General features: G+C 36.4%; 3 protein-coding genes across 3 annotated transcripts; 1 reads left to right on the top strand and 2 right to left on the bottom strand.

Moving 5' to 3' along the window:
* The first annotated feature begins 22,592 nt into the window (after nucleotides 1-22,592).
* Nucleotides 22,593-23,595, top strand: LOC128565448 (olfactory receptor 2AG2-like). The gene has a single exon (XM_053561905.1). The coding sequence runs from the start codon at nucleotides 22,635-22,637 to the stop codon at nucleotides 23,583-23,585; it is 951 nt and encodes a 316-aa protein (XP_053417880.1). The 5' UTR covers nucleotides 22,593-22,634; the 3' UTR covers nucleotides 23,586-23,595.
* Nucleotides 23,596-34,270: 10,675 nt separating this feature from the next.
* LOC128565690 (olfactory receptor 2D3-like) lies at nucleotides 34,271-35,194 on the bottom strand. The gene has a single exon (XM_053562330.1). The coding sequence runs from the start codon at nucleotides 35,192-35,194 to the stop codon at nucleotides 34,271-34,273; it is 924 nt and encodes a 307-aa protein (XP_053418305.1).
* A 28,484-nt stretch (nucleotides 35,195-63,678) lies between these two features.
* On the bottom strand, nucleotides 63,679-64,602 carry LOC128565689 (olfactory receptor 2D3-like). Its single transcript, XM_053562329.1, has one exon. The coding sequence runs from the start codon at nucleotides 64,600-64,602 to the stop codon at nucleotides 63,679-63,681; it is 924 nt and encodes a 307-aa protein (XP_053418304.1).
* Nucleotides 64,603-72,089: the final 7,487 nt, after the last annotated feature.

The following is a 72,089-nucleotide window of genomic DNA, read 5'->3' as shown; positions in this document are numbered from 1 at the left end:
ACAAATGGAAGAACATCCCATGCTCATGGATGGGAAGAATCAACATTGTTAAAATGTCTATACTTCCCAAAGCAATCTACGTATTCAATGCCATTCCTATCAAAGTACCTACATCGTACTTTCAAGATTTGGAAAAAATGATTCTGCGTTTTGTATGGAACCGGAAAAAACCCCATATAGCTAAGGCAGTTCTTAGTAACAAAAATAAAGCTGGGGGCATCAGCATACCAGATTTTAGTCTGTACTACAAAGCCATAGTGCTCAAGACAGCATGGTACTGGCACAAAAACAGAGACATAGACACTTGGAATCGAATTGAACACCAAGAAATGAAACTAACATCTTACAACCACCTAATCTTCGATAAACCAAACAAGAACTTACCTTGGGGGAAAGACTCCCTATTCAATAAATGGTGTTGGGAGAACTGGATGTCTACATGTAAAAGACTGAAACTGGACCCACTCCTTTCCCCACTCACAAAAATTGACTCAAGATGGATGAAGGACTTAAATTTAAGGCATGAAACAATAAAAATCCTCCAAGAAAGCATAGGAAAAACACTGGAAGATATTGGCCTGGGGGAAGACTTCATGAAGAAGACTGCCATGGCAATTGCAACAACAACAAAAGTAAACAAATGGGACTTCATTAAACTGAAAAGCTTCTGTATAGCTAAGGAGACAATAACCAAAGCAAAGAGACAACCTACACAATGGGAAAGGATATTTGCATATTTTCAATCAGACAAAAGCTTGATAACCTGGATCTATAGAGAACTGAAATTAATCCACATGAAAAAAGCCAACAATTCCATATATCAATGGGCAAGAGACATGAATAGAACTTTCTCTAAAGATGACAGACGAATGGCTAACAAACACATGAAAAAATGTTCATCATCTCTATATATTAGAGAAATGCAAATCAAAACATCCCTGAGATATCATCTAACCCCAGTGAGAATGGCCCACATCACAAAATCTCAAAACTGCAGATGCTGGCGTGGATGTGGAGAGAAGGGAACACTTTTACCCTGCTGGTGGGACTGCAAACTAGTACAACCTTTCTCGAAGGAAGTATGGAGAAACCTCAAAGCACTCAACCTAGACCTTCCATTCGATATTGCAATCCCATTACTGGGCATCCACCCAGAAGGAAAAAAATCCTTTTATCATAAGGACACTTGTACTAGACTGTTCATTGCAGCTCAATTTACAATCGCCAAAATGTGGAAACTGCCTAAATGCCCACCAACCCAGGAATGGATTAACAAGCTATGGTAAATGTATACCATGGAATACTATTCAGCCATTAAAGAAAATGGAGACTTTACATCCTTCGTATTAACCTGGATGGACGTGGAAGACATTATTCTTAGTAAAGCATCACAAGAATGGAGAAGCATGAATCCTATGTACTCAATCTTGATATGAGGACAATTAATGACAATTAAGGTTATGGGGGGGGAAGCAGAAAGAGGGATGGATGGAGGGGGGTGGGGCCTTAGTGTGTGTCACACTTTATCGGGGCAAGACATGATTGCAAGAGGGACTTTACCTAACAATTGCAATCAGTGTAACTGGCTTATTGTACCCTCAATGAATCCCCAACAATAAAAAAAAAAAAAAAGGAAAAAAGAAAACAAAACAAAACAAAAATAATAATTTGTCTGATGTGTTGCTGGGTTCTGTTTGTTAGGATGTTGTTGAATATTTTTGCATCAACATTCATTAATGATATTGACCTATAATTTTCTCTTCTTGTTGGGTCTTTTCCTGGTTTGCGGATCAGGGTGATGTTTGCTTCATAGAACGTGTTTGGTAGTTTTCCTTCTTTTTCTACCTTTTGGAACAGGTTGAGTAATATAGGTACTAGTTCCTCTTTAAAGGTTTGGTAGAATTCTGATGTGTAACTATCTGGTCCCATGCTTTTCCTTTTAGGGAGGTTTTGTATGGTTGATGCTATTTCAGAAATTGATATAGGCCTGTTCAACATTTCCACTTGATTCTGGCTAAGTCTTGGAAGGTGACGTGCTTCCAAATATTGGTCAGTTTCCTTCAGGTTTTCATATTTCTGAGAATAAAGTTTCTTGTAATATTCATTAAGTATTTTTTGGATTTGTGAGGAGTCTGTTGTTATTTCATCTTTGTCATTTCCGATTAATGAGATTAGAGTTTTTACTTTTTTTTCCTGATTACGTTGGTCAAATGTTTATCTATTTTATTGACCTTTTCAAGAAATCAGCTTTTTGATTTATTGATCTGCTGTATTATTCTTTTGTTTTCAATTTCATACAATTCTGCTCTAATTTTGGTTATTTCTTTTCTTCTACTGGGTTTGGGGTTGGAGTGTTCTTCCTTTTCTATTTGCTTGAGGTGTCCCATTAAGTTGTTCACTTCTATTCTTTCCGTTCTCTTAAGGAAGGCTTGCAGTGCTATAAATTTCCCTCTTAGAACTGCCTTTGTGGTATCCCAGAGGTTCTGATAATTTGTGTCTTCATGGTTGTTTTGTTCCAAAAATTTGGTAATTTCCTCCTTAATCTCATCTCTGACCCAGCTATCATTCAGCATAAGGTTATTTAACTTCCATGTTTTTGTATGAGTATGCAGATTCCTGTTGTTACTGAGCTCAACTTTTATTGCATGGTGGTATGAGAAGATGCAAGGAATAATTTATATTCCTTTAAATTTACTGAGGTTAGACTTGTGACCTAAGATGTGATCGATTTTGGAGTATGTTCCTTGGGCTGATGAGAATTATGTGTATTCAGTTTTCTTGGGATGAAATGTTCTATAGATGTCTGCTAAATCCAAATGTTGGATGGTTAGGTTTAAATCTAAAATTTCTTTGCTCAGCTTCTTATTGGAGAATCTATCCAACACTGCCAAAGGAGTGTTGAAATCTCCGATGATTATGGAGCTGGAGGAAATCAATTTGCTCATGTCTGTTAGAGTTTCTCTTATAAATTGAGGTGCATTCTGGGTGGGTGCATAGATATTAATAATGAAATCTCATCATATTTAGTATTACCCTTAACAAATATGAAGTGACCATTCTTATTCTTCCTTACTTTTGTTGGTTTAAAGCCTAGTGTATCTGCAAATAAAATTGCAACACCTGCTTTTTTCTGATTACCATTTGCCTGAAATATGGATGACCATCCTTCACCCTGAGTCTATATTTGTCTTTTAGCCTAAGATGTGACTCTTGTATACAACAAATATCTGGCCTGAGTTTTTGTATCCAGTCAGCTAACCTATTCCTTTAGAGGACAGTTTAAGCCTTTCACATTAATGGAGAATATTGATAAGTCTGGTAAAATTTTGGGTATCGAGTTTTTCAAAAGTCCAGTGGACATTTTTAATCCTTTTGCCAGTGTGGAAGTTGGAGTTTGATCAAAAGATTCTGAGTGAGTTTACTTTTGTAGTAGAGGATTGGATTGGTTGTTATGGAAGATAGGTCTGAGAATATCCTGGAGAGCTGATTTTGTTATGGCAAATTTCTTCAACATATGAATGTCATGAAAGTATTTAATTTCTCCATCATAAAAAACTCAGTTTAGCTGGATACAGGATCTAGGGTTGAAAGTTATTTTGCTTTAGGAGTTTAAAAGTCGATGACCATCCTCTTCTGGCTTGAAAAGTTTCAGCAGAGAGATCTGCAGTCATTCTAATATTCTTCCCTTTGTATGTAATGGCTTTCTTACATCTGGCTGCTTTCAGAATTTTCTCCTTTATATTAACTTTAGTGAAGTTAATTATGATATGCCTGGGGGATGTCTTATTGGGGTTAAGTCATGCTGGGGTTATGAAACTGTCTGCTATCTGAATTTCAGAATCTCTAGGCATGTCTGGAAAATCCTCTTTCGTAATTTCATGGAGAAGGGCCTCTGTGCCTAACGAGGCCACTTCATCGGATTCAGGGATTCCAATGAGGCAGATATTAGCCTTCTTTGAATTATCCTGGAGTTCTCTGAGAGAATGATCTGTTTTTGCTCTCCATTTCTCTTCCTCATTGAGAGTTTTGGAGCATTCAAAGGCTTTGTCTTCAATGTCAGAAATCCTTTCTTCTTCCTTCACTCTGTTACTGAGGGATTCTACTGTATTTCTCAGATCTTTGAGGGCTGCAAATTCTTGCTTCAGTGTGTCTAAATCTATGGTGGTTTTGTCTTTAAATTCGTTAAATTTTTGAGACATCTTTTGAATTTCTCCTCGAATTCCTAATTCCAACTTTTGAATTTCTGCTCGAAGTTCTAATTCCAAATTTTCCTCCACTTTGTTAATCTTGTTTACAATCTGAATTCTGAATTTGATTTCTGACATCTCAGCCAGTTGTTTATGAATGGGATCTTCAGTTAGATCTGCCATATGTTTCCTTGGGTGGTGGTGGTGGGGTGTTGCTCTATTCTCTTTATTCATGTTATCAGAGTTTTTACGCTGATTCTGCCCCATGATTGTTTTATATCCTTTGATTTTTCCCCTGGAGCTTTGTCGAGGACCTGTACAGTGCTATGGCCTGAGAAAGTGGGGCCCTGTTTGGTGTGGTGGGGCTAAGTTGTTCTGTCTTGGTTTCAGCTGGTTTCTGTTTGACCCTAGTGAAACAGTTACTCTGGGTTGAAGTCTCAGCTGTGGAGAAATACCAGCAATTAAGTCACCATGCCCACCACTGGCAACATTTGGAAAAGGAAAATCAAACCTTCCCACAACCACACACCCAGGGCACCACCTGAATAGTCCTCAGGCGATTGGCTCAGTTCAATAGATCCAAATCAATTGTTTCAGTCAGCACCTGTCTCGGGGGGGAGAGTTTAAGAGGTCTCTGGGAACTGGATCACAGGGTTCTGGTGACTACTCTGATATGGCTTGCTCCAGTGCTGCGTGGAGTCAGGAGGAGCCACCCAGCAAATAGATCAGTCTGGGAAGGTTGATGCCTCCTTCCCCACCTTGCACCTCTGTCACACCCAGTCACTGATAGCCCTGCAGTTGGCTGACCCAGTTGCCTGTAGGAACAGACAGTGCAGGGGTTTGCACCTGGCTGAATCAGAAGGAAATCTGTTTTTGTTCAGCCAAGCTGCTATGTTCTGCCTCTACCTAGCAGGAGGAGGTGAGGTCTGACAACCTCGGGCACTTGATGAAGGCTGGGGGGTGTTCACTCAGTTCCAGCCCCGCCCCTGATTGATGTCACTGACAGAACAGAACAGAAAAACTTTGTGGGATTTTGTTTCTGTTCCTGCTAAATTCTCCTGTTGAAGAGAAGTTGTTTTGAGTTTCCAGAGCCTGTGCCTCAGGCCCTGTCTTTGCTCCTGCATGTTTGTATTTGGTTACCTTTCAGTTCTATCCTGTTGCCTTCCTTTGTCTATAGGCTGACGATCCCCTGAGGGCCAGGTGCTTCTTAGGCTCAGTAAAGTGGTCCTCTGGGTCAGCCCCACCCTGGGAACCACTAGGGTCTCCAAGTGCATTTCTAGTCCCTGTGCTCCACACAGGTCGGTACCACATCAGGCAAATCCTTTACTCACGGGGCCTGTGTTTCCATCCCAGATCTTTTCGTGGTGGTTGCCGGCCTCCTCTGGTTGCCCAGGGAGATGGGCGGTGTGGCTTCAGAATATCCGGGACTGAGCTGTATTGTTGCTAAAATATGGCTGCTGCTCTGTGCCTCAGGAACCGCTGCTCTGGTGTGGTTCCCTCTCAGCCAACCATCCTCTCCTCACTCCCATGCCCCAGAGTCAGCATTGTCCAGCTGCAGTTTAGGCGCTGTCCACAACCCTTGAGAAATCACCAAAGAATCTGGACTCCTGGGGTACAGGCCTCCAAACCTCAGAGTGAGAGTGGAGGGGAGTACTGGGAGCTCAGAATTGCAGGTAGAGAATACATACAGTTTTATACAGTTTTATGCCTGCCAGGAGAAGGCCATGGCACCTTAGTAGGGGAGGTTGGTCCTGTTTTTAGAAGGTCTCTCCTGTGGAGGGTAGTGGGAGGACCTTTGAACTCTGCCCGTTTGTTTGTGGGACACTCAGAGCCATTCTCATGGGGGAGGGGACTCACGTCCACTTGGTGATGGATTTTGTACCTTTTGTTTTTATCCCTGGGGTCACAGCTCGCCTCAGGGGGGTTGATGTGCATTCTTCAACCTTCTCTCTTGGTGCAGCTCAAATCCACCAGGTTACTTCCTAAATTTCTGTCCTTTAACTCTCCTTCTGGATGGGAGCCTCTGTGGAAAGCTGGCTTCAGCCAGCCATCTTGTCTCTGCCCCCCACTTTTTTATTTCTGATTGAGATTATTTGAATCCTCTCCCTTCTTTTCTTGCTTACACTAGCAAGTGGTCTGTGAACTTTGTTTTTTCAAAGAACGAAGCCTAAGTTTGTGGATTCTTTCTATTATTTTCTTTTATTTCTGTTCTGATTTTTGTTCTTTCTTGTCTCTTGCTAGCTTTACATTTGCTTTGTTCTATTTATTCTAGTTTCCTGAAAAAATTAGATTGGTAATTTGTGATCTTTCTGTCTTTTTGAGGTAGGCATTTATTACTACCCTCCCTCTTAGCACTGCTTTTTCTGTATTCCAAAGATTTTGATAGCTTTTCTTACAATTGTTATTCAACTCAAATAATTTTTTTATTTCCCTCTTGATTTTACTGTTGATCTGAGGATCATTCAATAGCAGGTTATGTAATTTTCATAAAGTTTTGTAGTTTTGAGAGTTCCTCTTGGAATTGATTTCTATTTATGTTCCACGAGTTTGAGAAAATATATGGTATCATTTTAACGTTTTAAAATTTGCTGACACTTGTGTGGCCTAACATAAGGTTATATTGGAAAATTTCCAGGTGCTGATGAGAAAAATATATGTTTTGTATTTTTTAGGTAAATGTTCTGTAAATTTCTGTCACATGCATTTGCACTGGAGTCCCATTTAAGTCCAGTGTCTCTTTGTTAATTTTCTGCCTTGATGATCTGTTTCATGCTGTGAGTGGGGTGTTGAAGTCCCCTGATTTTATCATATTGCTATTTATTTTATTTCTTAGGTCTAGTAATTTTCATTTTTATAAATTTGGGCACTCTGATGTCAAGGTGCATATATATTATAATTGTTATATCTTCTTGTTGGATTGATGTTTTTATCATAATATAAAAATCATCTGTCTTTTTTATTGCTGTTGATTTAAAAGTCTGTATTATCAGATATGAAAATTGCTATTTTTGTTCACTCAGGTTTGCATGGAATAGCTTTCCCCATCCCTTTACCTTGAGTCTATGTGACTCTTTATGAGTTAAATGAGTTTCGTGAAGAAAAGAGATATTTGGTTTTTTTTTAATCCATTCCATAATTCTATAGCTTTTAAGTGGGACATTTAGACCATTCATATTCAACGTTAATAAAGATAAGTGAGATAATGCTGTAGACATTATGTTAATTGTTATGTAGCTGCTCTGTATTCTCCCTTGTTTCTTTTTTTTTTTTTAGAATTTCCTTTTTTGTTTTTTGGGTTTTTATTTTTTTTATTGTTGGGGATTCATTGAGGGTACAATAAGCCAGGTTACACTGATTGCAATTGTTAGGTAAAGTCCCTCTTGAATTTTTCTCTTCAAGAGTTTATACACTGGTGAGTATTGCATGTTCTTTTCAGTGGTTAGAGCACTTTTGAGTATATCTTATAGGGCTAGTCTAGTGGTGACAAATATTTTTAGTGTTTTCTTTTTTTATTTTTTTCTCTATAAATATAAGTGTATTTATTTGGTTTAAACTTTTTGCCTTCACAAAATTAAAAAAGCTTAAAATTTAATAACAATAACAATGTTTAAGGTAAGGACTAGAAACAAAAACCTCGTAAAGAATGAACGAATATAAATACATTCAGAAAAGAAATCAGACAATTCCTGCAATGAAATATTGAGCAATAATAATAATAATGCAAAAAGTTTATTTTTATTTTATTTCATTAATTAATTCATTTTTGTAACATTCCCATTGTCAGATAAGAGTATGTCTATCATAGAATGCTTTGACTCTGAGGTTCAGTATGGAGTCATCAGTTAACTTATTCTTTTTTTTCCCCCCAAAGTCTGAAAAAATAGACAACTAATATTTATAAATAAAAATAGAAGTTAATTTCAAAAAAACAAAGATCATGCCAAAACTTATAGACAATAGAAAAAAGAAGAAATACTTCAAAATCATTCTACTTCATCTGGATACACCAGATATTAAAATTGGAAAAAATATATTATTATAAAGGGAAATTACAAACATATTTCATATATAAATGAGGATGCAATATCCTAAACAACATATTAACAAGTTGAATTAAAAATTAATGTTCAAGTAATGTACTTTGGTCAAATTTAAATCCAATTAATGTGAGAATTAGTCACTATTATTTTTTCCTTTCCCTCACCCCCTCCCTCCTTCTCTCTCTGTCTTCTTTCCCTTTCCCCCATGCCCCACTGTCCATTAATTGTCCTCATATCAAAGTTGAATACAAAGGATTCATGCTTCTCCATTCCTGTGATGCTTCACTAAGAATAATGTGTTCCACCTCCATTGAGGTTAATACAAATGATGCAAAATCGCTATTTTTAAAAATGGCTGAATAGTATTCCATGGTATACATATACCACAGGTTGCCAATCCATTCTTGGGTTGAGGGGCATTTAGGCTGTTTCCCATTTTAGGAATTGTAAATTGAGCTGTGATAAACAGTCTAGTACTAGTGTTTGTATAATAAAAGTTTTTTTTTTTTCCTTCTGGATAGATGCCTAGTAATGAGATTGCAGGATCAAATGAGAGGTCTAGGTTGAGTTCTTTGAGGTTTCTCCATACTTCCTTTCAAAAAGGTTGTATTAGTTTGCAGTCCCACCAGCAGTGTAAAAGTGTTCCTTTCTCTCCACATCTGCACCAGCATCTGCAGTTTTGAGATTTTGTGATATGGGCCATTCTCGCTGGGGTTGTATGATATCTCAGGGTGGTTTTAATTTGCATTTCTCTAATAATTAGGGATGATGAGCATTTTTATTTATAAATAAAAATAGAAGATAATGTCAAAAAAAAAATCATGCCAAATCTTATAGATAATAGAAAAAGAGGAAATACTTCAAAATGTGTTTGCTAGCCATTCATCTGTCTTCTTTACAGAAGGTTCTGTTCATCTCTCTTCCCCATTAATGTATGGGATTGTTGTTTTTTTCTTCTTGTAGATTAATTTAAGTTCTGTATAGATTCTAGTTATTAAACTTTTGTTTGATTTAAAATACGCAAATATCCTTTCCCATTGGGTAGGTTGTCTATATTCTTTGGTTGTTGTCTCCTTAGCTATAAAGAAGCTTTTCAGTTTAATTAAATCCCATTTGCTTATTATTGCTGTTGTTACTATTGCCATGGTAGTCTTCTTCATAAAGTCCTACCCCAGGCTGTTATCTTCCAGTGTTTTTCCTATTCTTTCTTTGAGGATTTTTATCATTTCATGCCTTAAATTTAAGTCCTTTATCCATCTTGAATCAATTTTTGTAAGTGGAGAAAGGTGTGAGTCCAGTTTCAGTCTTTTACATGTGGATATCTAGTTCTCCCAACACCATTTATTGAATAGGGAGTCTTTCCCCCAGTGGACATTCTTGTTTTGTTTATCAAAGATTAGGTGGTTGTAAGTTGTTGGTTTCATTTCCTGGTTTTTTATTCGATTCAAAATGTCTATACCTCTATTATTATGCCAGTACCATGCTGTCTTGACCACTATGGCCTTATAGTATAGCCTAATATCTGGTATGGTGATACCCCCAGCTTGTTTTTGTTACTAAGAGCTGCCTTAGCTATACGGGTTTTTTTCTGGTTCCATACAAAACGCAGAATCATTTTTTCCAAGTCCTGAAAATAGAATGTTGGTATTTTAATAGAGATGGCGTTAAATCAGTAGATTGCTCTGGGAAGTATAGACATTTTAACAATGTTGATTCTTCCTATCCATGGGCATGGTATGTTCTTCCATTTGTTAAAATTCTCTGCTATTTCCTTTCTTAGGGTTTCATAATTTTCTTTATAGAGTTCCTTCACCTCTTTTGTTAGGTATATTCCTAAGCATTTCATTTTCTCTGGGGCTATGGTGAAGGGAGTTGGGTCCTTAATTAACCTCTCATCTTGGCTATTGTTGGCTTATACAACTGACTTGTGGATATTTATTTTATATCCTGAGACATTACTGTATTTTTTGATGACTTCCAAGAGTCTTGTGGTTGAGTCTTTGGGGTTCTCTAAGTATAAGATCATATCGTCAGCAAAGAGGGAGCGTTTGACCTCCTCTGCGCCCATTTGGATGCCCTTTATTTTCTTGTCTTGCCTAATTGTATTGGCTAGAACTTCCAGCACTATGTTGAATAGTCTTGGTGACAGAGGACAACCTTGTCTGGTTTCAATTCTAAGTAGAAAAGCTTTCAGTTTAACTCCATTCAGTAAAATATTAGCTGTGAGTTTGTCATAGATAAGTTCAATCAGTTTAAGAAATGTGCCACGTATGCCTAAACTTTTCAGTGTTCTAATTACAAAAGGATGCTGGATATTATCTAATACTTTTTCTGCATCTATTGACAGGATCATATAGACTTTGTTTTTGCTTCTGATGATATGGTGAATAACGTTTATGGATTTATGTATATTAAACCAGACTTACATCCCTGGGATGAAACCTACGTGATCATGATGTATGACTTTTTTGATGATAAGCTGTAATCTATTGGCTAGAATTTTGTTGAGAATTTTTGCATCTATATTCATTAGTGAAATTGGTCTAAAGTTCTCCTTTTTTAGTTGGGTCTTTTCCTGGTTTTGGTATCAGGGTGATGTTTGCTTCATAAAATGTGTTGGGGAAGATTTCTTCCTCCTCAATTTTTTGGAATGATTTCTGAAATACAAGAATAAGCTTTTCTTTGAAGATTTGATAGAATTCTGGTGCGAAGCCATCTGGACCACGGCATTTTTTGGTTGGAAGATTTTTTTTATTGTTTCTTTGATCTCAGTGCTTGAAATTGGTCTGTTCAGGAGATCTATTTCATCTGGGCTAAGTCTAGAGATAGGGTGTGATTTCAAATATTGATCCATTTCCTTCACTTGCCAAATTTCTGGGCATAAAATTTCTGGTAGTATTCAGAGATAATCCCTTGTATCTCTGTGGCATTAGTTGTTATTTCCCCCTTATCATTTCTGATTGAGGTTACTAGAGATTTTACTTTTATATTTGTAGTTAAAGATTTATCTATTTTATTTATTTTTTTTTCAAAAACCCAACTTCTTCTTTCATTAATTTTCTGAATGATTCTATTGTTTTCAATTTCATTAATCTCTGACTTAATTTTGGATATTTCTTTTCTTCTGATAGATTTATGCTTAGATCGTTCTTCTTTTTCCAATTCCATAAGATGGCTTGTGAGTTTGTTGATGAGCTGTATTTCTGTTTTTTGAATGTAGGCTTCTAAAGTGATAAATTTTCCTCTCAGGACTGCTTTTGCTGTATTCCACAGGTTTTGGTAGCTTGTGTCTTCATTGTTGTTATACTCAAGGAAGTTAATGATTTCCTGTTTTTTTATTTCATCCTGCACCCAACTGTCATTCAGCATAAGGTTGTTTAACTTCCATGCCTTTGTGTTAGATTGAATGTTTTTGTTGGAGTTCAGTTCCACTTTAAGTGCCCTGTGGTCTAAGAAGATGCAAGGTAAATTTCAATTATTTTGATTCTGTTGAGGTTGGTTTTGTGTCCTAGGATATGATCAATTTTGGAGAATGTGCCATTGGCTGATGAGAAGAATGTATATTCTTTATCTTTGGGATGGAGTGTTCTATATATGTCTATCAAGCACAGTTCTAGGGTCTCATTTAAATTTCATTTTTTTTAATCCTGTGATAAATGACAGTTTATTTTATCTTTGGTTTACAACAACCCTTCATCTAGAGAACTCAAATAATTTGATATATTTTCTAGAGTTAGAGTGAAAAAGTTTGACAGAATTTGAGTTGACAAAATGGCAGCTCAGATAGATTGAGTAGAATATATAGAGTCACACAACACATTAGTATCAGAAATTTATTTTATTTTTTTATTATTAAATCATAGTTGTGTACATTTATGTGATCATGGGGCACCATACACTGGTTTTATAGACTGTTTGACACATTTTCATCACACTGGTTAACATAGACTTCCAGGCATTTTCTTAGATATCGTGTTGAGACATTTATATTCTACATTTACTAAGTTTCACATGTACCCTTGTAAGATGCACCTCAGGTTGTAATCCCACCAATCATCCTCTCTCGACCCATCCTCCCCCCTCCCTACCTTCCCTATCTCCCTTCCTTCTATTCTTGCTTATAACTGGGGTATACCGTTCATGTGATAGCCATAAATTAATTTCATAGTAGGGCTACTACATTGGATACTTTTTCTTCCATTCTTGAGATACTTTACTAAGAAGAATATGTTTCAGCTCCATCCATGTAAACATGAAAGAGGTAAAGTCTCCATCTTTCTTTAAGGCTACATAATATTTCATGGTGTACATATACCACAATTTATTAATCCATTCATGGATCTATGGGAACTTGGGCTTTTTCCATGACTTAGCAATTATGAATTGGGTTGCAATAAACATTATGGTACAAATATCTTTGTTATAATGTGATTTTTGGTCTTCCGGGTATAATATCTAGTAGAGGAATTATAGAATTGAATGGCAGATCTATTTTTAGATCTCTAAGTGTTCTCCAAACATCTTTCCAAAAGGAATTTATTAATTTGCATTCCTACCAGCAGTGGGAAGTGTTTCCTTTTCTCCACATCCATGCCAACATCTCTGGTCATGGGATTTTGTCATATGGGCCAATCTTACTGGAGTTAGATGATATCTCAAAGTAGTTTTGATTTGCATTTCTCTGATGATTAAAGATGATGAGCATTTTTTCATGTCTGTAGGCCATGCACCTGTCTTCTAAAGAGAAGTTTATCTTCAAGTCCCTTGCCCAGCCTGCAATGGGATGACTAGTTCTTTTCTTGCTTATATGTTTGAGTTCTCTGTGGATTCTGGTTATTAAACCTTTGTTGGAGACATAACCTGAAAATATATTCTCCCATCCTGAGGGCTGTTTGCTTGCTTTACTTACTGTGTTCTTGGCTGTGCAGAAGCTTTTTAGTTTGATCAGGTCTCAGTAGTGTATTTTTTGAAGCTGCTTCAATTGCCTAGGGAGTCCTCCTCATAAAATACTTGCCGAAACCGATTTCTTCAAGGGTTTTTCTTGCACTCTCTTCTAGTATTTTTATAGTTTCATGTCTTAAGTTTAAATCTTTAATCCAGTGAGAGTCTATCTTAGTTAATGGTGAAAGTTTCGGGTCCAGTTTCAGTCTTTTACAGATCACCAGCCAGTTCGAGGCTGTTCAATGTTTTTTCTCATTCCATATAAGGCGAAGTATTATTTTTTTCAACATGTTTAAAGTATGACCATGGAGCTTTAATAGGGATTGCATTAAAATTGTATATTGCTTTGGGTAGTGAGGACATTTTAACAATGTTGATTCTTCCCAGCCATGAGCATGGTATGTTTTTCCATTTGTTAACATTTGTAGCTATTTTTTTCTTAGAGTTTCATAGTTCTCTTTATAGAAATCTTTCATGTCCTATGTTAGATAAATTCCCAAATATTTCATCTTCTTTGGCACTACTGTGAATGGAATAGAGTCCTTAACTGTTTTTTCAGCTTGACTATTGTTGGTATATATAAAGGCTACCGATTTATGAATGTTGATTTTGTAACCAGAGATGCTTCTGTATTCCTTGATCACTTCTAAGAGTTTTGTAGTAGAATCCCTGGTGTTTTCCAGATATACAATCATATCATCTGCGAAGAGTGAAAGTTTGATCTCTTCTGACCCTGTATGGATACCCTTGATTGCCTTTTCTTCCCTAATTATGGTGGCCAAAACTTCCATTACAATGTTAAAGAGCAGTGGAGACAATGGGCAGCCTTGTCTGGTTCCTGATCTGAGTGGAAATAATTTCAATTTAACTACATTCAATACGATATTGGCTGTGGGTTTGCTGTAGATGGCCTCTATCAGTTTAAGAAATGTCCCTTCTATACCAATTTTCTTAAGTGTTCTGATCATGAAGGGATGCTAGATATTATCAAAAGCTTTTTCTGCATCAATTGAGAGAATCATATGGTATTTGTTGTTTAATTTGTTTATGTGCTCAATTATACTTATAGATTTACGGATATTGAACCAGACCTGAGACCAACTTGGGATAAAACCAACTTGGTCATGATGTATAATTTGTTTGATGTGTTGCTGGATTCTGTTTGTTATGATTGTGTTGAATATTTTTGCATCTATATTCATGAATGATATTGGTCTATAATTTTCTTTTCTTTTTGGGTCTTTTCCTGGTTTGGAGATCAGGGTGATGTTTGCTTCATAGAACGTGTTTGGTCGTTTTCCTTCTTTTTCTACCTTTTGGAACAGGTTGAGTAATATGGGTGCTAGTTCCTCTTTAAAGGTTTGGTAGAATTCTGACGTGAAGCCATCTGGTCCCGGGCTTTTCCTTTTAGGGAGATTTTGTATGGTTGATTCTATTTCAGAACTTGATATTGGCCTGTTCAACATTTTCACTTGATTCTGGCTAAGTCTTGAAAGGTGATGTGCTTCCAAGTATTGGTCAATTTCCTTCAGATTTTCATATGTCTGAGAATAAAGTTTTGTGTAATATTCATTAAGGGTTTTTTGAATTTCTGAGAAGGCTGTTGTTATTTCATCTTTGTTGTTTCTGATTGATGAGATTGGAGATTTTACTCTTTTTTTTCTGGTTAGGTTAGCAAAAGGTTTATCTATTTTATTGATCTTTTCAGAAAACCAACTTTTGGATTTATTGAGCTGTTGTATAATTTTTTTTGTTTTCAATTTCATTTAGTTCTGCTCTGATTTTGGTTATTTCTTTTCTTCTGCTGGGTTTGGGGTTGGAGTGTTCTTCCTTCTCCAGTTGCTTGAGATGTCCCATTAAGTTATTAACTTTCTATGTTTATCTTTTCTTGAGGAAGGCTTGCAGTGCTATAAATTTCCCTCTTAGAACTGCCTTTGCGGTATCCCAGAGGTTCTGATAATTCATGTCTTCATTGTTGTTTTGTTCCAAGAATTTGCCAATTTCCTTCTTAATCTCATCTATGACCCAGCTATCATTCAGCATAAGTTTATTAACTTCCATGTTTTTGTATGAGTATGCAGATTCTTGTTGTTACTGAGTTCAACCTTTATTTCGTGGTGGTCCGAGAAAATGCCAGGAGTACTATCTATTCCTTTAAATTTACTGAGGTTAGACTTGTGACCTAAGATGTGATCAATTTCAGAATATGTTCTGTGGGCTGATGAGAAGTATGTGTATTCAGTTTTGTTGGGATGAAATGTTCTATAGAAGTCTGCTAAATCCAAATGTTGGGTGGTTAGGTTTAAATCTAAAATTTCTTTGCTTAGCTTCTTATTGGAGGATCTATCCAACACTGCCAAAGGAGAGTTGAAATCTCCTACTATTATGGAGCTGGAGGAAATCAAGTTGCTCATGTCTGTTAGAGTTTCTCTTATAAATTGAGGTGCATTCTGAGTGAGTGCATAGATATTAATAATTGAAATCTCATCATATTTAGTATTACCCTTAATAAATGTGAAGTGAACATTCTTATTCTTCCTTACTTTTGTTGGTTTAAAGCCTATTGTATCTGTAAATAAATCAGAAAAAAGCAGGTGTTGTGAGAAGATTGACGAGCAAGAAGGGAAAAAAGATTTTAAACAGGAAGATAAAAGAGAAAGGAGAGGGGGTGAACAGAAGGAAATATTGATAAAAAAGAAGAAAGGCACTGAAAGAAGGAGACAGGAGTAATATGGGTGTATAGTAGGGTTCTTTGACTCAACCTTAAAAACCCCCAACCTTTGGGAGTCCTGGGTTGGGTGGTTCCTTTGAGGTCAACAGCTCTTTCCCAGACTCATCAGACACAATACCCCACCTCCACCAAGTAGAGAGGAAAGACAAAAATACTATAAATCAAACCAAAACAAATAAACAAAAACCCTTATGGGATAAAATTGGAGGAAAAAAAAATAATAGGGGCAGAGACACTGGTGAAAATGAAATTCTAATTGTTAAGGAAAGCAAAAATTGAAGATTGTATTTAAACTAGAATAGTGGGAGGAAAAGAGAGAAAAAAGAGCAAAAAGGAAATAAAAAGAAAAATGTCAAGGAAAAATGTTGAAGTTAAGAAAAAAGAACAAAAACAAACAGCATATATATCTTGGTGAGTATTGTTTGGGCAATAGGTGATCTTCTGAGTTATGTGATGTTAATCACAATGCTGATACAGCTGTGCAAGATGAAGACTGGAGGCCTCTGCTGAATTCTCAGACCCCACAGGCTTGGGAGCCCAAATGTCTCCTCAGCCTGCTTAAAAGACACTCCAAACTGTGAACCTTGGCTAAGCAGAAGCTTTCCAAGGAAAGCATTTATCACTGGGATCTCTTCTGGAATGGCTGCCCGTTTATCCAGTGCACCAAAACCAGTCTCACTTGATGCCCCTGAGGGCCAAGGCTGTTAATCTGCCAAACACTTTGATCTCCACTCTTCCTCAGCGTCTCAGTCCCTGCCTTTGGGCAGCTCAGTCACTAGATTACTCACCCAAGGTCTCCTTGCCAATCCCCATGCTGCAACCTACAGGGGCAGCTCTCCCACAGTTGCTGTGTGGGCAGCCCACAGCTGAACAATATTAGCTCCTTTCTGGCTCAGTGGCTCAGTCCAGGGCCACAGACTATGCCCAAAGTCATCTGCACACCCACCCAAGATCTCCCAAGACAGTTCAATCAAGTGCCCAAGTCCAAAATAAACCAAAAAAGCCCCCAGGTAAGGCTTTCCTGCTGGCAGTCTCACTGTTACTATGGTTACAGCTGCACGCAGCCTCTAACTGAACAAAAGCACTTACCACTTGCCAGTTTTCCACCACTTTTGTCTTCCTTGTGGAGTCCAGAAGTCTCTCCCTGACTCCCTGTGTCACCAAAGGGAAGTTTCTGGGCAGAAACCACCAGCCAGAGATACCTGGAGTCTTCTCTCCCTAATCTCACTGCGCCCGGTTGCACAGAAGCTGTTACTCGACCACCATCTTCGTGTTTTGTTGTGTGAGAAAGTTTTATTTCTCCTCATTTCCCCTGAAACTTAGTTTTTCAGGATACAGAATTCTTGGCTAGCAGTTATTCTGATTAAGTAGACTGAAGATCAGATCCCAATCCCTTACTGCTTTTTGGGAAGTCTGCTGTTAGTCTGATGGGTTTTTATTTGTAAGGTATATGATACTTTTATCTCACAGCTTGTAGAATTATTTCCTTCACTTTGATTTGACAGAACTGGTGAGTATGTCCTATTTACATGAATTTTCCAGGAGTTTATTTACTTTATTTTATCCTAAATTTCTAGCAATACCAGGGAATTTTTTAGTATCATTTCTTCAACCAGGTTTTCCATGCTTTTTGCTTTTTCTTCTTTCTCATAGATACCTATAATTGTTATATTTAGGTATTTTGCATAATCCCATTTTTTTTCATAGACTTTGTTCATTTCTCTGGAATCTTTTTTAAAATTTTTGATTGCTTATGTTAAAGTCTTTCTTCAAACATTACTAACTAGACAGGATTTAATTGTTTTTAATATTTTTGTCTCCAACTCTAAACATGCATGTGTGTGCTTCCTGTTTTGAATTTTGCCTCCTTTTTTACTTGCATAAATTATCCTGTTCTCTTTTCAAAACGCTTCTTTTTTCTTTGAATGCTATTTAGGAAGACTTGGAATTTAAGGATCCAGGCAATATTTCATTTATTTCTAGTTAGAGTTTAAAGAGATTGCACTTTACAACTTAATAGAATGAAAAATGGAAACAAAATTGGGAATGAAATATGGTTTAGTCAGTATGGAATTCTTTTAAACCTAAACACACACTTACTATATCATTGAAAAATTTCACTTTGAAATCTTTGTCTAATGAATAGGCGATCTTTGTCCATGCAAAAACCTGTATGTATATGTTTATATTAGTTTTTAAAATAGTCAATAAAATTGAAAGCAACACCAACATCCTCAACTGCTGGATGGATAAACTATGATGTATCCATACAGCCAGGTATTACACAGCAATAAATGAGAAAGAACTGAAAATAGACACAAGAAAATGGACAAATCTCAACTGTACTAGGCTAAGTGAAAGAAGTTGGACTCAAAATGTATGATGTCATTTGTGTGACATACTGGAAAAGGCAAAAATATAATATAGTAAATATATCAGATGGTTGGCAGGAGTTTGGGTGAGGGGAGGGGATGATTGCAAAAGGCACCAGATAATTGTGAATGTTACTGAAACTTCCACATCTTGATTTTGGTGGTGGTGACATGACATTTGCCAAAATGTGTGAACTATATGCTAAAACGGTGTTTTTTATGTAGGTAAACTGTACCTTAATAAAAAATGAAAAAAAGGAAATGATCATTTTAAATAGATCAGCATGAGGCTTTTTATAACCTATTTCTACATCCTTCTTTAAGTAACCTACAGGAAAATTTCATTCTAGGGTTGCAATTTTTGTGAAGAATTTTTAGTTTGACTCTTTCAAAAATACAAATGTATTCATTATTTTCAAGAATTAAACTTGACAATATTCACTTATTAAAACAATTCAGAGCTCACTCCTGCATTGTATAAATTTCCTTCCTGCTACACTTTCCTTAGGCATCACATTCCTTCCTGCAACAATTATTTCATTGGGAGTCTTTGGGGTTAAATTCTTTTTGTTTTTGTTTTCATTTGTCTTCATTTGTTAATGACAGGTCAATAGTGCATAGACTTCCAGGAGGGCAGTTATAAGCCTTCAGCACTTCTGATGCTGTTTCTCCCTTGCCCTATTTCTGTCACTGTCAGTCTACTGTCATCTAACTGTCTTTACATAGTGGGTAACCTATCTTTTATCTCTGGGAGCATTAATATTTACATTCTACGATGTCAGTACTTTCTCGTGGTACTTCATTACTGTGTTGTGTGTGGATTTCTTTTTATTTTCCTGTCCAATACTTCGAAAATTGTCTACTCTCTCTTCAAACAGGACTGGTGTCAGAAAACATACTGGCTTGCCAAAGGTCAGTAAAGGGAAAAACTCCTTTTACAGACTCCAAAGGGAGCATTCAGATTGAATAGGAAGCAATCCAGGCTAAAAGCATCATAAAGAAGGAAGCAGCATCCCACAGAATCCGGGAAACCCACCTTATGCTATAGGGTAGAGGACTGTCACTAAAGGAGCCTTTGCTTCCTGGTCTATTCAGTTAATAATTTAGAAATGAGCATCAGTGTTTCTCTTGCTGCAAATTTAAACATTAAAGCCTAAGAGGTCATTTAATGAGAGACAAGTACGGGGATAGCAGGCCAGAAAACACACCTATGAGGATTCATTATCATCCTGATCTTGGCTCAGCATTTCAATGGCCATTTCAGCTAAAGGATAAGTCCCTGGGAAGACTAGAATAGGGGAAAGAGATCATTGGATGAGAAAACAGGAAAGCTTCCCCCAGGACAAAGCTCAGTCTCAGCCCCAGGGACAATGAGGTAGCTGTTATGATGGTCTCTGATGGGCAGCTCTTTCAATATCTACTTCTTTCAGAATTCTGAGGCTTTCATCTTTGCTCTCAGACTCCAGCAGGAACAAAGAAGAGTCTGAATATCTGGAACCAAGAACTCAGTCTGACAGTTGCTCTGGGGCTAGAGGAGCTCCCTCCTCAGGAGTCTTGGGATAAGTCACTTTCTTGCTCTATAGGAAGGTACTCAAACATGTTCTACAAATTAGCTATCTATCAGTATCCACTGCCATCTCCAGAGAAGACTAGCAGATAAGTGGAAAGAACAGAAGGGCCCTGTCACCTGGTCTTGATTGGACTCCTTAGACATTTAACTCATCTTAGCAAAAATTAACCAACTGAATACTGCTGAACAAAACCACATCATCCCTTCTCCATTTCTACTGGAAAACTCTCAACCCCGAAACAATCACCAGGGAAGTCTGGGTGCTGGGCAGCTAGGCTTCTCAACACCTGAGGTAAGAACTTTGTCTTTCTTTCAGGAAAATGTGTAGCTCTAGGCATGCTGAGTAGTAAAAATAGAGTCCACAGAAGATCCTAAGAATTTAAACTATGTTCTCTGATAGACTGCTGAGTGCTTTGGACTTCATGGCACATCTCAATCCCTTTATTCTTGAATTTATGAACATTAAGAGAGAACAAATTGGTAAAGACTGATAAATACACTATGCTAAAGCCCAGATCTGGGTATCTGCTTCTTGGTAAAAATCTCAGTACCTGTCTTAAGACCCTATGGGCTATGCTGGCCTCTGGTAAGGTGCTATTTCACCTACAGGATGATGAACATCCTCAAAGGGCCATCTAAAAACTTATGATATGCCTGTTGCATGCTCTCAGACCTTTAACCATTCTGGTACTAATGGACTCATGAGGAGGCAATACAATGTTAAAATATATATTAACTGTGCATTCAGAGTTGGCTTTATCTGTCCCATTTCATGATGCACACACTGACTCTGTCAATCTTGGGCCCCTTTCTCTGTTGGCTTCTCTGTGGGTTTGGGTACCATAGGCTAACATCAGCTTTTCAGAAAGAGAATTCATTCTGAATTCTTTCTTTATCTCTGTGCCCCTTCCATCCAATGTAGATGCTTTGACCCTACAAAAGAGAGACTGGACCCCTGGTCAAAGGCAGAAGAGGGGATAGTGTTATTGAGTCTGATTACAACATATTACACAATAGATGCTCTTTTATTGTCTTTCTTTCTCCCAAACACAATACACGAACCTCATGTATTATCATATTTCTGAGTCCTCGTAGGTTCACATAATTTGTATTTTTAAAAACATACATATCATATTTGCAATGATCCTAAATATTTGGTTCTAAGTGCAACACCTCAAATACATCTTCCCCTAGTCTCTGACAGTACAGAGTAACTTCTCTCTCAACCTCCTGGAAAATATGGGACTGGCCAAGAGTGGTAATAAAGGTACAAAAACTTTAGCCTTTTATTGATGGTTGTGTCTACAGCCATGAATGCTGACAACAATGTGGATGTAAGTTCTATGGAAGAAGCAGAAATGATTTGTTGAAATCCAATCTCTGTACCTGTATGTACCTGTTTATGTAGAAAACTCTGGATATTGGAGTCATCACTCAAACATTATACTAATTCATAGATAGAAGGTTAATCAAGAGTGTGTTGGTAGAATGTTTCTTTAATCTTAAGAGAGAAATGATTTAATCTTTCTGGAAAGACACCTGTTCAGTTTTAATGTCTTTTTTTTTTTCTTTTTTGAGACAAAGAGTCTCACTCCGGTACCTTGAGTAGAGTGCCACGGCATCATAGCTCACTCAACCTCAAGCTCTTGGGCTCAAGTGATAGTCTTGCTCAGTTTTTCTGTTTTTAGTAGAAACAAGATCTCGTTTTTGCTCAGGCTGGTTTTGAACTCCTAAGCTCAAGCAATCCACCTGCCTGGCCTCTCAGAGTGCTAGGATTATGGGCATGAGCCACTGTGCTTGGGCCCCTAATGTCTTAAATAATAGTTTTATGTTGTGATTTCTTAATGTATAGCTATTACTGTCATGTCTGTTCTCTATGTAGATACTTCTTTAAGATAATTAAGAGAGAGAGAGTCAGAAATTGCAAATTAATACATTCCTTTTGGAAAGATATATGGAGAACACTTAGAGATCTAAAAATAGACCTGCCATTGAATCCCGTAATTCCTCTACTGGGCATATACCCAGAAGACCAAAAATCAAATCATAATAAAGATATTTGTACCAGAATGTTTATTGCGGCCCTATTCATAATTGCTAAGTCATGGAATAAGCCCAAATGCCCATCGATCCATGAATGGATTAATAAATTGTGGTATATGTACACCATGGCATACTATGCAGCCTTAAAGAAAGATGGAGACCTTACCTCTTTCATGTTTACATGGATGAAGCTGGAACATATTCTTCTTAAGAAAGTGTCTCAAGAATGGAAGAAAAAGTACCCAATGTACTCACCCTTACTATGAAACTAATTTAGGACCTTCACATGAAAGCTATAACCCAGTTACAACCTAAGAATAGGGAGAAGGGGGAAAGGGAGGGGAGGGAGGGGGGAGGTGTGTGAAGGGAGGGGGATTGATGGGATTACACCTGCGGTGCATCTTACAAGGGTATATGTGAATCTTAGTAAATATGGAATGTAAAGGTCTTAGCAAAATAACTAAGAAAATGCCAGGAAGGCTATGTTAACTGGTGTGATGAAAATGTGTCAAACGGTCTATGAACCAAGTGTATGGTGCCCCATGATCATACTAATGTACACAGCTATGATTTAATAAACAAATAAATTAAAAAAAAGAGGCAAAGTCTGTTACTAGTGGAAAAGGTGTCACCACATTGGATTCATTTTGGGTATTCTAAGGGGTTCTGATGTTACAAAACTAGGGTTTATCTTAGCACAAATTCACTGAAAATCCATTTGGTTATAGGCAACTAAGGAAACCACACAGAATGAAGCTCTGGAACTCCACATTGGGAAGTGGCTTCATCTTGGTGGGGATTCTGAATGAAAGTGGGTCTCCTGAACTGCTCTGTGCTACAATGGCAGCCCTGTACATGTTAGCCCTGATCAGCAATGGCCTGTTGCTTCTGGTCATCATAACAGATGCCCGGCTCCACGTGCCCATGTACCTCCTGCTTGGTCAGCTCTCTCTTATGGACCTCTTGTTCACATCTGTTGTTACTCCCAAAGCCATCATCGATTTTCTGTGCAGAGAAAACATCATCACCTTTGAAGGCTGTGCCCTTCAGATGTTCCTGGCACTGACACTGGGTGGTGCAGAGGACCTCCTATTGGCCTTCATGGCCTATGACAGGTATGTGGCCATTTGTCATCCTCTGAACTACATGGTCCTCATGAGACCTAAGGTCTGCTGGCTTCTGGTGGCCATGTCCTGGATCCTGGCATCCCTAAATGCTCTGGGACATACCATGTATACCATGCATTATCCCTTCTGCAAAGCCCAGACAATCAGGCACCTGCTGTGTGAGATCCCACCTTTGCTGAAGTTGGTCTGTGCTGATACCTCTAGATACGAGCTCATGGTATATGTGACAGGTGTGACTTTCCTCTTGCTTCCCTTTTCCGTCATTGTTGCCTCCTACATACTAATCCTCTTTACTGTGCTCCACATGGCATCAAATGAAGGGAGGAAGAAAACCCTTATCACCTGCTCTTCCCACCTAACTGTGGTGGGGATGTTCTATGTAACTGCCACATTCATGTATGTGCTGCCCAGTTCCTTCCACAGCCCCAAACAAGACAACATCATCTCTGTTTTCTACACAATTGTCACTCCAGCCTTGAACCCCCTCGTCTATAGCCTGAGGAATAAGGATGTCATGGGAGCCTTGAGAAGGGTCCTAAGAAAGCACATATTTCCAACACAATCCACCCTCTAGAAAGGGTCCATGGCTTCTAAAATGTATTCTCCTCAAAATGAAAAGATTTCTGCTAGGAATCAAATATACACAGTAAAACCAGCATAATGAAGCACATATCTTTTAATAGAAAAGTGAAGGACTATAACTGGCCTTGCCACATGCTAGTTAAATCTCTCCAGGAAGTAGTTTATAGGGTATTTTTTACACTGTTTAAAATTACTCTTCACTTTACTCTCTAATTTCCCAAGTAGCTACTTAGTTAAATGGGTCTAGGTGTTATCACTAGTTTGAGATATGACATCAACCTTGGGAGTTTATATTAGATCAACATAAGAGCCAGAGAAATGAAAGTTTCAAGTGGGTGGCCTAGGCAAGATCCAAACATCAAAGAGGGAGATGTGTTGAAATACACAAATTTTAGACCAACTGGCCTTCTCAAAAGATCATATAAATTCTTGTCTAATGCCCTAACTAGGAGTAATTTGCATGTATCTGTATTATACTCTTTCTTTTTCCTCTTTTGGAGCATCAGCAATAGGGACACTCCTACAGATGTTTTTGCTTGCTTGTTTTTATTTTTGTTTATTGGTTTTTAACATAGAAATATTTTATAGTGCCTATAATTCAATTATTAATGAAATGAATAGAACCGAAGGTGAATGCATTCAATAAACAGGGTTCATGATAAATAGATATGCTTTTTTCTTGCTACTAAGAAAATAATCAAGCATCCCAATGGTTTTCCATTATTCAAGGCTGTCTTGAAACATCCCAACAATTGCAAAGGGTTCACATGCTTCACTATTGTGTACAGGTGGGTCAATGTGTCTATGTTTGCACTGGACAAGGAGAAAATAACATAATGCATTTTCCTACTGGTTTAATTACATTGTACTATTCGTTTAGGTCTTTGAACATTTACAATAAAAGATGTGAACAAATGTTCGAGTTGCATTTTAAAACTTAAAAATAATATTAGATAATATATTTGATTGATATTATTTTGGGGCTATTGCCATTTGAGGAAATTGGCTAACATTTTTTCCTTTTAAAAAAACTAATATAGCAATAAGTTTTTAAGGTTTCATCTATAACCCCAAAGAAGTTCTTTTTAAAAATTAATAAAATTTAGAATAGTAGCAATAGGCTAAACCTACCAAACATCTCCTTACCCAGAAATTATTTCTACACGTATTTATATAAATTTCCTTTCATTTGAACATAGGCATACATTTTACTGAGTTGATATGTGCATGTAAAACAGAGTTTGTTTGTGATTTTTTTCCTTCTATATTATAGAAGAAGTGGGCATAAAGTTTGGGCCTCCCTGGGTAGTAGCAGCATAGAGTACTGGAAATACTATGGGGTCAGTTATCAGAGTACAGAGCTTAGAATTCAATACAACCCACTTATTTTATAACTTTGAGCATATTACTAAACCTGTGTGTACCCGTGTCTCCATGTCTGCTCAGTGTAAATTGACATTAAAAATAAGACCTACTTTATAATACTGTGAACATTAAATAAATTAGCGAATACATATATAAGACATGTAGAACAGCATCTGGTCTAAAAAGAGTATTTAATAAATTTTAACTCTTACAGAATTAATGGGCTAAAAATGCTAAGTGGTGGTTTATCTATTTTATTTATTTTTTCAAAAAACCAACTCCTTGTTTCATTAATTTTCTGAATGATTCTTTTGTTTTCAATTTCATTGATCTCTGATTTCATTTTGGATATTTCTTTTCTTCTACTGAGCTTAGGCTTAGATTGCTCTTCTTTTTCCAATTCCATAAGATCTCTTGTGAGATTGTTGATGTGCTCTCTTCCTGTTTTTCGAATGTAGGCATCTAAAGCGATGAATTTTCCTCTCAAAACTGCTTTTGCAGTATCCCACAGGTTTTGGTAGCTTGTGTCTTCATTGTTGTTATGCTCAAGGAAGTTAATGATTTCCTGTTTTATTTCTTCCTGCACCCATCTGTTATTCAACAGAAGATTGTTTAATTTCCATGCCTTTGGGTGGGGTTGAGCATTTTTGTTAGAGTTGAGTTCCACCTTTAGTGCCTTGTGGTCTGAGAAGATACAAGGTAAAATTTCACTTCTTTTGATTTGTTGATATTTGTTTTGTGTCCCAGGATATGATCAATTTTGGAGAATGTTCCATGGGGTGATGAGAAGAATGTATATTCTTTATCTTTGGGGTGGAGTGTTCTATATGCGTCTATCAAGCACAGTTGTTCTAGGGTCTCATTTAAATCTCTTATATCTTTGTTTAATTTCTGTTTTGAGGATCTGTCCAGCTCTGTAAGAGGAGTGTTAAATTCCCCTGTTGTTGTGGTATTTTCAGATATCATATTGCTCAGACTGAGTAAGGTCTGTTTCAAGAATCTGGGAGCATTTAAATTGGGTGCATAAATATTTAGAATTGAAACATCTTCTTGTTGTATTTTTCTCTTGACCAATATAAAGTGACCATCTTTGTCTTTTTTGACTTTAGTTGCTTTAAATCCACATGTATCTGAAAATAAGATTGCAACTCCTCTTTTCTTCTGAATTCCATTTGCCTGAAAAATTGTCTTCCAACCCTGACTCGGAGCTTTAATTTGTCTTTTGAAGCCAGGTGTGTTTCTTGCAGACAGCAAATGGATGGCTTGTGTTTTTTAATCCAGTCAGCCAATCTATGTCTCTTCAGTGGGGAATTCAAGCCATTAACATTTATTGAGATAATTGATAAGTGTGGTCGTATTCTATTCGTCTTATTTTGTGAGAGTCCATTGCTTAGTTTTATTTTTGCATCAGTGTGGAGGTTAGGTTCCGTCCTTTAATTTCTGAGTTCTTACTTTGCTGCTGATCCATTGTGGTGGTCAGTGTGCAGAACAGGTTGAAGTATTTCCTGTGGAGCTGGTCTTGTTGTGGCGAATTTCCTCAATGTTTGTATATCTGTAAATCATTTGATTTTTCCGTCAATTTTGAAGCTTAGCTTAGCAGGGTACAGAATTCTGGGCTGGAAATTGTTCTGTTTAAGTAGATTAAAGGTAGATGACCATTGTCTTCTTGCTTGGAAATTTTCATTAGAGAAGTCTGCAGTCACTCTGATGGATTTGCCCCTGTAAGTCAACTGGCGCTTACTCCTGGCAGCTTGCAGAATCTTTTCTTTTGTCTTGACTTTGGACAGGTTCATCACAATGTGTTTTGGAGAAGCTCGGTTAGAGTTGAGGTGACCTGGCATCCGATATCCCTCTGAAAGCAGTGTGTCAGAATCTTTGGTGATATTTGGGAAATTTTCTTTTATAATATTCTCTAGTATGGCTTCCATTCCTCTGGGGCATTCTTCTTCCCCTTCTGGGATTCCTATAACTCGTATGTTGGAACGCTTCATAAAGTCCCATAATTCTGACAGTGAACGTTCTGCTTTCTCTCTCTTCTTTTCTGCCTCTTACTATCTGAGTTATCTCAAGAACTTTGTCTTCTACCTCTGAAATTCTTTCTTCTGCATGGTCTAACCTGTTGCTGATACTTTCCATTGCATCTTTAAGTTCCCTAATTGACTGTTTCAGTTCCTTCAGCTCTGCTATATCCTTTTTATATTCTTCATATCATTCATCTCTTATTTGATTCTGTTTTTGGATTTCCTTTTGGTTATTTTCCACTTTATTAGCATTTTCCTTCATTGTTTCCATCATTTCTTTCATTGTTTTCATCATGTATATTCTAAATTCCCTTTCTGTCATTCCTAACATTTCTTTATAGGTGGAATCCTCTGCAGTAGCTACCTCATGGTCCCATGGCGGTGTTGTTCTGGACTGGTTCTTCATGTTGCCTGGAGTTTTCTGCTGATTCTTCCTCATGAGTGATTTCTTTTATCTGTTTCCTTGCCCTAATTTTCCTTTCACTTCCTCTTGCTCTTTAAGTTCTCGTGCTGTTTTTCCACTGTTTTAGTCCTCCTCTTTTCCAGAAGTCTCTCGCTGACTCCCTGTATCCTCACATGGGTGATGATAGGCAGATCCCACCAGCCAGAGATGCCTGGAGTCCTATCTCCCCAGACTCATGGTGGCCAGATGCAGGGAAGCTGTTACTTGGCTGCCATCTTGCTCTCTCCTCATATCATTCACATCTTAAGAACTCACAGTGAACTGAGTGACAATATACTCAACTTGTATATTAATTTGCAACTTGGGTATTTTTCCAATAATAGCCTTTCATAACATAGTATATTGCTACACTTCCCAAGCCTAGTCTCAGTCCCTGGTTTGAAATGTTTATTTCACACCTTTTCATAGGAAAGGCTTAGGTAAAGCCTTTCCCCACACTTTTGAGCAGAAGCAGTCAGCCGCAAACCTTTATCTTTTCCTACTTAAATCTCTATAGCACCTGCATCTGCACACATACTTCTGGTTATCCCTCATTACAACTGCATATCAAAAGTTGACCTCCACTATCCGTCTATGTCCCAATCTCACTGACATCCCCAAATTTTGCTCCTGTAGAATCTCTTTCATCTGAAATCATTTTCTCCCATCTTTATGGATCACAACTATAAGAATACACATACATTTTTGTGATTCCCTATTATAAACAACCTTTTCTGTAATTCCAATCCCCTTTAGTTATTGTCACATTTTTCAGCTTCTTTTCATAGAAAAATAATTACAAATGAGTGCCTATGTTGACTTTCTCTTCTACTGATTTTCTATTCACATCTTATCTAAATTTCAATCAAACTCCAGGCTCTTTCTATGAACTTCTTTTTTCTTAAAGTCATCACTGATGTACTAAACAAAACGGCATTTCTGAATCTTTCTTCTTCAACCTTTTAGCAGGGTGGATACAGTTGATGTATCCATAACATGATGTCAAAATTGGTTACAGCCATTCTGGATGGACTTATGTTACACATTGCATTGAATAAACATCTACAACACTTCAACACTGTAGCTCTCCTTACAGTCACTGACTGACGTGGAAAATCCTGAACACTAGCTCAGCAACCTCACAATTATGAGGGTGCCTACTCATTTTTTCTTAAGACTTTGTTTTGGCACAATAACGGTGTTACTGAAAGGATATTCTTTTTAAATAAAGTTCTAAATTAGAAACAATGGCAATTTTATATGAACAGTCCTTTGTAAGGGCATTTTGTATAAAGCAAAAATACAAACTTAGTAAATTTGGCATATATATTAAATTATCTTTAACATTTTTTCTATAAAACAAGTAATGTTTGTATCCATCATAGCTGCATAGCTTTAAATACAATCTAACAAGAATGGAGAAGCATGAACCCTATGTACTCAATTTTGATATGAGGACAGTTAATGACTATTAAGGTCATGGTGGGGGTGAGGGGAAGGGCAGAGCAGAGAGAGAAAGAAGGAGGAAGGGATGGAGAAAGGAAGAGCAGAGAGAAGGAAGGAGGGAGGCGGGGTGGGGCCTTGTTGTGTGCTACACCTTTTGGGGGCAAGACACAATTGCAAGAGGGACTTTGCCTAACAAATGCAATCAGTGTAATCTGGTTTATTGTACCCTCAATGAATCCCCAACACTAAAAAAAAAAAAAAAAAAGAAAGAAAAAAGAAATAGCACATGTTCTATTTAGGAATAGAACTCAAGCTTAGTTGTTGATATAGGGAAAAAAATTCAGATCACTGAGAGAGGGCTAAAGTACCCTGAGAGAACACTTGATCTTAATCAAAATTTCAATATTTATCAAATCACTTTCCCCAGCACCTTGGCAGACCCTGTAAAGCAGTCAGTTACATTGAGAAGCCATAGAGATAGATCCAGGGTTGGAGAGCAGCTTGGAAGTCATGATTGAAATCATCACTTGGTGGCCCTGAAGAATGAAAGCTCCTACTAATTTTCTCCCAGAAACTCCGACTCTGGAGAATTAAATGATTTCGAGTATAGAAACAAACAAACAAACAAATAAATAAATACAATCTATATACTTTTGAGTCCAAAAGATCTGAATACTTGCATAATTCACAATTATATGTCTAACTGACTACTTCCCATGTTGAACAGGAATTTGAAACTTAATCCAAGACATAATTTTTATTCATCTCTCTGATAATCTGTTCTTCCCTCATTTTGTTTCATCTAAATCAATCACATCAGCACCCACACAACAGATCAAACTAAAAACTTAAATACAAACTTTGTTTTCTCTGCCTTACTACCTCCACAAGTAAATCTCACTGGCTTCATATAGACAATAGGTTTCACGTATGTGAAATCTTGGTGTCCCCTACAAAATATCTCAATCCAAATCACTGTAACCTGCTTCCTGCTGCCCCACAATACCTTCCTAAAAGGGTTTTCTCTTCTCACTCTTGCCCTGCTGTAAGATGTTTTCTCCATACTAGACAAACTGACATTCAGAAATATAAGTCAGATCTTGTTACTTTTCCACACAGATGTGCATAATCTTGCTTCTGCCTGCCTTTCAGGAAGCTCCCACCTGAAAATATGCTCTCTTATACTCTCTCTGATCTTACCCATTGCACTGGGTAAGATGACCTCTCTGCTGTCCTTGCTTTATGGCCTATTAGCTGTTTTCCTAGCCTGTGATCTCTGTCAGAGCTTGGTTTACTACTTCTCATCAGTTAGTTTTCACCCTAAATTTTACCTTCTCAAAGAACTTACCAATCTAAGTAACATGCACTTGAACCAAAAGCCTTGAACACATGCTTTGTTTTACTGTCTTTGTTGCACTTACTATTATATGAAATATTTTTTAAACCTAAGTTTACTAGATCACTCTCTGACTCCACTCTCTAAAATGATGCTTTTTGAGAGCATGGATTATGCTATGTGTGTGCCATCATTTCTTCTTTATGAAATCTAGGAATACCTATAACATAATCTCTACAATAACAATCTGAAAATTATGTGAGTGTGTGTGTCTATATCTTCATTAAAGAAATAGAGGAAGATGCCATGTTCATAGATAAAAAGATTTATTACTTTTGTTTAAAGATATTAATATTTTTTTTTTTTTTTTTTGTAGAGACAGAGTCTCACTTTATGGCCCTCGGTAGAGTGCCGTGGCCTCACACAGCTCACAGCAACCTCCAACTCCTGGGCTTAAGCGATTCTCTTGCCTCAGCCTCCCGAGTAGCTGGGACTACAGGCGCCCGCCACAACGCCCGGCTATTTTTATTTTTTTGTTGCAGTTTGGCCGGGGCTGGGTTTGAACCCGCCACCCTCGGCATATGGGGCCGGCGCCCTACCGACTGAGCCACAGGCGCCGCCCAAGATATTAATATTTTTGATTAATAACCTTTTGTGTTTCCATTATTCTATTGCAATTGCTTTTGCCAACATGGAAAATGACATAATTAACAAATTCGGTAGGCTTTTACCAATACATAAATCTCTGAAATATTTAGATCTCTCCCTCTTTTTTTTAAAGACCTCTTCTCTTGTTCCTTTTGGCATACTCATTTTCCTTCTGTGTCTGACTCTTGCTGCTCCAGTCTTGATCAACTTTTTGTCATCTACAAGGAAATGTTGGCAACTACAGGGGTTGGTCTTGGATTATTTTTTACTATTCTTTATGTAACATCCAGGATTTCATTATAGAATTATACTAAGAGCTGTGTGTGTGTGTGTATACACAGAGGGTGTCAAAAATGTATGCATATTTTAAGAAAGGAAAAAATTATTGAAATTACAATATTCAAAATATACCAATAATGTTTGTTACCTTGTATATTGTATCTTGTATCTCTTGTAATTGCGAAAGTCAAATGTTACTTCAGTATTTCAATTTTAATAGTTTCTTTTTTCTTTTTTAAAATGTGTATACATTTTTTTGTACAATCTGTATATGTAGTGAGATAAAAAGAGAGAGCATTTTTACCACTCTGCTATAGGGCCAGGCACCTGAATTTTAATGACAGCACTCATACATTTGGTTTTCTTATTAAAATTTATAATATATCCTTAGGTCTGTCAAATTACACTTGTATTTATTTGTGTTAATGTGTACGTTTATTTATCTAGTCCATATTTCTTTTTTAAACTATATCTTTATTCATTACTTCAAAAGTTTGGTTTTTGAGCAACAGCAATGGCTGGGCACTTTATAGCAGTGATATTATAGAGATGAACAAAAGAGTCACATTCTTTACTGCCATGAAGTATACAATCTAATGAAGAATTAAATGTAAGTAAATAATTGCACACTTCATTTATGTCAAAATTGTGTGAAGAATCACCTAGGGTTTGTTATAAATGGAAATTCCTGAGGTCAGGAATCACCTAGGGTTTGTTATAAATGGAAATTCCTGAGGTCAACTGCCAAACCCAAACCCCAAATGTTTCCATTTATAACAAACCCTATTTGTGATTGTTTTTCAATTCTTGTGATACTTCACTTAGAAGAATGGTCTCCAGTTCTATCCAGGTTGTTACAAAAGCTATTAGTTCACCATTTTTCATTGCTGAGTAGTACTTAATGGTATACATATACATTTTATTAATCCACTCATGAATTGATGTGTACTTGAGTTGATTTCACATCTTCATGACTGTGAATTGTGCTGTAATAAGAGTGCATGTGTCTTTTTGGTAAAATGACTTTTTTTCCTTTGGGTAAATGCCCAAAAGCAGGATTTATGGATCAAATGGTAGGTCTACTTTTAGTTCTTTGAGGAATCTTCATACTACTTTCCACCGAGGTTGTACTAGTTTTCAGTCCTTAGCTCTATCAAATTACACTTGTATTTATTTGTATTAATGTGTACATTTATTTGTCTAGTCCATGTTTCTTTTTTAAACTATATCTTTATTCATTACTTCAAAAGCTTGATTTTTGAGCAACAGCAATGGCTGGGCACTTCATAGCAGTGGTACTTTCTGTATCCAACACCAGCACCTGTTCTTTCAAAACTTTAAAAAAATGTCAGAATATTAGGAGGTATACATGTTTTGATAAGAGCCATTCTTAGTAGTATTAGGTGAGAATCTCATTGTGGTTAGATTTACATTTCCCTCATGGTTATAGACATTGACCATTTTTTTATATGTTTATTGGCCCTTAGTCTATATCCTCATTTGAAAATCCTCTGTTCATGTCTTCTGCCCACCTTTTAATGGGGTTGTTTGACATTTTTCTTCCTGATTTGCCTGAGTTCTTTATAGATTATTATTATCAGCCCTTTATCAGATGTGTAGCAAGCAAATATTCTCTCCCACTCTGTAAGTTGTCTATTTGCTCTATTGATTATTTCCTTGGCTGTGCAAGAGCTTTTCAAATTAATCAAGTTTCCACCCATTAATTTTTGTTGTTGTGATTTCCTTTGGGGTCTTCTTCATAAATTTTTGGCCTAGACTGATGTCTGTAAGAATTTTCCCAACGTTTTATTCTAGAATTCTTACTAAGATTCATATTTAGGTTTAAGTATGTTATCCAATGTGAATTAATTTTGTGAATATGGACCCTGTTTTAATCTTCTCCATGTGGCTAATTTTCCTGGTACCATTTATGAAATAGGGGTTATTTTTCTCACTGTATGTTGTTGTCCACTTTTTCAAAGGTCAGATGGAAATATGAGAATGATTTTATGCCTGGATTTTGTATTCTGGTCTATTGGTCTGTGTCTCTGATCTTGTGCCAATATCAGGCTTTTTTGTTTACTTTAGCCTTCGTAGTATAACTTGAAGTCTGGTAAAGTAATGTCTCCTGATTTTTTTCTTTTTGCATAGGTTGTTTTGACTATTTGGGTTCTTTTCTGGGTCCATATGAAACATAGAATTATTTGTTCTAGATCTGTGAAAAATGATGTTGGTATTTAAATGGTAATTGCATTGAGTCTATAGATCACTTTGGTAGTATAGATATTTTAACAATGTTGATTCTGCTGATCCATGAGAAAACCATCTGGTCATATTATGTAAAACTATGGCCTATGTGATGAAGTTCAAATGCCTTACTGTGGCATATAACAGTGTCTCAGACCTCCTTTTTTTCCTTTTATCATCATTTCCCATCATTGTCTGATAAATACCTCAATTTTCATCTTTTTCAGAATTATATGCTAGGAAAATTCTTTAGTTTTGAAGTCAAGATACTCCTTAATCTGGGACCTTTGTCTTACTTTTCACTATTTTCCTAAATTTATACCAATCTTTAGAAAAATTCTACTGTTTTGTTATTCTTTTAATGTGCTACCTTTTTGACTTCAGGAATTGTTAAATTTAGAATTGAAGGCCATGTTAGAAATATATCTTGAAGACTTTATTTTTTTTATGTATATCCCCAGCTCCAAAAATGTGCCTAGGATATGTAATGTGGAGTTCAAGAGATATCTGGTAAATTCATGAAAGAATTAAGAAAAATTTGTTGTAGTTACTTTCGTTATTTATTAGCTCTTTGTTTTTTGGCATATATGTATATGCTTACTTGTTTTAATTTCCTTATTAGCTTGCATGTCCTATAAGAGGAGTGACTGTTCCCATATCTTCTTTCTTTCCTTCCTCCCTCCCTTCCTTCCCTTTTCTCTTTTTATTCCTTCCTTTACATTTTCTTTTCTTTAATCTCTTTCTTGTGTTTACCAGGGCACCTTGCTTTGAACAGGAAATTTATTGAACTGATCTGAGAAGAGATACAGGAAAAGAGGAAAAAAGGTAAGAGATGGGATAAAAAAAAAAAAATCACTGGTCATGATGATCACAGAGTACCACCTCCAAAAATACTATTTTTCAGTTAGTCTCCTGAGAGCCCCTTTGACATCCTTGTTTCTCAGACTATAAATGATGGGGTTTAGCATGGGTGTCACTGCTGAGTAGAACACAGAGATTATTTTATCCCTTTCATTCATTATCTTGGAGTTTGGCCTCATGTATGCAAATATGGCTGAGCCATAGAATAGAACAACGACGATGAGGTGGGAACCACAGGTGGAGAAGATCTTGAGCCTACCCTCTCCAGATTGCATCCTGATCACAGTGGAGATGATATTCCAGTAGGATACAAGGATGAGGGAGACAGGAGCCAGAAGGATGACCACACCCATCACGAAAATGGCCATTTCTGTGCTGTATGTGTCTGCTGAAGCCAGCTTCAGGAGGGCAGGAGGTTCACAAAAAAAATGGTTAATGATATTGTTTCCTCGATAGGGCAGACGCAATGTGAATGTGGTGTCCACCAGAGACACAAATGCTCCACTGGCCCAGGACCCTACAGTCAGCTGGACACATACCCAGTGTGTCATGATGGTAGAGTAGTGCAGAGGCCTGCAGACAGCCACATACCTATCATAGGACATCACTGCCAGAATTGCACATTCTGTACACCCAACCAGAAGTAAAACAACTATCTGTGTTGAGCATCCAACAAAAGAAATGATTTTCTTCTTCACCAGAAAGTGGACTAGCACCTGGGGGACTGTTGTAGTAGAAAAACAGAGATCAGCAAAGGACAAGTTGCTAAGGAAAAAGTACATGGGTGTGTGGAGTCTGGAGTCAATGTGAATAAGTAAAATGATCAGCAGATTTCCCAGCAAAGTCAGCAGGTAGATGATTAGGAAAAGGAAGAAGAGCAGGACTTGTGTTTGTGGATCTTGTGACAGGCCCAGCAAGACAAATTCATTTACATGGGTTTGGTTCTCTTCTCCCATGAATGCTTACTCCTGTTTGTAGGTTAGTAACAAGAAAACAAACACATGTTGGTCACCTGTAAACATTCTGATAAGATAGAAGATGTCTGATGAGAGACATCACTTAGTAGACTGTTGCACTGTTTCAGAGGGAAGGTGGGTTTCAGATAAAGAAAAGGGGAGGAAGGACATAGCTCAAGTCTAGGTCAGAGAAAGAAGTACTGGAACCTTCCAGCGAGCTCTTTGAGAAAAACTGTGAAGCAAAGAAGTAAGAGGAAAATGAAAAACAAAAAAAGATACAGATGAGTATCAAACCTAGAAAGGCTTGGAGCCCAGTGAAAATGTATGGGAGGGATTCCTTTCTCTTCCAAACACTCCTTTGGTGAACTGTGGACTACCAAGTTTCTTGGAAACTTTTCTATTCCCGTGAGCCAAAGCACTGAAGCAACCAGAGGTTTGTGGGGGAGAACTTAAGTGATACCAGAGCTTGGATAATCCAGTCAGTGTCTGCCTCCAGGGAGAGTGACCCAAGAGACCAGAAAACCAGGTTTCTTCCATTCAGACTCTTAGCCTCTCCCTCCCCTCCCCTTCCCACTACAACTAGAAGAGCAGTTTGAGCCAAGAACATGGAGAGCACCCACCTCTTCTCAGCTGGAATCTCCTCCAGTCTGAGATTCCCACCGAGAGTGGGACCCATGTCTTTCCCCTTGAGGAGGTCTGTGGTAGACCTAGGGTGCCCAATATGGGAGCTTCCTGCCTATCCTGGACACCCACACTCACAGGGCATATATGAAGGCAGGACTTGATTGGGTTGCTAGGGGACACAGAGATGAGATTTTGGAGCTTGACCAAAGATGCAAGGGAGCCGATGTGGATTGAACTGATGGGAGACTACAGTACAGTCCAAAATGTGGCAACCTGGGAGTGTACCCATCCCTCCCCAATAGGAAAGCCATGCTGTTGGACAAGTTTGAGTCCTCTGGAGATAAAGATCCTAGCTTAGAGTACCATAGCAACTGAAAGTGTGCATTCAGGCACCCATTTGCAACTGGGCAATGGAGGGCAGGGATGACACAAAAGGGGAAAAGCACACTTCTAATAGCTAGTTGAGGAATTACAATCCCTTTCTTATGACCAGTCATTCCAGTTTGGAAAGCTAGCCTATACCCTCTTCCCAGAAACTTGCCCTAGTGGCCAGGAAAATGACCATTGGCACCATGAGCCTTCTACTCATCCCCCACCCCCAACCTAACCTCTCCCAGCCTCATTCCTCCACCCACCTTGGCTGTGGTGGAGAACAAGCAACCCCCAAGAGCTATAGGGATACTCCCAAAGCCTGGGGCATTCAGTGCTTTTCCTGCAGGACTAGAGCTTATTACAGGCATAAAAGAACATCTCTACAGCTGGCTTTTTTTACATGCATCTACCACTAACAGGAAGAAAAATTCTTTAATTCATTACAGCATCTACTGACTCAATCAAACAGAATATGGCTGATTTTTATCCACAAGTATCACTCACCATCTTGGAGATTAAGCTGGGGGACCCAATACAATTCACACTGCTGGGAAGAGGTGAAGATAGCAGAATAGAAGCAACCTGGGGGGATACTGCTTTCTAGAATGAAATGAAAGTTACAGGCAGCTCATTCTGTGGAGGTGCTTCCTCTTCTGCAGACTCTGGACTGATCAGGGAGCTGCTAATAATCTGTACAGAGACTTTCCTCCAGAGACAGGGTACAGCAGAGATCTGGTGCCTGCAAACCCAGAATTCTGCAACTGTATCCACGTGGATCACTCTGGCTCATGAAGCCAGGTCTGCTTGTCACCTAGCCTTTCAGCAGTAGCTTTTGCATCACTCCTGCTGGACTGAGAAGGAAATAAGTGCTCAATCCTGTGTGTCATACCCTGTAACTTGGGGCTAAACATGCCTAGTTCTAACATGTGAGCCAAACAGAGGAGCCTCAGATATCACAGGCACCACTTGGGAGCCTGGGGTGGCTACCTTAGTGAGCTCTAGGTGTGGAGGGAAAACTTTGGCCTATCAGCAGCTCCAGCTCACCTATGCGAACCTCGGGCTGCTGAGACAAACCTCTGCCCTTTGATTGGGCATCAGCTAAATCCAAATTGATGGAACAGCACCTCCCATAAGTGTGGGTCTATTCCCCAAATCTCTAGAGTCAGTTCTGATACTCTTGCTCTACCTGAGTCTAATGCTCTTCTGCTGTAGCTTCAGAGCAACCACTGGGCCTGCAATTCCACTTCCGAGACTCCAGAGATATGCCTGGGCCCCAAGACCCTAACATGAGTCCTCACCATTACTGATGGGCCAGAAAAGCCTCGCCAAGATCCAACATATCACTCAGGACTCCCAAGCTCTGAGCAGCTATCAGTTCTAGATTTGGTTTGAGAGTCCCCAGCAAAGGAAAACAGATCCCCTGCAATCTTATTAATCCTGCTTAGAGAAGAGAATCCAGATGAAAAGAAACTAACAAAAGAACCCTAGAACAAGGAAAAAAATAGTTCGACACACCCAAGGGGACATAATAGCACTGCAATAGTGGACTCTATCCACAAGAAAATTGCTAAAGTGACAGAAATGTAATTTAGGATATAGATGTAAAATAAGATGAATGGAACTGAAGAAAAAGTTGAAAACCAACCAAAAGAGGCCAAAAATTTATTTTAGAAAATTGATGGAAAAAATGACTCTCTAGTTATCTTCATGACTAGAGAGCTAGACAACATACAAAAGGATATTGTACAACATAAAGAAATACAAGAACCATTTAAAAATTTCAAAACACATCAGAACTTTAACAGCAAGCTAAACTAAGGAGCAGAAAAAATGTTAGCAATTGAGGTCAAGGCCAGTGAGACAAGTCAGTTATTCCAAGAGGCAGAGAAGAGTATTAAAAACTCTGAGAAACCAGAAAGAGAGATAAGACTTTGTGAAGTGAACTAACATTCAAATTATTGAAATTACTGAGGAAGAAAGAGCTAAAAGCCTGGAAAACCTCTTTGAGGAAATTATCAAAGAAAACTTTCCTGGTATTATCAGAAATTCAGACATACAGATACAAGATGAACATCAAACATTCATGGCTAGGAGATTCATGGCTAGGAGATTATCTCTAAGTCACATAGTAATTACCCTGGCCAAAGTCAAAATAAAGGAGAAAATTCTGCAACCAGCAAAGTTGAAACATCAAATAAGTTACAAAGGAATATCCATTAGACTAACAACAGACTTTTCAGCGAAAACCTTACAAGCCAGAATTGGGAGTCTCATCTTCAATCTACTTAAACAGAACAATTACCAGCACAGAATTTTGTATTCTGCTAAACTATGTTTCACAATCATTGGAGAAATAGTGTTTCCACACAAGCAAACACTGAGGGAATTTGTAATGACCAGACCTGCCCTTCACAAAATGCTCAGAACAGCGTTATACACAAATGAGCACAAGAAATCAACTGAGAAAACCACAAAACTCACAATTCATTGCAGCTCAATTCATAATAGCCAAGTCATGGAAGAAGCCCAAGTGCCCATCAACCCATGAATGGATTTATAAATTATGGTATATGTATACCATGGAATACTATGCAGCCTTAAAAAAGATGAAGACTTTACCTTTTTTATGTTTACATGGAATGACCTAGAACATATTCTCCTGAGTAAAGTATCTTAAGAATGGAGGAAAAAGTATCCAATGTACTCAGTACTTCTATGAAACCAACTTATATTTACTCACACTTTTATATGAAAGATAGAACACAACTATAGCCCAGGATGAAGGAGAGAAATGGAATGGAAAGGGAGGGGAGGGGGGAAGTTTAATAGAGGGAGGGTAAACGACGGGACCACACCTACGGAGCATATTGCAAGGGTACAAGTCAAATCTGTCAAGTGAAGAACATAAATGTCTTAACACAATAATCAAGTAAATGAGGCAAAAGCTATGTTGATTGGTTTGATGTAAGCATGTCAGATTGTATAAAAAAATCAACACATTGTACCCCACATATGCATAAATGTATTCATGATCTATGTGTGTATGACTTAATAAAAAAATTAAAAAATAAAACACAAAGAACCAAAAAAATCCAACTCACTTTTATGAAAAAATAGAACAAGAGGTAAAACAAGGAACAAAGGACTACCAAAACAGAATGAACAAACCAACATCCCACATATCAGTGCTATCAATTAATGTTAATGAACTGAATGCTCCTCTCCAAGATATAAGTGGTTAGATAAATGAAAAGAAACACAACCCAAGTATCTGTTGACTCCAGAAAACAAACCTAAACCACAAGAATGTACACAGATCAAATGTAAAAGAATTGAAAAGAATATTCCACACAAATGAAAATCAAAAGAGAGTAGGCGTAGCTATTTTCATATAAGATAAAATGGCCTTTAAGTCAACAAAGGTAAAGAAAGGCAAAGAGGGTCATTATATAATGGTAGAGGGAACAATTCAACAAAAAGACATAACAATCCTAAATATATATGAGCCCATTACTGGAATTCCCAGACATATAAAGCAAATTTTGCTAGAGCTAAGCAAAGAAATAGATAGTACTATCATAATTTCTGTGAACCTCAACACCCCATGGTTGGAGCCTGACAAATCATTGCAGCAAACTCTAAATCAAATGGCACATTGGGTCAAAAATAAAATTTTGGTGGAAATCAAAAAAAAATTTTTGAACTGAACAACAAAGAGGACTGGCTATCAAAATCTATGGTACACAGCAAAAGCTTTCCCCAGGAAAAATTAATAGTCTTTTGTCAAAAAGACAGAAAGATCACAAATTAAGAACCTAATGTCATATCTTAAGGAACTAGAAAAGAAAGAACAAAACAAACCCAAATGTAGCAGAAGAGAAAAATTAATGAACATCAAAGCGTAACTAAATAAAATGAAAAAAAAGATTTTTGAAATTAAAAAATTTTTCTTTGTAAAGATAAACAAGATAAACAGATCTTTTGTGAGGTTAACCAAAAACAGAAGAGGAAAGACCCAAAAAACTCTATCAGAAATGAAAAAAATGAAAAATGAAATGAAATGAAAAAAAGTGACATTACAACTGATACCATAGAAATACAAAACATCATCCATAAATACATTATCCATTTAAATCTCTACAGAGATAGTGTAGAGAATATAGAGGAAATGTATATGTTTATGGAAACACACAACTTTCCCAGACTCACCCAGCTAGAACTAGAACTCTGGAACAGACCAATAACAAACAATGATATTGAGACAGTAATAAAACCTCCCAACAACAAGGAGAACAAAAATCCCTGGACCAGATAGATTCATAGGTGAATTCTATCAGACCCACAAAGATCTGTTATTCATAATACAGAAATTATTCAATAATGTTGAGGGAATACTACTCAACTAAATATACCAAGCCAGTTATCAACTTGATAGCAAAGCTCAGAAAGGACACAACAGGAATGACAAAAATAACTACAGACCATTTTCCCTTATGAGTATAAATATTTTCAGTTAAATACTAACAAATTGAATTCAACAGCACATCAAAAATCCACCACAACCAAGTGGGCTTTATCACAGGAACAATGGAAGGTTCAACATATGTAAATCAATAAATGTGATTCACCACATAAACAAAAGCAAAACAACAACAATAATAATTTTAAAAAGACCATGTAAGCAATTCAATAGATACAGAAAAAGCATTTGACACAATCTAGTACCATTTTGTGATAAAACCCCTCAACTATCATAGTGGACATAGAATTAACATTCCTCAAAACTATAAAAGCCATGTATGACTAATCCATAGCCAACATCATACTAAATGTGGAAAAGTTGAAAACATTCCCCCTAAGAACCAGAACAAGACAAGGGTGCTGTCATCACTATATTGTCATCACTATATTCAGCATAGGGATGGAAGTCCTATTCACAGCAATCAGCCAAGAAAAGAATATTAAGAGTATCCAAATTGAGAAAGAATCACTTTTTGAGGACAATATGATCTTGTATTTAGGAAACCCCAAATATTCCACCAAGCATATTCTGGAATTGATAAACAAGTTTGGCAAAAATCTCAGAATACAAATCAATGTACATAAATCAGTAACATTTTTACATAGCAATAACAGTCAAAGCAAGAGTCAGATCAAAAACTCAATACCATTCACAATAACTACAAAGAAAATAAAATACCTAGGAATATATTTAACCAAGGAGGTAAAGATCTCTACAAGGAGAACTATGACACTCTGAAGAAAGAAATCAAAGACAATACAAACAAATGTAAAAATATATTATGCTCATGGATTGGTAGAATCAACAGTTAAAATGTCTATACTATCCAAAGTGATTTACAAATTCAATGCAATCCCTATCAAATTACCAATCTCATACTTCACAGATGTAGAAAAATAATTCTATGCTTCTTTGGGAACCAGAAAAGAGTATGAATAGCCAAAGAAATCTTAAGCAAAAGAACAAATCTGGAGACATCACATTACCAGACTTTGAACTATTTACAAGGCTATAGTAATCAAACAGTATGATATTGGCACAAGAATAGAGACATAGACCAGTGGAAAAGAACAAAGAATACAGATATAAAATCATCTCCTACAACCAACTGATCTTCAACAAACAATGTACACCACAGAAAATAAGCTCTATTCAATAAGTGGTGCTGAGGAAATAGGATAGCCACTTGCAAAAGAATGAAACAAGACCCCTGTCACCACCCAAAAAAGTTAATTCTAGATGTATAAAAACCTGAAATGTAAGGCACAAAATCATAAGAATTTTAGAGGAAAATATAAGAAAAATTCTTCTAGGTATCAGCCCAGGCAAAGAATTAATGGCTAAAGCCCCAGTGGCGATCATGGCAACAACAAAAATTAATAAATTAGGTTTGATTAAACTAAAAAGCTTCTGCATGGCATAGGAAACAATCAACAGAGCAAATAGACAACTTACAGGATGGAAGAACATATTTACAAGCTATCCATCAGATAAAGGTGTAATATCCAGAATTCACAAAGAACTCAAGCAAATCAGCAAGAAAAACACAAACCACATTAAGAAGTGGGCAAAAGACACAAAAAGAGGTTTTTCGAAAGAAGAAAGACAGACAAATGGGCAATAAACATCACTAATCACCAGGGGAATGCAAACTAAAACCACAATGAGATATCACCTTTCTCTTGATAGAGTGGTGTTTATTAAAAAGTTAAAAAATAATACATGTTGTCCTAGAGAGAGAGAGGAAGAGACACTCATGCAATGTTTGTCAGAGCTCAAATTAGTACAACTAATGGAAAATATTATGGAGAGTCCTCAGAGAACTAAAAGTAGACCTACCATTTGATCCAACAATCCTAGTATTGGGTAGAAATAGATTACTTTTCATAAAAGGGACACCTGAATTCAAATGGGGGAGAGAGGGAAGGGAATATCAAAAACCTATCCAATGGGTACAGTGAACACTATTTGAGTGACAGGAATACCTATAGCAAGGACTTAAGCATTAAAAAAGTGATCCATGTAATCTAAAACATTTGTACCCCCTTAAGATTTTGAAATTAAAAAATAAAACAATCTGAATAACTTAAGTATTTTATTAATCAGTATCCAAAAGTATACCATTAATTTCCAGCCCTTAATATCATCTATGTGTTGAAACACTGAGTTTTGTTTTGTTTCAGTATCTCTGACAATTGAAAGCCATTTCTATAAATAATCAACCCTACAGTAGCACTTTGAGCAGGAATGGAGAGTTAAGGTAAGGAAAGACGTAGTGGTCTGTGATCCTGTCCCTTGCCCCAAATGTTGTCATTTATTTTTAACCTGAAGAGGGTGTTGAGGAACATCAATCAAAAAGAATTACTTCATCTATCCTCCACACTCTTTTATCTCTCATTGTATAGGGTCCTTTGGAAATAATAATACTAATTATCCTGTATTGGGCATCTTCCTGGTGCCAGTCATTATTAATAGTTTCTTTGCATTCACTTTAAAATCCTCTTTAAGTCCTTTTGTGGTAGTTATTACCCCCATTATACAGATGATAAAATTTTTCTCAAACTGGTTCCTGTAAGTCCTCATTATTTCTGTCTTTTGCAATTCTTTTTCTTTTTTCCTCAAAATCACTTGCAAGGAAGATTAAACTTTTATGCAATTCACTCTGCCTATCTCTTACATCTACTTTTTGAAGACAAGCCCATAGGGCCTCTCCATTTCCAGGATTCTAGAACTAATCCATCATGACAAATTTATCAATAGGCACAGAAATAACTCAAGCATATTTTAACAATTATTTATGAACATTCAGTGGGGGGTGGTATTGCTCATTAGGCAATAGAAAATACTAAATGAACAAATGTTAAGAGAAGTGACAATCATTTGCAGACAATTTGATTGCATATTCTTTAAAAAGTGAAAGAGCCAATTGAAGCATATGATAACTGGTCATAAATGTGCTTTGATGTCAGATAAGTAAACATTATTGTGTTATTATATACTAAAGATAATCAACTGGAAATTATAATTTAAAAATTCCTTCATGAAGGGAACAAGGGCTAACCTTAACAAGGTGTACACTTAAACATTCAAATCCTATTTGAAGAAAGCTATGAAATATGATATCTGAATAAGTGAATAGATACACTGATTTTATGAATGGGTAACAAGAGCTTATTTAAAAATTCATTGAAATTCCAATTACATTTATATAGGATTTTTGTAAAGGAATTTACCATGTTTTCCCAAATTTTATTTAAATGAGTGGTTTAATGATATAAAATGTATTATGGAAAAGAAAAATAAGGGAGTAGAAGAAACATATTTTACCTAATATAAAATATATTGTAAACTTCCCATTATTAGTATAATAAATACTGAGCAGGCATAAAAAGTTTAACCAGCAAATATAGTGCCAGAATATATCTTAATATATGAAAATTTAATATATGATAAAGATTGCTGCTTAAATTTATTTCTTAACAAAATATGTGATAATTGCTTATTCAGTAAACATTATTTGTGTATAAATACATATTTATATACATATATAGTGTAAATGCAAACAAGAATTTATCCCAAATGGTTTAATGATATAATTTTTAAAATTTCAATATTTTGATGGGACTATATATTGGTACAGCCATTATGGAAGATAGTATGAAGATTTCTAAAGAAATTACAAACAGAGCTACCACACGATTTAGCAATTTCTCTTCTGGGCATATACTCAAAGGAAATGAAGTCACTAACTCATGAAGAGTTAAATAGCTTCACTCCATGCTCAATGAAACATTATTCAGAATCATTAAGATATGGAAATAGCCTAAGTATATGTTAATGAACAAATGGGTAAAGAAAACTATGGTATATGTACAATGAAATACTACTCAGCCCTATAAAGGAATGAGATCTTCCCATTCACCACAAACTAAATGAGTCTGGAGGATATGGTGCTAAGTCAAATAAGTTAATACAGAAAGAAAAATATTGCATGATCTTAGTTACATGTGGAATCTAAAAAATATTCAAATATATAGAGGTACAGAACAAAACAGTGATTACCCAGAGCAAGACTGGGAGGAGGAAATGGGGAGATGTAGGTCAGAAGATACAAAGTAGCATTAACAGGTTTAGAGATCTAATGTATAACATGAGGACCATCAGCAAGAAAATTATACTGTACCTAAGATCATGCTACATGAGTAGATTTTAATTGCTCTTACCACAAAAATGTAGAAAATGTGTCACTATTTGAGATGAAGAATATGTTAATTTGCATCACTATGGTAACCCTTTTTTGTCTACATGTATCCCATAACATCATGTTTTAAACCTAAAATATACATAATAAAATCTTTTTCAAGAAATTTCAGTTTTCTATGAAATTATATAGTCCATCTGTTTGTTTAAATCTATCTATCCATCCAAGCTTTCCCAAACAAGTACCCCAAAAATCATAAAAGTAGATGCTGACAAGCTGAACAATTTAAAATTACATATTTCTATGCAATTGATGCCACTGTAAACAAAATAAAATAGAAATTAAATAATTTGGGAAAATGTTTAACAGAAAAGATTTATTATTTATTATTTATAATATAGAAATACCTCTTTTAAAACAATAATATAAAAGAGGGAGAAGAGCAACATGGTCAAATAAAAATTTCTAGCAATCATCCCTCATGATTAAAAAGTGGGGGCATGTGGTGGAGTTAAAGGTCTGAATTTCTGTTAGATTTCTCTTCACTTGCTTATTAATTTCTTTGTAAGCAGAGCTATGATATACTTAGAATAATTGATTATAATTTTTTTGGCAAGACTTATGGTAACCTCAAATAAAAAGCCTACAACAGATACACAAAAAATAAAAAGCAAAAATTAAAATACACTACCACAGAAAATTATGTTTAACAAAGAAAGTAAAAAAGAAAAAAAAGAGGACACAAAATGTCTAGAAATCAAATAACAGCATGGTAGTAGTAATTCCTAACCTAACAGCAATAACATTGAATGTCAATGGACTAAATTCTCTAATTAAAATACATAGAATGGCTGAATGGCTAAAAATGACTAACAGCCACATCCTGCAAGGACTCTATATTAAGGTGTTAAGAAAAAAGAATTACTAAGAGCCAACCATATGTTGTCTGCCAGAAATACATTCCACCTATAAAGACATGCATACATTGAAAATAAATAGTGGAGAAAGATGTTTCATGGAAGTGGAAATTTTAAAAGAGCAGAAATAGCTTTCTTGTATCAGATAAAAAAGATTTCAGGATAAAACTTCTAAAAAGAGGCAAAGAAGGCCATTTTATAATGATAAAGGGGTCAATTCAACAAAAGGATATAACAATTCTAAATATATGTACATCCAACACTGGAGCCACAGATATATACATCTAAAATTAGCAGAGCTAAAGACAGAGATAGACACTAATACAATAATCACTGGAGATATCAACACTCTCAACATTGGACAGATCATTCAGACATAAAATTAACAATGAAACATTGGGCTTAATCTGTGCTATAAACTAAGTGGCCCTCATAGATACTTGTAGAAGATTTCACCCAATAACTGCAGAATACATATTCCTCTACTTAGCATATGGGTCATTCCCAAGGATAGACCATATGCCAGGCTACAAAATAAGTCTTACTTTTTTTTTAATAAAAATTGAAACCAAACTAAGTATTTTCTTTGACCACAATGGAATAAAATCTGAAGTCAATAATAGGAGAAACATTGGGAAATATACGAGTGTATGGAAATTAAACAATATGTTTATGAATGACTAATGGGTAAATAAATTAAGAGAGAAAATTTTTAAAAATTTCAAAACAAATTAAAATGAAAAAATAACATAGCAAAACCTATAACATAGAGTAAAAGCAGTAATAAAAAGATAGTTAATAGCATTAAGTGTCTACATTTAAAAAGTAGACAACCTTACAATAAACAACCCAATGATGTATCTCAAAGAACTAGAAAAGTAAGAGCAACTAAATCTAAAATTGGTAGAAGAAAAGAGATAATAAAAATCACAGCAGAAATAAATGAAATTGAAACAAAAAATAAAGAAGAGCAATGAAACAAAAACTTGGATTTTAAAAAATATAAATAATATCAATACACCTTTAGCTAGCCTAAGAAAAAAAGTGAGAAGACCCAAATAAAAGTGGAGAAAGGAGACATTACTACATACAACTGATGCAGAAATTCAAAAGATCTTTTGAGACTACCTTCAACAACTACAGGTTAATAAATTGAAAAACCTATAAGAAATGGATAAGTTCTTAGACACATACAACCTATCAATATTGAACCAGGAAGAAATTCAAAATCAGAACAAACCAATAGCAAGTAATGAGACAGAAGAAGTAATAAAGAAGTCTCCCATCAAAGAAAAGCCCGGGACCTGAAGACATCACTGCTGAATTCTACCAAGCATTCAAAGAAAAATTAATACTAATCTACTTAAACTATTCAAAAATATTGCTGAGGAAGGAAAATTCCCAAATTTATTCTACAAGGTCTGTATCACCCAAACCTGAACCAGACAAAGACACAAGAAAAAAAGAAAATTGTAAGCCAGTATCTCTGAAGAACACAGATACAAAAATCCTCAGCAAAATATTAGCAAACTGATTATAACAGCATATTAGAAAGGACTATTCATTATGCTTGCGTGGGATAGAGAACCGGTCAATTTAATACATCATATCAACAGAATGAATGACAAAAATCATATCATCATTTCAACCAATGCTGAAAAAGCATTTGATAAAATTCAACATTGCTTCACTATAAAAATTCTCGAAAAACTTTGTATAAAAAGAATTCACTTCAATGTGCAAAAAGCCATATACACATATAACAGATCCACTGAATGTGGAAAAACTGAAAATTGTCTTCTATGATCTGGAAAAAGTTAAGGATGCCCACTTTTACTACTGTTATTCAACATATTACTGGAAGTTCTAGATGGAGCAGTCAGACAAGAGGAAAAAAAGGGGGCATCCAGATTGGAAAGGAAGAAGTCAAATTAAACCTGTTTACAGACAATATGTTTTTATATCTAGAGAAATGTAAAGACTCCACAATAAATCTATTAAAACTGATAAACAAATTTAGTAATGTTGCAGGGTACAAAATCAATGTACAAAACTAAGTAGAGATTTTTCTTTCTTTTTTTTTTTTGACACAGATTCTCATTATGTTACTGTTAGTAGAGTGCTGTGGTGTCACAGCTCACAGCAACCTCAAACTCTTGGGCTTAAGCAAGTCTCTTGCCTCAGCCTCCCAAGTAGCTGCGACTACAGGTGCCCGCCACAATGCCCAGCTATTTTTTGTTTTATTGTTGTTGTTGCAGTTGTCATTGTTGTTTAGCAGGCCTGGGCAGGGTTCAAACTTGCTAGCCTTGGTGTATGTGGCCAGCGCCCTAACCACTGAGCTATGGACACCAAGCCAAAAAATCAGTAGTAATTTTTATATGCCAACAGAAAACAATCTGAAACAGAACCCCTCTCCCCAAAAAGCTACAAATAAAATAAAATAACTAGGAATAAAATTAACCAAAGAAATAAAAGATATCTACAATGAAAACTACAAAACATTTATGAAAAAAACTGAAGAGGATATAAAATAATAGAAAGATATTCCAAGCTTATGGATTGGAGGAATTAATATTTTTAAAATGTATGTATGACCCAAAGCAATCTACAGATTCAATGCCATCCCCATCAAAATGCCACTTAGCATTCTTCACCAAAATAGAGAAAACAACCATAAAATGGTTGGAACCATTTTGTGCAATCACAAAAGACCTAGAATATCCAAAGCCCATCCTGAGCAAAAAGAAAAACATTGGAGTAATCACATTATTTAACTTAAAACTACACTACAGAACTATAAAAACCAAAAAGGTATGGTACTGGCATAAAAACAGAAAAAGACCAATGATACAGAGTAAAGAACCCAGTAATAACTTCACATATCCACAGTGAATTTATCTTGACAAGGATGCCAAGAACATATACAGAGGACAGGATATGTCTTCAATAATTGGTGCAGTGAAAATTGGATATCCATATGCAGACAAGTAAAGCTATACTGCTATATCACACTATATACAAAAATCAAATCAAAAAGGAAGAAACTAAAAACCAAAACCTAATACATGAACTATGCAACTACTAAAAGAAAACCAGGGAAACAACCTCAGGACATTGGTCTGGGCAAAGACTTCTTGAATCATACCCCAAAGCACAGGCCACCAAAACAAAATTGGCCAAGTGGGATCACATCAAGCAAAAAGGCTTCTGACAGTGAAGGAACAATCATCAAAATGAAGAGCCAGCCCATGGAATGAGAGAAAATATTTTAAAGTACCCATCTGACAAGGGATTAATACTAAAATATATAAGATGCTCCAACTACTTAATAGGCAAAAATAATCTAATTAAAACGAGCAAAGAATCTAAATAGACATTTCTCAGAAGAAGACATATGATTGGCTAACAGATATATGAAAAAATGCTCAACATCTTCAGTCATCAGAGAAATGGAAATCAAAATTACAATGAGATATGATCTCACCCCAGCTAAAATGGTCATTATAAAAGAAAGGAAATTAATGAATGTTGATAAGGATGTGGAGAAGGGGGAATTCTCATAGATTATTGCTGGGAATGTAAATTAGTACAATTCCCATGAGGAACTGTTCCTATGAGGAACAGTATGGAAGTTCTTAAAAATAAAAAACAAAAATAGAACTACCATAAATCTACTCCTGAGTATATATCCAAAGGAGGGAAAGTCAGTATATCAAAAAGATACCTGCACTGCCATGTTTATTTCAGGACTATTCACAATAACCAAGATAGGGAATCAACTGAAGTGCCTACCAATGGATTAATGCATAAAGAAACTGTGGTACATATATACAATGGAATGCTATATAGCCAAAAAAGAATGAAATCTTGCCATTTGCAACAACATGGATGGAACTAAAGAATGTTAAGTGAAATAGGCCAAGTACATAAAGACAAATTGTATATTCTCCTTCAAATGTGGGAGCTAAATATTAAAAACAATTATCTCTTAGAGACAGAGAGTAGAAGGATGGTTCCCAGATGCTGTGAAGGATAGTGAGCTGGGGATAAAAAGGAGATCGTTAATGGGTGTCATAACATAGTTAGATAGAATGAAAAATACTTGATAGCCCAACAAAGTGATTATAATCAACATGAAGTTGGGATATACCTTAAAATAACTGAAAGAATTGAAAAGTTCCTAACACAAAGAAATGTTAAATACCCGAAGTGATGGGTACCCTAATTACCTTTATTTGATTAAAATGCATTGTATGTCTGTATCAAAACACACTATAAATATATATAAATAGTATCAATTGTTATGTACTTATAATAATTAAAAATCAGAAAATTAAAACAAACCAAAAATCAGTAATAAAAGACATATACTTAAGTAGAGAAAGTATGGATATTAAATTCCTGTTTAAATAAATAAAATTGAACAAAAAATATGAAATAAGAATATGGAAGTTAAAACAACAAATGAGATTTTGTATTTTGCTTTTTAGGTAAAATTTTCAAAATATTATTTCCAAGTTTAATGATATAGCAAGATGACTGATAGGCTTTTAAGTGAAAAGCAAACTATCAGACTCTATGTGATATATCACTTTAATCTTTTATGGGCATGATGTTTATGTGTGTGTGTATACACATGTACATTTTTTGTGGTATGTTCTACAGATATTTCTCCTGCAGTGAGAGTCCATAGATCACAGACTGCTGTCAGCTATAAGGAGGCAGGATAGCTCACCAATTAGCACTGGAGCCTTTGACATTGTACTGCACCTTGGCTTCTCTACTTGATGTGTGACAAGCAGTAAATTACTTGGTTTTCTTGTACTTTGCTCTCATCTGTAAAATGGTGTTACAATAATACTTACCTAATATGTAAAGATTAAATAAAATACAAAACATTTAAAGACCATTATCCTAAGTGAAATATTTCAGAAATGGAAAATCAGACACCACATGTTCTTACCAAGTAGTAGCTAAAGGATAGGCACACACAGATGCAAAGACATACAAAGGACATTGGAAACCAAGAAGGGAGGAAGGTGGGAGGGGGTGATGGCTAAAAATGTACCTAGTTCGTGTGATGGGCACACTAAGTGCCCTGGACTTAAGCATTATATAAATATGCATGTAACAGAAACATTTTTACCCCCCTGAGTATTTTGGAATGAAAAAAAGAAAACAAAAAAGAATTTAGTGCAGTAAATATATATATATGTGTGTATGATATGTATATTATTTAATATCCTATTATAATAATGGGATTTTGATCCAAAAGTAGCTGAACAATTAGGAAAATAATCAGTAAGGAAAAAAAACCATAGAAATGAGGGTTTTGACTGAGGAAAATGATTATTGTCGATAATTTTTACCCTTAGCATTCTTTTTTTTTTTTTTTGAGACAGAGTCTCACTTGGTAGAATGCCCTGGCATCACAGCTCACAGCAACCTCAAATTCTTGGGCTTAAGCGATTCTCTTGCCTCAGCCTCCCAAGTAGCTGGGACTGCAGGCACCCACCACAACAGCTGGCTATTTTTGTTGTTGTTGTTTAGCAGGCCCAGGACAGGTTCTAACCTGCCAGTTCTGGTGTATGTGGCAGGTGCCCTAACTACTGAGCTGCGGGCGCCAAGCCCCTTATCATTCTTTTATGCTTTGCTTACCCTTTGACATTTAAATTGTGTTGCTGGCAAAATTAAAAGTCGAGATCAAATGTGATAAGGAAGAATGAGAGGCTTCTAGGCATATAAAGTGAAGGGCCAGGTCAAGCACTGGGTAAATTTAATGAAACTATTCTCTTTTTAAAAAACTCTTTATTTTTATTACAAAAATTTTCAAACACATATAAAAGTAGAATGAAAAATAAGGTCTCAAGTACCTAATAATAAGATTCAAATGTGTTGAACAATTTTGACTGCTTAGTTGATTAGAGTTTGATCATAATAAAAATATATTTTAAAAAATTAAAAAACTCCTTTTTATTATTATTTTTACAAGTTTACTTTATGACCACATTTAAATATTTAAAAAAAAATTTAATTGTGGTACAACACACATAAAATTTACCATACTCACTGTTTTTAGTAGGGTTCAGTAGTGTTAGTATATTCATATTGTTCTGAAAGAGCAGTCAAATTCAGACAGTAGAAAAATTCAGTCAAATTCCCTAGAATGGTGGTAAGAGGGATGATAGAGGATGGTCGCCAGGAGATAGAGGGATGGGGACATAGAGTGTTGTTGTTTAATGGTTGTAGAGTTATCAGTTTTGTCAAATGAAAAATTTCTGGAGATCTGTTACACAAAGACTCCTTTATTTTTGAAAGTCTGAAAATTAAAATTATGCTATAAGTCTAACATTAGAACTTAAACTTTCTTATAAGTTAAATGTTAAAAAAAATAGCCATATGTAAGGAATCTTAGGAAATTCATTATTGTGCCATAGAAGAAGAGTTTGTTTGTATATATGATTTTTAGATCCATAGAAAATAAGCTATTCATAACGATTACCTTTGGGAAGTGGGATTCTGGTGGGAACAGGGCAAATAGCTATAGGTAGACTTTCAGTTTTGTTGTTGTTGACAATTTACATTTTCTAAGTAGAAAAAGAAAAGAAATTAATAAAATAAAGAAATTAAAACATAAAAATTTGAAGAAATTATAATGATATAATACAGACAATAGAAACTATAACAATGAATCTTGCTCAGATTAATTAGAAAGGACACTGTTGACGGTGTTTCTCTGAAGTGAATAAGGGACCATAGTGCAGTCTGTCTCAAAACTTTTGTAGTGACATGCACACAAATTGATGTTTTGATATTTATATAAGTACATTGGAAAATGATCACCACATTAAGCTAATTAATATATCTATCACCTTCACATAGGATGGTCATTTTCTTTTTATCTTCTGTGGTGAGAAGACTTAAGATCTACCCTTTTAGCAGATTTCAAGTATACATTAACTATTGTCAATATGGTATACATTGGATCTCAAGAACTGACTCATACTACATAACTGAAATTTAGTACCCTTCAATCAATGTCTCTTTATTTCTCCCTCCCCTAAGCTTTATAACAGTTTTTAAATTTTCTTCCAATTCTTTGACTGGTCTATCTTCTGCCAATAAACAGTGCAAATTTTTGCCTTTTTCCTCATCTTTTATACAATTGTTTTGCCAAAAATGATCTGCAATTCTAAACTTCACATTTCCCCCCACAGGAACATTCTGGTGTTTTTGTATTTTTTTTTTTTTTTGCTAGTTTTTTGCTTTTGGTTTTTATACTTCAACCACCTCTTTATTGTTCAGAGTCAGCTTTAATGCAACTACTTTCTAAAGTTTTTTACTCCGTCTGCAAGGCAGAGCTGAACTTTATCTTCACACTATCCAGAAAAATATTTCTACATACTTTCTTTCATGCAGTTGTTACATTGTCCTTTAATTATTTGTTTACATGATTGTCTCTGTGGGCAAAGTTGCCGCTTTAAGATGGTGTAACATATATTATTTACTTCTATTATCTGTATTTCAATATCACTTGACACATAGCAGGGGTTAAATAAAAGTTAACTGAATAAGTAAATAGACTCATGCCTAGATTCCCACATCAGCACGTTCACCCCCTTAAGAGAAGCAGGGGTGAGTAGAGAGGGTTATGTTGGCTGTTTAGACTTTGAGCTCTCACCTGGGATGTGAAAATGTTGACTTAGAAAATGTTGTCTTAGAAACTGAAGAAGGGTGGGAACTACGGACAGGGAAGAGGGCTCCATTCCTGCACATGTAACTAGCATATTCATACAACCTGCTGGGGCCATCCAGCAGTGTCTGACTCTGAGAAGTTTCACTTTATGTTTCCATGGCAAGGGGCTCAGGTTCTATACTGGTTCTGCCTGCTCCTAATGCTCATATCCAGGTGGCTAAGCAGAATAAGGATGGAAGCCTTTGGGGGCACAATGAGACAGCAAGAAGCAGCAGAGAATATGGTAGATTTGTTTTCAGTGCAAAATGAGCAGCAGAGGGTTTCCACAGTCTTTTCAAACACTGGAATCCTTGGTCAAAGCCTTACCCACCCCCAGATGACTTGCAGAAGAAGATACATGAGGGCGCTATTCAGGGGAAGTTACAAAAAGACAAACAACATTCTTTGTTGAAGCCAGATAGAAAAGAGAGAGGGGCAAGAGAGTTAAAGGCAAAGCTTTCCTCCCTCCATGAACAGAATCAAAATTTCACACTCCTTGAAAGTAATAATTCCTCCTCAGCATCCTACCCACTCATACCTGGAGCACTGGCATGAAATAAGCACAGGACACAGTGCAGTGAAGAAGAAATAAGCAATGAATGAAGAGAGGTGTGGTTTTGGTAGCCTGCTAATCCATATCTTAATAGGTAACCTCCTCTGAAGTTTACCAAATATGCTGGGGTTGATATCATCCAGGTTTTGGGTCTCACTCTACCTCAACCCAAGGACTACCATTGTAATAAAAGACACAATCCCAAATTCACCTAGGAATAAGCCTGGGGGGTTTTCCTAAAGGAAGTCTTCAAATCTGAGATCCTAAGAGCTGTTATAATCAGGGTATTCCCTCAGGCAATAAGTGCTGTGAACTTTTTAAACTTTTCTACAATAAGAGATACCTAAGGGCATTACTGAAATACAGGAATAACATCTGATGTCAAGTAAAACAATAATGTTTCCCAAACCATCCTATAGACCTCTGGGGCCTCAAAGTTCTTATGGGATATCATCCATAACAATGATAATGTAAAAGGCAGCCAACACAGGTATATTCTGCATCATCTGGATGATGCCCATCAAGCAACAAGCTACCAGAGGATATCAGAACTCTTTTCTGCACTTGTACCAAAAATGTTCTAATTGTCTTCCACTAATAGGTGAGAAACACATCAGGGCTAAGTGGTGCAGTCCAAGATGTCACTACTATTTAAGTGAAAATTTTACTATCATTATAGAAATATAGAAGAATGGTATTATAACAAAGTCCGATATATAACACAGGGCCATATCAATAAGCACAATGGATTTCCCCACCTAACTCCCATTTTAAGTCTTTCCCAGAATCCCAAACACTTCTTGTCAGGGGTGTCTGGATGTTACCTGGTCCCCCAGTTCCCAGCGTCAAGGATAAATACTGGTATCAAGTTGTACTGATGATGGAGTGATCACAAACACAAAGCAAACTCGTACAAACAGTTTATCACGCAAAAGAAAGAATGGAAGGAGCGGCGCCTGTGGCTCAGTCTGTAAGGCGCCGGCCCCATATACCGAGGGTGGCGGGTTCAAACCGGGCCCTGGCCAAACTGCAACCAAAAAAATACCTGGGCGTTGTGGTGGGCGCCTGTAGTCCCAGCTACTCGGGAGGCTGACTGAGGCAAGAGAATCGCTTAAGCCCAGGAGTTGGAGGTTGCTGTGAGATGTGTGAGGCCATGGCACTCTACCGAGGGCCATAAAGTGAGACTCTGTCTCTACAAAAAAAAAAAAAAAAGAAAGAAAGAATGGAAGTACATAAGGAAGCTACACAAAATAACAATAAAGTGAAAATATATTTCAGAGAGAGAAAAGGATAGTTCGTCTTAATGAGTGGGGAAAGACTGAGAAGTGTGAGCTGTTATAAATTTTTATAAGCTCACTAGTTTGTTCTGCCACCTTTTGTGGTGATTGGAGTGTTAGGTCTGCACAACAGAGTACATCACAGGTTGTCTAACAGAGTGATTATATAATACTTTCTCTTTCTACACATGCCTCTTCCTCAGAATTCTTCATGAAGCTGCATCTATACTATGCTAACTGAATGGTAATGAGCTCTAGGTCAGTTCTAGGTTACTAGAGACTCATCACTGGGTATGTTTCCACATGGAAACAGTTCCTAGCTACAATTTGGTTCCTACCTGAAATTTGGTTCCTACCTACATTTCAGTTCCCACTCTCCCCCTTCGCCACTCCCTTGCCACCTGTTTACCCTCTGCACAACCTAAACACTGATAAGCCCAAAATCTCAGCAAAAATAATTCTTTCCTTTCTTTTCACCCTTTCATATCCTATCTCAAGTCTTATCATCTCACCTGCCTCTTCATTGCTACAATTCTAGTTCAGTCCACCACCTCTTACGTGGGCTACCACTATAGAGATCAGTCTTACTGATTGCTTTTCTTGCTTCCATGCTTGTCTCCTATAATCCAACACAACACTCAAAACAACCTTTCAAAACATATCAGGATGGCTTTCTACTGAACATGAAATAAAGTCAATTGTTTTTTCAAGACTTCCATGTTTGCAATGGTTTAAATTATGTCACTTATAAAAAATGTGTCATCTCAAAACTCTGAATGTGACCATCTTTGGAATAAAGATCTTCGCAGATGTAATTAAGTAATCCCTTGAAATGAGAGCATGATGGACTAGGGTGGGCCCTATGACTAATTTTTGGTGTTTTTATAAGAAGAGAGAAGTAGAGGGGATAAGGCAAAATGGCCAAGTAGTAAACCTATAGGAATCATTCCTTGGCAGAAACACCAGTTCAACAATTATACATGCAAGTAAGCACCTTCAGAAAACCCCAGAATCAGTACCTAATTTTAAAATTACAATGGAACCTTCATAGTCGACCCCCTCCCTACACTGACCACCTCCTTAAATTGACCTATACTTCTTGACCTGCCATGGGAATATTTAGACCAGCCCCACCAGAAGGAAATCCTCTGCTCTGAAACCTGAGTTTTGGCTAGCCCCACCACAGGCTGAAAAAAAGTGGTATAGAGCCTCAAATAAATTAGTAAGGCAGTGAGGCCACAAAGACTGTGGTCCTTGTGTAATTCCAGTGTTTGTGTAGGTTCAGAGCCAGTGGACTTAGGATGCATGTGACTCAGTAAGACACCAGCAGTGGTAGACACACCAGTGCCTGTGTCACCACTCACCCAATTGCAGACAGTGCAGGTCAAGAAGATTCTTCGTCCATTTGGGGAATAGAAGGGAAAGAGAACTTTGTTTTGAAACTTGGGTACCAACTCAGACACAATAAAATATAGTACCAAGCAAACTTAAGATGTCCCTGAGTCAAGGCCTTAGTTTCTGAATGGCATTTCTGGACCCATATAGACCCAAAAAGAAATATGCTATCCAGAATGGAAAGATCCAGTCCTGGCAGAATTTACTACCTGATGACAAAAGGGCCTGTAAGCTTTGAATAAACATCAGACATAGCCAGGCAGCAGTCACTGTGGGCTTTGGGTGAGACTGCATTGGCTTCAGGTATGATCTGGTATGGTGTGGTGCCCATGAAGGAGTGCCAACATCAATTTACCCCAAACTCCAGCAGCCCAGCATGGAGTGTGAGGAAAGAGAGTGAGGGACTTTGCTTGGAAATCCGGGGAATTCTCCTGTATTTGACTGAAGTCCACCAAGGTGGTGGTACCACCAGGTGTCTACAGGAATCACAATATTACTGGTCTTGGGGTGTCCTCAGTGCTGATGTGGCTGCAGTGACCAAAGACATAGATCAAAAAGCCAATTCCCTTGAATATCTGGAAAGCCATCTCAAGAAGGAAAGATTCAAATAGGGAAAGACTGTGAAGATTATATAAATACCTAACTCTTCAGTGCCTGGGCATTGCTGAATGTCCACAAGCATCAGGAACATCCAGGAAAATATGACCTCACCAGACAAACTAAATAAGGTACAGTGGTCAATCCTGGAGTGATAAGGATATGTGACCTTTAAGACAAAGAATTCAAAATAGCTATTTTGAAGAAGCTCAATGAACTTCAAGACAACATAGAGAAGCAACTCAGAAGCCTATCAAAGAAATTTAACAGGGCGGCGCCTGTGGCTCAGTGAGTAGGGCGCCGGCCCCATATGCCGAGGGTGGCGGGTTCAAACCCGGCCCCGGCCAAACTGCAACCAAAAAATAGCCGGGCGTTGTGGCGGGCGCCTGTAGTCCCAGCTACTCAGGAGGCTGAGGCAAGAGAATTACTTAAACCCAGGAGTTAGAGGTTGCTGTGAGCTGTGTGATGCCACAGCACTCTACTGAGGGCCATAAAGTAAGACTCTGTCTCTACAAAAAAAAAGAAAAAAAAGAAATTTAACAAAGTGATAGAAAATTACTAGAAGAAAAAAATGATAAAAATAAGAAAATAAATAAAATTGAACCCCCCCAAACAAAAGGTCAATAAAACAAAAGTAGGTTTTTGAAAAGAAAAACAACATTGATGCACTTTTGTCCAGGCTAATTAAGAATAAAAGAAAAAAACAAAAAAGGAAAAAGAGGAAAGACCCAAATAAATATAATCAAAGATTAGAAAAGAGACATGAGAGCTGTTACTGAGGAAATCCTAAGGTTCATTAGAGACCACTGTGAGTAACTATGGAAAACCTAGAATAAACTGATAAATTACTAGACATATATAACTCACCAAAACTGAACCAGGAAGAAATAGAAAACGTGAATAAACCAATAACAAGTGATGAGATAAAGGTAGTAAGGCAAAGTCTCCCATTGACAAAAAACATGGGACCTGATGGTTTCACTGCTGAATTCTATTTTTTTTTTTTCTTTTGAGAAAAGTCTCACTATATCACCCTGGAAGAGCACTGTAGCCTCGGCCTAGCTTACAAAAATCTCAAACTCTTGGGCTTAAGTAATCTTCCTGCCTCAGCTTCTCAAGTAGCTGGGACTACAAATGCCTTCCATAACATCTGGATAATTTTCCTATTTTTAGTAGAGAAAAGGTCTCACTTTGCTCAGGCTGGTCTTGAACTCCTGATCTCAGGTGATCCTCTGATTTGGGCCTCCCAAAGTGCTAGGATTACAAGTGTGAGCCAATTTGCCTGGTTTTGTATTTTTTGTATTTTTGAAGTTTTCCATATGCTATGGACTCATGAAAACCATATATATTAATTCCTAAAATACTGGTAATATTGAAAATGGAAACAGAGACATACAAAGTAAAAGCCTCAATTTTTCAAATGTTTGGGTTCAACCTGTTTAAATGACTGCCAAGTTGTTATGGAAGTTTCTAAATGTTTCCCATCACTGATAGGTAGCAAGCAGTTCACTGAAAAGTATCAGCCTATTATGCTTTAGGTAGTACTGATTTATAGCACTGTTTTTATGCTTTTCTAACATTTTGCATCAATTCTCATCAATGAGAATCTCTAATTCTCTAATTATGGGAATCTCTCTAATTATGGAAAGAGGCATGCCATTTGAAAGGTTAGAGGTACAACTTTTTTACTCATCTCCATAAGTATAGGTGTGATTGTCCATTGAAAAGGGCCTTGCAGATCACTACAGACCATTGCTCATTTGTGACATATATTTTACCCCTCACACAATCTGACCTCTGTGGAACAAATGTTGCCTGCTTTCTGAATTTTTAACTATATCACTTAGCAAATCTGAAGGTTGGGAAAGTCAAAGGTGGTAGGAATGATCTTCTGACTGTTGACCAGAACTTTAGAGTAGAAATATTATAATCAGACTTAATCAATATATAACATTTTTTCTGAAAGTAATTTTGTAAGTTCATGCATGTATGACAATTCTCTTCCATGTGCCCCACGTTAAAACCCTTTTATAGAATCAGCCTCATCTCAAAAAATGTGTCACAGTTTCAGCTTTTTCCAGCGAGTATTACCATTGTGTTAAAAGCCAGGCTGCCACTGTCTGTCAGTCTCTACCCCACCAAACCACCCTCTATCGGAGAATAATATGCAGATAACTCCAGAATGTTGGAAAGAACCATTATTTCTGACAACAGACATATAGATTGAGGTTTTCCTGTCTTTATATTTATCATTACTTAACCTTTTAGTCAGTCCTGTTCCTTTCAATATAGCAGAGAGCAAAATATGAGTGCCAAAGGGTACAAAATTATTTCTAGCACTAGGCAAGTTCCCAAGCAAGTGGGTTTGGATACTTAAATGACTAATAAAGGAAGATCTTTGATAGATAAGCACTGAAATTGAAAGATTTCAATAGACTTTATTATACACAGCAATAAAATATCTCTCAGATTTGATTATTTTTTCTTCATATGCCATATTTGATATGCCAAACTATACACTGCTACAACAAACCATCTGTCCTAAAATGATGCTTAATACTTTAGAAGTACCAATGTACATTGATTCACACATTTTAGGCCTACTTCCAGTCTTTGATTTATTAGACTGACATTTTAATTTTAAAAAACAAATCTCTTTTATTTATTTATTTATTGAAACGGATTTGGTAGTACAAGTAGTTTTTGTTACATGGATGAATTGTATGATGATGATGTCAGTGCTTTCAGTGTTCCTGCCCATCACCAGAATAATGTACTTTGTATTCTAGGTAATTTTTTATCTGTTAATTACCTATTTAATTTTATTTATTTTTTATGTTCCTAATATTTTTATCTTTTCTCTCTCTCTCTTTTTTATTTATTTATTTATTTATTTATTAAATCATAGCTGTGTACATTAAAAGCTGAGTAAAGAAATTCTAGATTTAAATCTAACCATCCAGCATTTAGATTTAGCAGACATCTACAGAACATTTCATCCCAACAAAACTGAATACACATACTTATCAGCCCACGGAACTTACTCCAAAATCGATCACATCTTAGGTCACAAGTCTGACCTCAGTAAATTTAAAGGAATAGAAATTATTCTATTTTTATCTTTTAAAATAATTTTCATTTAAAAATATTAAAGGATATAAATGTTCTTGTTACATGGATGAATTGTATAATGCTAAAGTCCGGGCTTTTAGTGTATCCATCACCAGAATAGGGATAGGTAATTTTCTACCCCTCACCATCTCCCATTCTTAGTTTCTGATGTTCATTACATCACTGCATGACCATGTACACCCATCATTTAGAAATTAAACCCCTCTATAAGCGAGAACATGTGGTATATGTTTTTCTATTCCCAAGGTACTTCATTTAGGACAATGGTCTCCAGTTCTATCCAAGTTGCTGCAAAAGACATTATTTCATTCCTTTTTATGGTTGAGAAGTAGTCCATGGTGTGTGTATGTATATATTTATTTACATATACATATAGATGTACATATATATGTTTTTTAAACCACTCATTAATTGATGGAGACCTAGATTGATTTCGTATCTTTGCTATTGTGAATTATGCTATGAAAAACATTCAGAGGCAGAAGCCTTTTTGATGTAATGACTTCTTTTACTTTGGGTCGATACTCAGTAGTGGGATTGCTAGATCAAATAATAGGTATACTTTTATTTCTTTGAGGAATATCCATCCTGTTTTCCCTAGAGATTGTACTAATTTCAATTCCCACCAAAAGTGTACAAGCATTCTTTTTCGCCACATCTCCATCAACATCTACTCTTTTTTGACCTTTTAATGTTGGCCATTCTAAGAGGGTAAGGCAGTATCTTAATGTGGCTTCAATTTGAATTTTCCTAATGATTAGTGATGCTTAGCATTTTTCATATGTTTGTTGGCCATTTGTGTACCTTCTGTTGAAAAAATGTGTTTGTGTTTTTTTCCCCATGTTTTGAAATTTGTACTGATTTTTTTCTTTAGTTCTTTGTAGATTCTGGATATTAATCCTTTATCAGATATATAGTTTGTGAAAATTTTCTCCCATTCTGTAGGTTGTCTACTTACTCTGTTGATGATTTCCTTTGCTGTGCAGAAACTTTTTAGTTTAATTAAGTACCATTTATTTATTTTTTGTTGTTGCTATCCGTGCATTTTTGGTCTTAGTCATAAATTCTTTTCCTAGCTCAATTCCCAGAAGAGTTTCTCCTATATTTTTTCTTCTAGAACTTTTATGATTTCACTGCAGTTTTAAACCTGCAGTTTTAAAGTTCTAAAGTTTGACTTTCTCTCATTACCTAACATTTAGAGATAGTTCAGTGTTTGATGAAAGCAGAATGTCGATTTCACCAAAGGTCTATTTCCCTGTATTGGATCATATGTATTAGTTCACATAATCTGAAAACAGTACATATCTCATGCATATCATAAACCTATTATGGCACACATTATTCTCCCATGCAGAATCATTCTACACACAATACATTAAATCCAGCAAGGACATTATCACATAAAATGAACAGCATTGGATAGTAAGGACTGACCATGTGCATTGAATCTGTAGTAGCCAGAAGTCTATGTGGTAAGTTTCATTTTCATCCGGGCTTACACATTTTCTATGGCTCATGTCATCCTTTATCCTAATTCCTTTGTTTGTAGCTACATTAAGAGGAAACCATAAAGAGGTGAATGCCAAATTTAAATTACTCACAGGAAAACAATAAAGTGCTTTGATACCTTTCCCAGTTTGTGAAGACAGGATTTTGTTAAGATTAGCAGCACTATTTTTTATATAAAAAGAATTTCTGCAAAGGGCTTCATAGCACATGGATGTAAGTCTGGAAAGAAAAGGAAATATGAAGTAATGGCATAACTTTGTGTCATGGGCCTTCTTCCAGGAGAAATGGAGAATCATGATGGGAGAAAGAGCAGTACTGGGGTGATCCCCAGCTATGTTTTCATGGTTCAGGCCCTGCAATCAGGGGAGGTAGTTGGTATTCCTACATACCAATGAAATGTTGGGTGTACGCCACTTGATACCTAGAGTTAAACTTTTAGTTAAGTATGGGGAGTGGGACAGTAGTGGTTTTTCTTCTAAAGGAGGGGCAGGGCACATGCAGAACACCAGTGAGAAGCTGCAGACATGTCACTGATGGTGCTACTGCCTCAACAGAATTTCATGACAGTGGACAGAAAAAACTAAATTGGTCAACTGTCCCACAGAAAAAACTCCAGAATTTCTTTTCAATTGTCTGTCATTCTATTCCACTTCCCACAGAGAACTAAAGGGATATTGGCAAAATTAGACTTGCAGAAGAGAAGAGAGTATGTTTTGGAAGGGACAGCTATGGGGTATTGGTGTCATGGGGGAGGGTAATGACATGATAGTTCTATTTCATTTCATTTCATTTTATTTATTTTTTCTCCCCATCTGTTGCCTAGGATGGAGTACAGTAGCATGATCATAGTCCACTGTAGGTTTGAACTCCTAGGGTCAAACAATCCTTCTGCCTTGGCCTTCTGAGTAGCTGAGACTACCGGTGTGCCCCACAGTGTCTATCTAATGCCATGACAGTTCTGATGTAAGAAAGTTGCTTCTGGTCCATTTTCCTCATGCCATCAATTATTGGTGGAAGGAGGGATTGTGTGAGATATCAAAGATGTTTGATGGAGTGTGAGATCCTACATTTTGTTGCGCAGTCTGAGAGCTTGCCCATGCACAGTTAAACTGCCTATAGGAGTAGTTTAGAACTCCAAGGAATGTTTGCAGTATCATATCTTCATGAAAATAAATTATTGACTTTTTATCACTGGAAATTGGTGAATCTAGTGTATTGACATTTGCTAGGATTTCAAGACACTGGATAGCTATGGATAATTGGCAAGAGATAAGTCTAGCATTCAGCTGTGGAGTTTAGAGCTGAAAGCAAATATCGTATCCCTGGTTGAAAATGGATTTGATGCACTAATGGCCAGGTAAATAAAGACCTTGCTTACTATTAACATTTTTCATCAGTATACTACCATTAAACTTTAAGAGAAGCAATCTGCAACCACAGAAAATAAGCTTGAACAAAACTGCATTAGACAAACTTGAAAATATTCCTGAGGGTGCAGGAGTTCCTGTATGATCTTTGTTGATGTCTCAGACTAGAGATGGTTTGGGGAAAAAAGATGTTAAAGATCTGAAGCACTTTGGAATGTCTCCAAACACTTTGGTATGTCCCCTGATTACATACCAAAATAACGATCCCTTCTTCTGAGAAGCTCTATCTTCCAAATGCTTTCCTAAATGCCTCCTTCACATCCTTATTTCTTAGGCTATAAATGAAAGGATTCATCATAGATGTTATGACTGAGTAGAACACTGAGATAACCTTGTCCCCCTCATTCATTTTCTTTGAATTAGGCTGCATGTAGGTAAATATTGTTGACCCATAGAAGAAGAAAACAACACTAAAATGGGAACCACAGGTAGAGAAGACCTTGAGCCTCCCTTTCCCTGACTGTATTTGAATCACAGTGGAGATAATATTCCAGTAGGAAAAAAGGATAAGAGAGACAGGACCTAGAAGGATGACCACACCCATTGCAAAGATGGCCATTTCTGTGCTATAGGTATCTACTGAAGCCAGCTTCAAGAGAGCAGGAGGCTCACAAAAATAATGATTAATTATATTCTGTCCATGATATGGAAGACATAAAGTGAATGTGGTATCTACTAAGGACACAAATGCTCCACTGGCCCATGACGCTGTGACTAGTTGAACACAAACCCTCTGGGACATGAGGGTGGAATAGTGCAGGGGTTTGCAGACAGCCACATAGCGGTCATAGGACATTGCTGCTAGAAGTGAACTCTCTGTACAACCCATTATTAGGAAAAAAACCATCTGAATCAAGCATCTAGTAAAAGAAATGGTCTTTCTTATGACCAGCAAATGGAATAGCAACTGGGGAACAATAGTTGTAGAGAAGCAAAGATCAGTAAATGACAGATTTTTAAGTAAGAAGTACATTGGTGTGTGAAGTTGAGAGTCAACATGAATTAGGAATATAATGAGCAGATTCCCAAACACAGTCAGCAGGTAAATGATGAGAAATATCACAAAAAGCAGTATCTGGGTCTGCTTATCTGAAGAAAGGCCCAGAAAGATAAATTGAGTCACATAGGTTTGGTTTTCTTTGCCCATTGATGTTTACTCCTGTCTACAGATTGGTATAAACAGAGCAATTAAATGTTGGATGATGGAACACCAAATACAAAAAATTAATGTCTCATCAGAAGAACAAATGTATTTGATTTAAAAAGTTTTATAAATATCTAAGACACTTGATTTTATAATTTTTCCACCCGTATATTCCCACTGAAGCAGTCTGGTTGGTAGGTTCGGAAAAGGCAGGATATGCTTTCTTGGTGATCCTTGCTGGCAGAGTGCTATCAACCATACAGACATTGTTCAACAATTGCTTGGATAATGTCAAAAGTCTTCATAGGACATTACATGTTATTTGTCTAAACTGAAGAAGGATATAAATATATGGATTTGAGAAAATGTAAATAATTCTCCCTTTAGTAGAAAGCTCGACTTTTATTTTCTAAGTTACTTAACACACAGATTTTAGCTTTAATTTCATCACATATCAAAGGCCAATAGTCAATTTTTGTATTTTGTTTCCTATGGATTCTCTATTATTCTTTCAAGCAAGAATGGAAATTTTAAGAGGTTACTTTCAATCATGTTGTAATCTATAGTCCTTGTCTTTCCCTAAATTCTTTATAGGACAGAGAAACAAGCCTTGATGGTGATGGCAGTGCTAAAAAGTAAGCCATAAAGGGACCTCATTGTCATGTATCTAAGAAAGTGAAGAAGTAGCAGATAGGCAGCACCACACACTATGGTAGGCAAGGCCCTTCATGGATACCAAATGCAGCCATAACACCTGCCTGCATAGTTGCAAAGTCTAATCTGGCATAACAGTATTTGACCTCATTCATGCTGCAGTTTGATTTAGAATAACCAATCAGTTAAACAAGTGCATCAGTAGGAAATCAGGCATTGGTCTCACAGTCTGAAGCCAGCTTGGAAACATTATTCAAAGTCTATACTTTGCTGTATATCATCAATAAACAAGGAATAAGATGACTGGATCAAATCTAACATGTAAATATATCAGAAAGAGTTAGGGAATGTAGCAGAATCATGGGCAAATATCTGGGAGTCACATATGGAGTCTGATAACTCTAGAAAGGATTGAAGTACTAGGCATAGAACTACCTATGATAGTGTTTATCAACCTTTTTTTATCTCGCTGCACACTTGAACCTAAATTTAAACTTCTGTGGCACACTTAAATTATGTTGATACAAAAAAAGAGTAAAAACAAGAATATACTTACTGTGCTTTGAACTTCTGTGAAAAATAATTTAATTAATGATCTTTAAAATTTTTCTTGGCATACCTAAGATCTTCTTGTGGTATACTGGGTTGAAAATCACTGCCTTAGAATGAAAGAAATGTCAGAGCAGAAATTCAGTCCTCATGGCAAGATCATCTTTTTTTCTTTCCTTTTCATTTCCTTTCTAACTAATCAAAAGCAAGCTGAAATAGGCAGGATCATATTGAGGTAGGGAAAGACAAAGATTGCAAATGTATGATTTTTGTTTTCACACATTGCTGGTCCAGCTAGGTGATCTGTCCTGTGACAAGGAGAAACACAAGGTATGATTACTACTCATGTAGAAGAGAGGGGATCATTGGTAGTTGTTCTTCTAGTAGACACAAGAACAGAAGTTCAATTTGTAATTATTGTCTTTCTCATTCTCACCCCCAGAGAGAGGGTTAACACTTCCAAAGACTATAATACTGGTGCTTATAGCACACACATTCAACTTTAATACTCACAAAACTGTGGTCCTTTCACACACACCAGATAACAAGTGGCCAATTACAGAAAACTCTGTTTTGCAACTTAGGTAGTGCCCTGTAAGTTCAGTGGATATCACCCAAAGAGGTCATAAGAAAAGTAAAAGAGGAAGAGAGCACCAGTGGTGAAAAGAATGAATGATCAGAAGACAAGGAGATTCTGTAGCTGAGATGGGATAGCTAGCTCGAGCAACAATGATACTTTCAAGTTCTTGGGACTCTCAGCACCTAAAACGAACACCTCACAAACAGTCCAACAGTAAGACTTGTAAGGCTGAGAATTTTACAGAAGGGTAAAAGAAAAATATCCACTCCCAAATAGATTGTGGGTTATACAAATAAAGATTTTGGTTTCTCCTAGGACAGCTTTTGGAAAGTTTTGTTCCCCTCAGGATCTTCCAAACTGTTCACTTCAGTTTCTTCCTTTTTACCTGGAGGTCTAGGATGAGTTTGCTCTTCAGGTAGAGAACTAGAGGTGAGGGGACCTCAGACTATGTACAGTAGGGATCTAAGCTGTAGATTTTAAATTTGGAGTTAAATATTGAGTCTCAGTGATTTTCAACCATCTCTCCTGACAGCCAAGCCCAAACTGAGCTTTGCAGTTAATTTCATTTTAAACTTTTGCTATATTCTTGACTGAAGTAAACAATTATTTTCCAAGCACCAACACTGTAGTGAATCTTTTTATATGAGGAATTTTTAAATATTGAAGTACTGAGAGATGATACAAATAAGCTATTCTCTAGGGTTCTCCTTGGGAAAAATCTCGCTTTATTACCTATTCACACAATGAGATACCTTGGGATTTTTCAGTAATCATAGATTGAATTCTGTGATTCTCTTCTAATTTTCATTCTTTAATTAAACAAAGAAAAAATTTTGTATCCTCTGAGTCTCAAAATACCCAAGAATCCACCCATACCTGTCCCTTTTCTCTGCTTGGCATTTAAGTCAAGATTGTAAAGTATATGCAGACAGTCATATTTGTATCATTTATTTTATACATGTAATATTTATATATGTACTACACACACACGAACACACACAATGTCTAACAATCAAGTCAAGATAATCGAGATATCCATCACCTCAATCAATTATCTTTTCTATGTGTTGAGAAATTATAATACTTCTTTTCTAGCTATTTTGAAATGTGCAATAAATTATTGTTAACTGTAACTTCCCTACTGCATTACTGAATACCAGAAATTATTCCTTCTATCTAACAGTGTTTTTGGATATATTAACCAACTTCTTCCTTTCCCTTCCAAGGTTCTGGTATCCACAATTCTATTCTCTACCTCCATGAAATCCACCTTTATTCCTCCCACATATAAGAGACAATATGTAATATTTGTCTTTCTGTGTCAGGTTTATTTCACTTAACATCATCAACCCCAGTGTTATCTGTATTTATGCAAAATGGAATAATTGTATTCTTTTGTATGGCTAAGTATTTGTGTACATATGTATAGTTATATTTTCTTTATCCATTCATTCAGTGATAGACAACTCAGGTTGATTCTATACTGTAAATAGTGCTGCAATAAACGTGTAAGGGCAGCCATCTTTTCAACATTTTGATTTCCTATTTTTTTGGATATATACCCAGCAGTGAGATTGCTCGATCATATGGCAGTTCTGTATTTAGTTTTTTTGAGTAACCTTCATACTGTTACATAGAGTCATACTACTTTACATTTTCACCACCAGTATATGAGCATTTCCTTTTTAATGCATACATCCTTGCCAGTATTTGTTATTTTTGTCTTTTTTATAATAGCCATTTTAACTGGGATGTGATGCTGTCCCATTGTGGTTTGACTTGCATTTCTCAGATGATTGTGTTATGAACATAATGGTTATTTATGGTATATGAAACGTGTTGAGCATTTTTTTCATATGCCTGTTGGCCATTTGTATGTCTTCTTTGAGAAATGTCTATTTAGGTCTTTCTCCCATTTTAAAATTATTAGATTATTAGATAATTATCAGATTATTTGTTTTTTTACTATTGAGTTGAGTTCCTTATATATTCTGTATATTAATTCCTTATTAGATGAATACTTACAGTTTGTAAATGTTTTCTCCCATTCTTTAGGTCTTTTCTCCTTTTTGTTCATTGCTTCCTTTGCTGTGCAGAGGTTTTTGATCTTTGAGTAATCTAATTTGTATATATTTTTTAAAGTTTATTTTTAATTATTATGGATACATAATGGTTCTGTATATTTATGGGATACATGTGATGTTTTGATACAGGTGCATAGTGGGTAATGATCAAATCAGGGTAATTGGGATATCCATCACTTTGAGCATTTATCATTTCTTTGTGTGAGGAATATTTCATTTGTCTATTTTTGCTTCTGTTGCCTGTCCTTCTGAGGTCTTACCCAAAGTTTTTGTCCAGACCAAGGTCCTGTAATGGTTCCTCAATGTTTTCTTCCAGTAGTTTCATAGTTTCATGTCTTACATGTAAGTCTTAAATCCATTTTGAGTTGATTTTTTATATGATGAAAGATGGGAATCTAGTTTGGATATCCAGTGTCTTTAGCACCATTTATTGAAGACACTGTTCTGTTCTTCAGAAGCTTTGTTGAAAATGAGTTGGTTGTTAATAGTTATATTGCTGGATTCTCTATTCTATTTCACTGGTCTGCATGACTTTTTTAATGCCAGTGCCTGGTAATAAAAAACAGGTTGTGGTTACTATAACTCTGTAGTAGAATTTAAAATCAGGGAGCACGATCTTCTGTTCCCATTCCTGTCAATGCTGTTCTTTTTTCCTGAGATCTTTTGTAGTTCCACACGAATTTTAGGATTCTTTTTCTATTTCTTAGAATAATGTCATTGGTAGACTTCGCGCCCATAGAACAGTGGTTATGGCGCGGGCCAAATGCACCAAGGGTGGCGGGTTTGAACCCGGCCTGGGCCAGCTAAACAACGACAACCACAACAAAGAAATAGCTGGGCATTCTGGTAGGCGCCTGTAGTCCTAGCTACTTGGGAGGCTGAGGCAAGAGAATTGCTGAAGTCCAAGAGTTTGAGGTTGCTGTGAGCTGTGATGTCATTGCACTCTACTGAGAGCAACATAGTGAAACTCTGTATCAAAAAAGAAAAATGTCATTGGCACTTTAATAGGCATTGTATTGCATCTGTAGATAGCTTTGAGTAATATAGACATTTTAATAATTTGAATTTTCCAATACATAAGCATGAATATATTTTCATTATTTTATTTTCCTCATTTTCTTTTGTAAGTGTTGTATAGTTTTTCTTATATAGAGCTTCCTCTTCTGTGGTTAAATCTACTTGTTGGTATTCTATTTTGTTTTTTCAAGTTATTGTAAATGTGATTGATTTCTTATTTCTTTTTCAGACTGATCACTTTTAGCACATAGAAATGCTACTAGCATTTATATGTTGACTTTAAACCCTGCAACTTTAATAAATTTCTTCATCAGTTCTAAGAGAGTGTTTCTTTTTTCTTTTGGGGGGTGGTGGTAGTGGAGTTTTTATGTTTTTCTAAATATAAGGTCATTTATTTTGTAAAAACAGATACCTTGACTTCTTTCTTTCCACTTTGAGTATCTTTATTTCTTTCTCTTGCCTAATTGCTCTCGTTAGTACTTCTAGTACTATGTACAATGATAGTGGTGAAACTGGGTATCTTCATCTTACTTTAAATCTTAGTGGAAAGGACTTTAATTTTCCCCTGTTCAGTATAATATTAGCTGTGGGATCTTCACAAATGGCCTTTTACAGTGTTAAAACATATTTCTTCTATACTCAATTTATTGATGGGTTTTATTATAAAGAGATTTTGAATTTCATCAAATGCTTTTCCAGCATCTATTGAAATGACTATATTTTCCCCCTTAGTTTTTTTGATGTGATATATCACCTTCAATGATTTGTGATGTGCATCCCTATGATAACTCTCACTTGATTATGGTGAATGATTTGTTTAATGTGTTGCTGAATTCTGCTGGCTAGTATTATGGTCAATGATTTGTTTAAAGTGTTGCTGAATTCTGTTGGCTAGTATTTTTCATTTATGTTTATCAGGGATATTGGCTTGTATTTTTCTTTTTTTGTGTGTGTCTTTATATGATTTTGGCAACAGGGAAATGCCAGGCTTGTAGAGTAAACTTGGAAATATTTCTCTTCTTTAATTTCTTGGATTACTTTGAATGGAATTGGTATTAATTCTTTAAATGTTTAGAGGAATTCAGCAATGAAAACAAGTCCTGGGATTTTGTTTAATGGGAAACTACTATTGCTGTGATCTCATTATTTGTTCTTGGTTTGTTGTCATTTTCTATTTCCTCATGATTCCATCTTAGTAAGATATATGTGTCCAGGATTTTTTTTTCTTTTTTGAGACAGAGTCTCAGTTTGTCACCCTGGTAGTGTGCTATGGTATCATAGCTCACAGCAATCTCAAGCTCTTGGGCTCAAGTGATTCTCTTGCCTTCACCTCCTGAGTAGCTGGGAATATAGGCACCCTCCACAATTCCCAGCTATGTTTAGAGACAGAGTCTCACTGAAGCTCAGAGCTAGTCTTGAAGATATGAGCTCAGGCAATCCACCCACCTTGGCCTCTTAGAGTGCTGGGATTACAGGCGTGAGCCACCGTGCCCAGCCCAGGATATATATTTTTTAGCCTGACAGTAAAATAGTGATGATCATTGACAAAAGACTGAGAATTAAAAAGATAAGTAAAAATATGTATGTGGGGGTGGGCAGGTGGAGGAAGATGGCAAACTAGGGACATTTCCTTCCTAGCTACTTAAGGTCAAATAAGGGAAATTGGAGTTTATCCTCCTCTGACAAAGTGAATCTACACAGAAACATTACTCTGGGGGGCACAGAGAAGCAGCAGGAGACTTCAGGAGCCAACAAGGAGGTCTGGAGCTGAGGAAAACTGATGGGAAAGAGGGTGCCTAGTACAAGCAGAGGCTGGCTTTTCCACAGAGGTCTGGGTATGGGAAAGGGCTATCCTGAATTATTTTGATTTTGGACTGGGCTGCTTACTGGAGCAGCAAGTAGACTCAAACAGTGTCCAGCGGCAAGTGTTCAATACTGGGCAGGATGGTTCTTCCATTGGCTGGGCTGTTGGTGGGGCACAATCATGGTGGGAAGGCCACCTGTGCAGAAGGACCAGTCCATGGGGTGTTAGTGACTGGGTCTGATCCATCTGCTGAACCATGCTTGGGGTGAGCTGAGCAATCCCTGCAACCCCTGGGAGGACTGCTTTGGTGTCAGTGGACACTGTTTGATGGACCTTCTGGAAATTCCGGTGAGAGTTTTGGCACCCCAGTCCCAGCAGAACTGAATGCTGTTGAAGCAAACAAGCATGGATTGAGGGCAAAAAAAGTCAGTAAGAAAAGATTGAGTCTAATTTACAACTAGAGAGTGGCCTGCAAACCTCATAATATACAGTAAATTCATACTGTGTTCTCCATCTTCTAACACCACAGCACCACCTCATGTCCAGGCAATATATTGTGATGCGCGCACACACACACACACACACACACACACACGCACACACACACTGCTTCTTTTTAAATTATTTTCATTAGGTTTCTTATTTCTCTCTTTTCTCTTTTGTTGTTCTTTGTTGTTTAGTTTTAATTTTTGTTTGTATTTTTAGTTTTTCTTTTTACTTTATTCAATAGCAAGAGCTCCTTCATTTTTGTTACAGTTTTCCAGCCCTTTTTATTCTTTCTTTCTTATTTTTATTCTTTTTC

Source organism: Nycticebus coucang, chromosome 14 (assembly GCF_027406575.1).
Source record: "Nycticebus coucang isolate mNycCou1 chromosome 14, mNycCou1.pri, whole genome shotgun sequence".
NCBI classification, from domain to species: Eukaryota; Metazoa; Chordata; class Mammalia; order Primates; family Lorisidae; genus Nycticebus; species Nycticebus coucang.
The sequence above is the reverse complement of the archived record's forward strand: the minus strand, read 5'-3'. Positions and strand labels throughout refer to the sequence as shown.

What these genes read in the sequence shown, in the direction of transcription:
- LOC128565448 (XM_053561905.1), top strand. Translation starts at nt 22,635, where the DNA reads ATGAAGCTCTGGAACTCCACATTGGGAAGTGGCTTCATCTTGGTGGGG.
- LOC128565690 (XM_053562330.1), bottom strand. Translation starts at nt 35,194, where the DNA reads ATGGGAGAAGAGAACCAAACCCATGTAAATGAATTTGTCTTGCTGGGC.
- LOC128565689 (XM_053562329.1), bottom strand. Translation starts at nt 64,602, where the DNA reads ATGGGCAAAGAAAACCAAACCTATGTGACTCAATTTATCTTTCTGGGC.